The sequence below is a fragment of the Glycine max genome, chromosome 14 (assembly GCF_000004515.6).
Source record: "Glycine max cultivar Williams 82 chromosome 14, Glycine_max_v4.0, whole genome shotgun sequence".
Classification (NCBI taxonomy): domain Eukaryota; kingdom Viridiplantae; phylum Streptophyta; class Magnoliopsida; order Fabales; family Fabaceae; genus Glycine; species Glycine max.
The window spans coordinates 40,011,143-40,083,231 of NC_038250.2; the positions used below are offsets into that span (position 1 = coordinate 40,011,143).

Sequence of the window (72,089 nt, forward strand, 5' to 3'; positions counted from 1 at the left end):
TCTACAAAATTTGAACCATAGAAATGCAAGAACAAGTGTAGACCTAAGATTTAAACGGTTTATTTTTTTTTGAATCTACTCTAAACAGCACCAAACCACAAGACAATGGAGGATAAGATGAAGAACAAGGAATTAAAGAGAATTCACCGAACAAAAAGATAGAGGAAGCAAAAGAACATCACCTAGATGAAGATGCTCTTGATACCACATGATGTAAGCCTAGGATCTTCATCAATGGACTCCTTTGCGTCTTGGAAGATGAATAGCAGCAGAATGGAGAAGGAAGAGAGAGAGGAGACACCACTTCAAGGAGAAGATGAGTCTAGAAGAAGCTCACCACCATAGGAGGCCATGGATAAGAGCTTGGAGGAAGAAGGAGATGAATGAAGGGAGAGGAAGAGAAGAGCACGAAATTTTGTGCTCTAAAAGAGCTCTGAAATCTGAAGTTTAATTTTCAAATGATCAAAGTTGAAAAAATGCACACACATGACCTCTATTTATAGACTAAGTGTCACCCAAAATTGGAGGAAAATTTGAATTTCAATTCAAATTTCACTTGAATTTTAAATTGAATTTGTGGAGCCAAAATTTCACTAATTATGATTAGTGAATTTTAGTTATGGTTCAACCCACTAATCCAAGGTCAATTCCAATATTCTCCACTAAGTGTGCTTAGGTGTCATGAGGCTTGTAAAGCATGAAGGACATGTAGCAATGGGGTGTAGTAAGCAAATTCTCACCTCCCCCTCTAAAATTTAATTGGATTGGGCTTCTACCAATTTAATTAAATTTATTTCCAACCACACACATCAAATATTCACTTAGTGCATGTGAAATTACAAAACTACCCCTAATACAAAAACTAGTCTAGGTGCCCTAAAATACAAGGGCTGAAAAATCCTATATTTCTAGGGTACCCTACCTACATTATGGAGCCCTAAATACAAGGACCAAATATAAAGACATCCTAGTCTAATATGTACAAAGATAATTGGACCCATCCTTGGCTCATGGGCTCAGAAATCTACCCTGAGGTTCATGAGAACCCTAGGGCTTTCTTCAGCAACTCTAGCTCAATCCTCTTGGAGCCTCTTGCTCATGGCTCTAGTGACTGCTCCCTTCCTAGGGAGGATTGCATCAACGACCTCCTTTCCGAGAACCTTGGACACAATGGTCTTCTAGTCCTTCATTTGAGCATTCCTCCAGAACATTTTGATAAGCTTTGGGTATATCATCTAAGGGTCACTGAAATAACCATGGATTCCACAGAGAAGCGGAGTTCACTATATGTTGAGGTCGAGGCCTTCCAGCATACTGATACCGAAGTAGTGTTCAACTTGAACAATAGGTTCTCCATTGATGTGAATGATGGTTGTGTCAGTGGTGATAATAGTGGATGCAAGAGCAGTATTTTCACTGGAGTTTGACATGGTGAGAAGAGACTAGGGTTTTAAAGAGGTTTTCTTGAGAGGGTTTTGAATTTTCTTGTAAAGATTATGGAGATAGACCGTTCCCCTTATTTCTTGGAGTCTATAAGGGGAATGTGGGCAGTTTTCTTTGGGCTTTTAAAAAGTATTTAATGTGGCCCGTTAATAAAGGGTTGTCAGCAGTTAAAACACCATATTTTAATAAGATATAGGTTTTCAAAATATCACTCGTCCACTTGTAGTCATCTAGTCATGCATTTATGTATGGCCATTGGACGATATGTCCTTTGGATGCAAAATATGAATTGTGAGGAATTTAGACATTAGTCATTCATATGCTAAGGCCATTCTGAGTTTATCTCTTAACAAAATCAACCTTTCTTCAGTAAGGGGTTTTGTAAAAATGTCAACAGGCTAATTGTTAGTGGGTACATACTGTAGTTTCACTGTTCCCTTCTGAACATGGTCCCTTAAAAAGTGGTGCTTAATTTCTATATGCTTGGCTCATGAATGCAGAGTAGGGTCCTTAGAGATACTTATTGCAGCTTTATTATCACAGTAAATATGGATGTTTTCTTCATATATATTGTAGTCTTCAAGTTGATTCATTATCCATATCAGTTGAGTGGGGCAACTTGCTGCTAATATATGTTCTACTTGTAAGTGGATAATGCTATTGATCCTTACTTTTTTGCTGATCCAAGTGACTAGGTTTCCACCAATGATGTGGCAGCTTCAATTAGTGCTCCTTCTTTCAATTTTGTCACCAGCATAATCAACATAACAATAACTAATCAACATGAGGTCCTTGCTATACTTAAAGTAAAGACCAAGATTAGGAGTTCCGATTACATATCTAAATATCCTTTTAACAGCAGTTAATTGAAATTTCCTTGGGTCTTGTTGAAATCTAGCACACAGTCCAACACTGCAATAGTATGTATGGTATGGATGCAATTAGATATAGTAGTGATCCAATCATAGCTCTGTATTGAGAGTTGTCTACTTTATTAGATTCCTCATTGATTGAGCATTTGTAGTTTAATATTTTTATATTCTTCTTAGCTCAATTGACATCTATTTGACCCTTATTTTCCCACTTTAACTTAGTTTTGGTCTTAGGCAAATGATTGAGCTTAATCGATAATTGTGGCTTATTTTTGGATTTTTGTGCTTACTTGACCTGTCTGCCTTGTGCAGGGACTATAGGATACTCTAGAACTCCAAATGGAGTGTGGGAGTAGTCCCTGGAAAGCTAAGAATAAGATCTTCAATTTTCTCTCAAATAAGCTTGGGCCAATTCTACAATTTTGAGGGTCAAATTTGGCTTGCAAGTCAGAACCTCTGAACTTAAATAATTAGGATGCGAGTTTGGGCTTTGTTTTGTGTAATTAGTTTAATTAGGTAGATTAGATGGGCCTAATCAAGGCCCATTTCTTCCTTCTGAGTAGTCACTCTATATATCAGTGGTAGTTAGTTACTTTATTTTGTAAAAAATAGTTTTAGCTACTTGTTGTGCAAGTTTTAGGATCAAACTCTTTTCTCTCTTTTTCTCTCAATTGTTCTTCATTCTCCTTCCTCTTTTCACTTCTGTTCTTCCTTTCTCTTGCACAAATTTCGTGGCTTTTACATTGGTGATGATCATGGAAGGGTAAACACTTAATCAATCCAAGGATCCACTCCAAGCAAGGCTGAATTTAAGTTCTGGTTTAGTATTTCTAATCTTTGTGAATGTTCATCTTTTTCTTCAATCCTATTTTTGATTTTCATGATTATGATTATGCTTAGGATTGAAAATAGATTAGGTTATGGATTCATTTCCTAATTTTGAAATTTAATCACAGATTGTTTGGATTATTTTCCAACCTAATTTGTGATCTCACACAATTTAGGGATTGATTCGATTGAACTATCTCTAATGCATTTGACTAAACTTTCACACTTTGGACATCATTCTTAGTAACTTTGATAATTCGATTTGCATTGGTTTGGTGAATTGGATTGATGCTATTAAACTTGATTCATATTCTATTTTTCTTATGTTTTGCTTCTTCATCTCTGTTTTTGTGTTTTCGCATTCCTTTACATTTGCCTACAAACTATTCGTTGAAATTACCCCTGTTGTTTATAAGTGAATTGAGGTATGAACCGAATTGAATTGTATTTCTAAGTTGACCTAGGTTAGTCCTGTGCTATAGAATTTCCTAGTTTTATTTGTTTTTGGAACGATTCGACAACCATTATCACTTGTCCAGTCCAAGACATGTCATTGAATGCATAGAAGTTTTCATATCTTTTGCATTTTCCAACTTGAACTTATTGATAAGTTCTTTGACATACTTGGTTTGATGGATATATATTTCATTGTTGGTTTGTTTTATTTGTAGTCCTAAGAAGAACTTTAGTTCTCCCATCTTACTCATTTTGAATTCAGCCTGCATTAACTTAGAGAAATCCTCATAGAGAGGCTCGTTAGTGGCACCAAATATAGTATCGTCTACATAAATATTAACTAATATAAATTGGGAATCATAGTTTTTACGGAACAAAGTTGTATCCACTTTTCCTCTTTCAAAGCCATTGCTTACAAGAAATGAGCTTAGTCATTCATACCAAGCTCTTGGAACTCGGTTAAGTCCATACAATGCTTCATGGAGTTTAAAAACATGGTTGGAAAAGTGATACTTTTAAACTCAGGGTGTTGTTCTACATATACTTCTTGTTGTATTACTCCATTAAGAAATGCACTTTTGACATCCATTTGATACAGTCTCATTTTTGTATGAGTTGGAAATGAAATTAAAATATGTATTGCCTTTAGGTGAGCTACATGAACAAAGGTTTCTGTTGCATTGCTTTTACCTAATTCTCATCTTTAAGTTCTTCTTGCATGGTTTTTACCCAATTCTCATCTTCCATTGCATCTTCAATGTGCTTGGGTTCCACTTTTGATATGAGAGTTGTGTAGCCTTCTTTTCTGAGAGATCCTCTTGTCTAGATTTTGGTTGATAGATCTCCAATGATTTAACTCTCTGGGTGGTTCTTTCTTAGATTTCGTCCAGTTAGTTCTTTTTATTCTTGAGGTTGTTCTGTTGCTTGATGGGACTTGTATGGTTCTGATGGTTGTTTTGTTAGTGGTCCAATATCTTCGTCTAGTCTTATCTACAAAAGATTCATCAAGCTCTGATATTTCTACATTAGGCTTTGTGTCATTAAATCTTACATGAATAGCTTCTTCCACAAATAAGGTTCTAGAGTTGTAAACTATATATGCCTTAGATGTTTTGGAGTATCAAAGTAATGTTCCATTATCACACTCAGCATCAAACTTTCTCAATTTGTCCTTAGTGTTAAGTATAAAGCACTGACATCCAAAAGGATGAAAGCATGAAATGTTGGGTTTTCGTCCTTTCCATAATTCATAAGGAGTGTTTTTTAGAAGAGGTCTTATATAAATCTTATTTTGTAAATAACAGTCAGTATTCACTGCTTCAGCCCAAAAATGTTTAGGTGTAGAGTTGTCAGTGAGCATGGTCCTGACCATTTCTTGCAATGATTTATTCTATCTCTCAACGACACCATTTTGTTGAGGTGTTCTAGTAGTTGAGAAATTATGAAGAATTTCATTTTCTTCATAGAATAGATGAAAGCTCCAATTTTCAAACTCTCTACCATGATCACTTCTAATTGAAGTAATGCATACTCCTTTTTCATTTTGAAATCTTTTTACATAATTTAAAGAACACCTCAAAGGACTCATTCTTATGAGCAAGGAACATTACCCATGTCCATCTTGAGTAGTGTACACTACTACTACACCACATCTCTTCCCACTGACAGAGGTTGTTCTAGTAGGACCAAACAAATCAATATGTAATAGTTCAAGTGGTCTTGAGGTGGAAACAAAGTTTTTTCTTGAAAATTAGGTTTTTATCTATTTCCATTTTTGACATGCTTCACAAATTAAATCATCTTTGTATGACATCCTTGGTAAAAGTCTAACAAGGTCATGTCTTTGCAATTTTGAGATTAACCTCAAGCTTGAAAGTCCAAGTTTCTTCTGCCATACCCCAGTGATTTCTTTTGATAGATAATAGATAACATTTTGATTTGACAGTTCACTAAGATTATAACAAGGTCATGTCTTTGCAATTTTGAGATTAACCTCAAGCTTGAAAGTCCAAGTTTCTTCTGCCATATCCCAGTGATTTCTTTTGATAGATAATAGATAACATTTTGATTTGACAGTTCACTAAGATTAATCTTATAAAGATTTCCTTTTCTCTTAGTGGTGAAAAGTTGGGTCCCATTTTTGTCTTGGACGACACACCCATCATTGCCAAAGGAAATATCAAGTCGACTATCACAAAATTGACTTATACTAAGCAGATTGTGTTTAAGTCCTTTGAAAAATAGTACATTCTCCATGGGAAGATAGGGATCAATACTTATCTTTCCTACTCCATCAATCTTCCCCTTCTAATTCCTTCCAAAAGTGACTGTTCCACCATGCATGGGGGTCAAACATTGGAACATACACTTTTCTCCTGTCATGTGATGTGAGCAACCATTGTCCAGGTACCCAAATTTGTTGTGTTCCACCATGATTAGGTCCTTTCTAGTTAGTTCTGAAAGCATTAAAAGATTCAGTCTTTCGTAGGTGACTACATTTGGATGTTATATGTCCAACCTTTCCACAGAAGTAACATATTTTGGTTTCCTCATCATGAACATACTTCTTTCCTTTATATCGATTTCCATATTTATTAGTTGGGAATTTTCTATATCTTAACATTTTGTTAAGTTTCTCAATTTTTCAACAAATATGGATATAGTTTATCTTAGAAATCCAATCTCTTGTTGAAATGTGACGAAATATTAAAATTGTTTTTGGAGAACTTCATACTGTTCAAGTTTATCATTTGAGAATTTCAGGCTTTTCTTATATCCTTCACATTCAACCCATCAGTTATGTTTACTCCAAGTTTTCATAATTCTTATAGACTTGGGAACATTCTTTCAATAGATTACACCTTTCCTCATTTAGGGAATCACGTAGTTTACTAAGTGTGGCATACTCATTTTGTAAGCCTTACAATTGATTTTTCAATTTCTGAAGATCTTTCAATAGACTAGATTTTTCTTTATAAATTTTCTCATTTTCAATGTGAAGCTTTGTTGTCTTCTTTAGAGTTTCAAAGCCATCACATGGTTGGGTGGAAAATTTTGAAGAATTATTTGTATTTTCTTCATGTTTTCCTTGAAGTTGTTCATAATCTTTTGAAAGACTTTTGAAGTCCTTTCTCAGATTTTGACAAGCTTTAGACAAAATGGATGAGTTGGAGAGAAGTTCATGATATGTTGATTGAAGAGTTTCAATGTTGTTTATATTTACATATTCATCTGATTCAAAGTCTGATCCTTTTGATGTAGTGTTTGCCATTAGAAAAAGGTTGGCTTTTTCTTCTTCTTCTTCGATTTCCTCATCGAATGATGTGTCATCTTGGTCTTCCCAAGTGCTCATTAGTACTTTGTTGTCCTTTGGCTTGAAGTACCTTTTCTTGTGGTATGTCTTTTCAAGATCTGGATATTCTGACTTGAAGTGTCCTGGTTTCTTACACTTATAGCATATGATGGAACTTTTATCCCTATCTTTCCTTTCTTTATATGGTTTCTTGGATCCCTTCCACTTTGATTCGTTCCCTTTCTTCCACATGTTCCTTATCTTCCTTGAAATAAAGGCTAATTGATAATCTTTGTCTGAGCTTTCATCATTGGACTCATCATCATAAGATGTATTAGTGTTGATAGCTTAGGATGAGCTTCTAGACCCGAGTTTGAGGATTTTTTGCATGTTGGAGGGACTTTGGATTTTTGCGTTGTTAAAGCCAAGGATTTACTCTTTCTAAACCCTTCATCTTGTTGAAGTTATTGCTCATGGACCTTTAAGGTTCCAACTAGTTCTTCAATGGACATGGAGTCCAGTTTCTTTACAGTTCTCAATGATGTCCCCTATGGTCTCCATTTCCTGGACAAACTTCTTAGAATTTTATCAATGTTATCATAATTATCAAAATTTCTATTAAGGTAGCGTAATTCCTTTAAAATAGTTTGGAAATGTTCAAACATGGTTTGCATATCTTCAACTTCTTCCATAGTGAAAAGTTCATACTTACATGTCAACATGTTGAGTTTGTTGTGTTTTACTTGCGATGATCCTTCATACATTAGAGCTGGTGTGTCCCACATTTTTTTTGCACTTCTATAGCTATGGACCTAGTTAGACTTTTGGCAAGTGTACCAATTATCATCACAGGTTACAGATTTGTAAAAAGAGATCATCTCCACAGGGACTTCAGTTATTTAATTCATTTGGATAAAGGTTATCAGTTCAATACTTATGTACAAGTTTAGTCGAAATATCATGGGTTTGTTTAACTAACAGAAGAACCAAAATAATGGAATTTAGTGCGTTGGAAATACATAAAATTACAAAAATAATAAAAATGAAGTTAATTAATTCAAGAAAACATAGGATTAGATTTCATCATTCATATCCTCAGTATCCTAATAAGATTAACATATATAAATCATTTTCTAACATTACTGGTGCACACATTAAGTTACCCCAAGTCGATCCCTTGCACTCGAGACCTAAGAATATTTATCGAATATCGATCCCTCGCATATGATGTAAATACTCCAGCATTACAATCATAATCTCATGATTTTTTCAATCAAAACATTATGATCTATTCCTAGCAACATAACGTAAAGAGTAACTTCATTCAATTCAAATTCTAAGAGTACTTCCTAGTCAAACTTAAAATTCAATTTCATGAAACTAGTGATCAAATAGAATCAAGCATTACGAATAGAATGAAATCACCAATAATGAGTAGAAAAGATTCATACATATATAATATCAAAAGAGATACATAAGGGTATAAAGATTACATCCAATCCTTAGGAAATACTAATCGATAATTGCGTAGAGCACAAGACTAACAAGAGAAATGATAAAGGATGCGATCCACGGTCACAACTCTACAACGCCTGGGCTCCACTTTCCACTTTCTTCTTCACTTCCTCAGCTTCTCACATTTTCTCTCTACTTCTGGAAATCTTCTTTCTTCAACATATGCATGGCTATTTATAGAAAACAACCAAGGGGTGCAGGCAAATTCGCCCAGGCAAGCTGTAGCATGCCCATGTGAATTTGTGGCTTAGTGCTGAAGAAACATACTCACCCAGGCGAGTGTGTTGCTTATGATTGAAGAAAGTTGACTAGCCCAGGCGAGCTAGTTGCTAGCCACGGTGAATGGATGTCTGAAATCTTGGAAAAATGACCATTTTGCCCTTTCTTTTGACTTTGCTTTTGGATCTAACAAACAACCATCAAAACCTACAAATCACGGTTCAATCTTTCATATTTAAACAAAAACATTAGTAAATGTACAATATATATAAAACAACTATATTTAAGGGTAGTTTATAAGAAAACTATTAGTCAAAAGATAAGTGCTGACATTTTAATCCGAAAAATAACTAAATGCCATACCCTAATTTCGTCTGGGGACCATTGTTTGATGGCATGCAACCTTTGCTTGACCGCTTCGAGGTACTTGGCACCCATTGTTGCACAATACGTGAAGTTCCATAACATGCCAGAAGTCAAAAGAAAGCATTGTTGCACGATCCGTGAAGTTTCGTACCATGCCGGAAATCAAAAGGAAGCATTGTTACACAATCTGTGAGGTTCTGTAACATTCCGAAAGCCAAAAAAGGGATGATTACGTAATCCGTAAGGTTCCGTAACATTACGGAAGGAAAACAAGTATCGTTACAGAATTCGTTACAAAAAAATATCTTTTAGTAAAATGAAACAAAAAAATCAATCAGACGTTTTCTCTTTGGGATTTTTCTTTCTTAATTGAATTGACTAATAACTAAAGTGAAACTAAGGCTAAAATCAACTCACAAAATCAAGCTTTGTCCATAAAAATCACTGAAAAAATGTTTTAAGGTCCAACGCCTTAAATGGTCCTCTTTGCTTTTTATTGGTTAACATGGACCGTTCGAAAGCGTAAAATCAACACATCACTGCCTTTAGAAAGAACTACGTAGGTCTGATTTCCTCTTCGATGGAGGGTACGTAGGAGCAAGAGCCCCGCTTTTGTTGACCTCAAAAATAAAAAAGAAATAAAAGTTTATATACATAATTTCACACAATTCTAATCTAAGGCTGTTGTCCTTTGGGACAAACGTGAGAGGTGCTAATACCTTCCTCAAACATAAAGATAACTCCCGAATCTGGAATATTCTTCATGACCGGTTTCCTTTGGTTTTTTCTAACGTTTTCCTTTCAATAAATGTTGGTGGCGACTTCGCGCATTTTCCTCCTATGGAAGATGCGCCCGTGAGTCTCGCCTCGCTCGCCCGCAAAAGGGTAGGTTGCGACACTAAATTATGGAACTTATCAACTCCCCCCAACCTAGAATCTTGCTTATCCTCCAACAAAGTATATGAAGATTACATATAACAATAGTATAAGCACAATATATATATATATATATATATATATATACGCTTCAAAAAACTATGAACATATGTTGTAAAGAATCAATCTTCAAACTAATTAGAACAACATTTTCCAAAATGCACTAATGAGAAATGAAGCACAAAGATGAAATTTACAAAACGAAATGAGATTAATAGGGAAACCTCTCAAAGGTGTATAGTTCTCACACTGGCAAAGTTTTCATCTCAATTCCAATCACTGATATGTCATAAATCAATTTTGCAAGTTATTTCCCATCAAATCAAAGATAAATTTCATAATCATCATGGATCAATAGGGATTTTAGGATTGGGCCTGGTTTTGAAGGAAATCTTTGTTTTTATGGATATTCAAACATACCTTGAGAATAGGAGAGCAGACATAAAAATCAGCTAGTAACTCAAATGAACGATCACTTCCTATCCCTTTTCTTTTCAACCAAGTTATCACTACTTTCTATTTAGATATTTACAACTATTCTTTATAGTTTAGGATAAAATGTACATGATTCAGACATTTATTTATCCACAAAGAACTTAATTTCCTTTTTTTCTTTTTTCTTTTCTGTTAAATATTTAATTTCCCTTAATACCCACAAAACAGAGTATTTACATCACATTAGCCACCAATTGATAGAAATCCTTAACAAAACACCTTTGCTCTCCTAACCTAAGCTAAGGTAGGAAACTTTTATCCTAGGTTAGTGTTCCAACAAAATATGAAGTGTTTGGCTCAAAGGGCTTGCAAATGATAAAACAATATACATCGGGATAGCTTTTCGGCCAGTGGCTTAAAATGTAAAGAAAGAAAGATTGCCTAAATCATATCCATGAATCATATGTTATAAAAATTAGAAATTCATGCAAAATCAATTATAGAACATATCAATGAGGACATTCATTGAAAAAACAGTGGTTGCACATAGTCACAAAAGCTTAAGGTCTGTTTCCATGTTCAAATCAAATCAGTGTTTTGAAAGTTGTTCTTTTATCAAGTCGATACAAAAACATCTAAATTCATTTGGTATGTAGGAAAGTCATTCATTGTTTTCATTCTCAATGTTTCCAAAAAATCCTTTTATTGTGTTCTAAACCAATCAAAAGTAAGTTTAAAAAAAAATATGGGTTGTTGATTCTTTCCAAAGCATGTTATGTCCAAGAAAAATTTTCTAAGTCCCAAAAAAAGTTATATAATCTACAACTACACTGGCATAACAAAATATATCAAAGCACATGTAAATTAGTTAAAAACACAAACTTGCATATGTTTTTAAACATATATCCAAAACAATAAATAAATTAATAAAGTACTAAAATTTAATACAAAGCGATAAATGAAAATAAAGACAAGTCACAACTTTTTCTGAAGATCATGGTTAGGGAGCTCAATTTCCTCCAATGAAATAATCAACAAGATTTGCCATGTCTTCATCTTCCTCTATCTCCTCGGGCAACTTCTTGGGCATCTACAAGACCTACCTTCTCCTTAAAAATAGGCTTGTCTCCAGGCCTTGCAACTGTAGATCTAAATTGCTTGGGAGTAGGCCAAAGGTAAGGGTTAGGGTCCTGGTGATGCTGGTGCAGTGTATAGCAGTAGAAGTTGTCATTCAACTGCATCTGGCCCCTATGATTTGTTGCCTGCTGATAAGCCAAATGACGCATGTAAGTGTGGATTTGGAGCTCCATCCTCTGTAGGTGTGCTGAGATGGACTCCAAGGATGGCGGCTGCTGTGGTGGTGGTGGTGGGACATCTGCTGCTGGCTAAACTTGCTCCAGTTGTTGTACCTGTCTTGGCATGCAATATTTGTCAATGAATGATCTGTTAATAGGAGGTCGGATGTGTTTGGTTGGTGTGAACGACAATCCATTGAACTAGCAGAGACCTATGATTAAAGCAGGGAAACCTAGTGCCTTGTTGGATTTGTCTAGGTCCACTGGGTGCCTAGGAGGTTTTGTAATAACAAACTAGTGAAGGGCTTCTGAAATGAGCTGGGCCATATGAACATTGATATGCTCCATAATACTGTAGACCAACTGACATTTGGGTAGCGTCAGATCGAGTTATGATCACTCGGAGAATCATTACTCAGGAGGAAGGCCATCCAGATTTGAGTAGGAGTAGTCATATTTGTGTACATTATTTGCAACCACTTCCCTACCATGCTACGTACAAAATCACGCTCTAGGAAGCAAAGAAGCTAACCTATTGCCTCTTCATCAAAACTTGTAGTCTGACCTCTTCGGGAAGTATATCCATATTGTTGCCCTTCTTCCAAGATTAACGGATTCCCTAAAAATTGGTTGATAGCATCGGTGTCATAAGGAATCCATTGGCCTCGCACTTTGGAGCGCTTATCAAGAACTCCCTCCTCAATAGGCCATGCATTAGCATATAATTCTAGGACATCTTCAGGGTCATAATTGGGCATGGGTTCTCCAAGTTGTCTCTGGTTATTCTAGTGATCTATATTGTGAACTCAGGATACTCACTTTCTATTAGTTGGACCCTTCTTTACCTAAGGAAGGACCAATCTTTGATAAACTCAAAGTGGCATTGATGCTCCTCACTGCGAAATCAGTGTCCATTAAATTCAAAATCTGCAAGCGAAGTTGTGCTAGGTCCTTCTCCTGCAACAGTCTTCCTGGCTCTTTTAATGGTAAATTTCTTTGGAGCCATGTGCAACAAAGACACGTCCAACTAAAATTTAGCATAAAAATTATTTTTCATGAAATACATAGCCATATTATTTCAATTATCCCAAGTATAGCAACCAAGAAGTCAATTTTTGTGTGGTTTTTATTAATTGTATGTCTTACCATACAACTAATAAACTAACAACCCAGTGTGTATTATTCTGAAAGAAATAATTTAATATTCTACTGTAATTCACGTGCAATGTACCCACCCTAGTGCAACTAGTTAGCCAATAAATTATGCCAATTCGATCCAAACAACTTTAAGCATTCACTAACAAGTCATGTATTTGCATATAAAGCAATGTTTTGAAATTTCAAGCTTAATTCATACCCTTGGCATTTAACTTAACCTAAGTTGATCATACACCTAAAATAATGGCTAAACATGTGTAAAGATTATTATTCAATAAAAATTCAAAATAACACATAGAATAGCCATTGTGACATTTCATCGTGGCGTGCACATGTTTAAGCATGTATAAATGAAGGATAAAGAGCGAGCATGATAAAAAAAACATGTAGAAAGTGAAGAATAGGCCTAGAATTATTCAAAACAACCACAAATTGGAGCACTTTATCAACTCATTCATGCACAAAATTAACTTGCAAATCATTGAAATGAAAACAACAAAAACATCAAACAATGCAAGGGAAATGCAAAAATTAGATAGAAATGGAATACTTGAATGAGATGAAGTGGTGTGTGAAAAATGAAGGATTTGTCAAAAGAAGGTAGGTTGGGCGAGTTTTGGAGAAGGAGGGCGAGGGAGATTCGTGCACAATAAAGGGAGAAGAAGTTTGAAATGAAAATGTTGGGAGAAATCTGATTTCACCCCTTTTTATTTTTGTCTGCAGACATAGACTCGCCCAAGCGAGCTCCCCACTCGCCCAGGCGAGTTAACTTTCCCCCCTTTTTTGTGATCATACTTAATTAATTATTTAAATAATTTTTTTAACAAATAAATATTTTAAAATAAATATGTAATCAAGAAATATAAAAAGAAAATTAAAAAGCAAAGTTCAAAAATGCTAAGTTGCCTCCCAAGAGATATTCTTTAATGTTTTTTAAGTTGGACATCGTTGTTGTGGTTCAAGCTTCTTGCAGTTGGACAACGGTGGTCAGCCTCTCAAAATCACCACCTAAGTAGTGTTTGATTTTGTTACCATTCATGGTCCATGTTCTTTTGGTGGTTGGGTCCTCTAATATCATTGCTCCATGTGGCATAACTTCTTTGATGATGAATGGTCCTGACCACTTGGATTTTGGCTTACTTGGAAACAATCTTAATATAGAATTAAATAACAATACCTATTGACTAGGCTGAAAATTCCTTTTTGAAAGCTTTTTATCATGATAAATTTTTATTCTTTGCTTATAAAGCTTGGAATTATCATAAGCTTGAAACCTTAGTTCCTCCAATTCATGAAGTTGGAGCTCCCTATGCTCACCAGTTGCATTTGAGTCAAAGTTCAGAAACTTTAATGCCCAATAAGCTTTATGTTCCAACTCAACAAGTAGGTGACAAGATTTGCCATAGACCAATTAGAAGGGAGTAAGTCATGTAGGAGCTTTGTATGCTGTTTTGTATGCCCATAAAGCTACATCTAGTTTTTGGGACCAATCCTTCCTTGATTGAGCATATGTTTTTTCTAAGATTTTCTTAACTTCCATGTTAGAGACTTTAGCTTACCCATTGGTTTGAGGGTGGTAAGGTGAGGCTACCTTGTGTTTGACACTGTAGTTTTGGAGGAATTTTGTGAGTAGGACATTACAAAAATGACATCCTCCGTCACTTATTAGTACCCTGGTCATGCCAAACCTTGAGAAGATATTTTCTTTAGGAAGCAAATAATGGTTTTTGCATATGCATGTTGTACCGCTACTGCTTCCACCCATTTTGTTACATAGTCCACAACCAATAAAATGTATTCGTGTGAGTAAGATGATGGAAATGGACCTATGAAATCTGTCCCCCAGCAATCAAAAGCTTCGACCTCCAAAATGTTCTGCAATGGCATTTCATTCCTTTTGGAGAGTCCACGTGTTCTTTGACATTTGTCACACCTTTGGACGTATTCATGAGCATCCTTGCACAAGGTTGGACAATAAAAACCAGATTGGAGAACCTTGACAGCAGTCATCTCTCCATTGTAATGGCCTCTGTAAGGTGAACTATGGCAATTCCATATTATGCTTCTTGGCTGCCCCTGAGTTACACACCTCCTCAGGAAATTGTGATGCAATCCTACCCCCCAAGGGCATTGGATAGAAGACTCTAAGAAGATTGGGCTTGAGATGCAGGAGAAGGCCCTAGGGTTCTCATGAGCCTTAGGGTAGATTTTGGGCTCATGGGCTAAGTATGAGCCCGCTTATCTTTGCACATATTAGATTTGGGTTTCATTATTTTTGGGCATTGTATTTAGGGCTCCATAGTGTAGGAAGGGTACCCTAGTAATGTAGGATTTTTCAGCCCTTGTATTCTAGGGCACCAAGACCAGTTTTTGTATTAGGGGTACTTTTGTAATTTCACATGCAATATGTGCACTATTTAATGTGTGTGTTGGGAGAGAAATTTAATTGAATTGGGAGAAGCCCAATCCAATTAAATTTTGGACCAACCTAAGGGGGAGGTGAGCATTTGCTTGCTACACCCCATTGCCACATCATATAGTCACACTTTGTGCATGTCTTTCATGCTTTACATGCCTCGTGACACCTAAGCATACTTAGTGAAGAATCTTGGACTTGATCTGGGATTAGTGGGCTGAACCATATTTGAAATTCACTAATTATCATTAGTGAAATTTTGGCTCCACAAATTCAAATTCAAATTTCCCTCCAATTTTGTGTGACACTTACGCTACAAATAGAGGCCATGTGTGTGCATTTTTTCAACTTTGATCATTTGAGAAATTAGATTTCAAAGTTCAAACCTCATTTAAGGCATCAATTTTGTGGCCCCCCCTCTCCCTCTCTCTCCAGTCATCTTCTCTTACCTTCAAACTCTTATTCATGACTTCCTATGGTGGTGAGCTTGTTCTTGACTCATCTTCTACTTGAAATGGCGTCTCCAATCACCTTTCCTCCTTCTCCATTTTGCTGCCATTGATCTTCAAGAAGAAAAAGATTCCATTGATGGAGAAGATCTAAGGCCTACAAGCTCTACATGGAGCTACATCATGTGGTATCATAACATCTTCATCTAGGTGATGTTCTTTTGCTTCCTCTATCTTTTGTTTGGTCAATTCGCTTAAATTCATTGTTCTTCATCGTCTTCTCCATGTATCTCCTCCATTGTTTTGCGATTTGGTTCTGTTTAGAGTAGATTCAAAAAAATAAACCGATTAAATCTTAGATCTACACTTGTTCTTGCATTTCTTTGGTTCAATTTTATATATCTACTCTTGAATCATATTTTTGTGTTGATTTTAGGTTCTATCTTTTTTTAGTCATAATGTTCTTGTTATGGACCTTTAGATCTCAATTTTCTTACAAAATATTGATTAGAAAAGAAAACACAAAAATCTAAGTGTAAATCACTTCATTTATGTTGTTTTAGATTCATGTTTAGTCATAATAATTATCACATTATGTTCTTAGTTTGTGTTGAATTTTGATTTTGTTGATTGAATTTTGGATACATTTGTTCATGTATTCTTGCAATTATTAGCTTATCATTTGAATTTTGAGTCTAATTCATGCATGTTATTTAGTTCATAACATGTTCTAAATCAATTCCTAGAAGTAGTCTTGTTGTTGAACTTTTTTTTTGTTTTCTAAGTTTCCTATATGATGCCTATGAAGAAATTGAGTTGTGGTGTTGAGTTGTGGCTAGATTTGTGAAACAAAATAAGTCTTAAGCTCTCTTGAATTGTATTATCCAAAACAATTGAGCATAAGCAAACACAGATTATAACTATCCAAGCCTTAAGCAACATAAACACTACTCTTGATTTCTAGGTTAAAATTTTGGTTGTTGTCAATTCTGGCACACTGTCTTCTTAACTTTGCTATGGCTGAAATACTTTGAGTTTTGAGCTGAAATTTTAACTGGATAAAATAAACATCTGGACTAAAACAATGGAAAAATAATGAACAAAAACGAAAAATAAATGAGCAAGAAAAGGTGATCAAGATTAATGTCAAAATACACGTCCAGAACAACAACAAAAATGTGTATGCTTGATTTGCTTGAAAATTGTTCATTATTTTGAGTTGTATTGCAAGCCTATTTGACAAATTTGAGTGAAACACTTGAGAAAACAAACAATCATTAAAGACAAATTTGAAGACCTTAATTGGTTTGTTAAATTTGTTGTAATAGAACAATTGAGTGTTGAATTTTTTCTATTGCAATTCCTTGTATTTGGACATTGTTCACGGGTGTATTGGAAGTCTCTAAGAGACCGCCCAAACCTCTATTTGTGTGCAATAGCTTAGTGTAAACCATGCAGACTAAGTGAAGAGCCAGTTGGGACCTCCAAAGGGTCATCCAAACCTTCACATAGGAAACCGTCTAGCTTGCTTTAAACTTCCTTTACCTTCCATTTTCAAACCGCCTAGATAGCTTGCTTTTTACCAATTAGTTTCTTTAACCTTTTGTTTTCAAGCCCCTAACAAGAATGAACCACAACTTAGGAACCAACATGAGTCTTTATTCTTCATCTAGTGTTAATGGGGAGGGTTCTACTCCTAAGGACCCCATGTATAGGATATTAGATGAGTTGAGATCCCTCAAATTGTGGAAAGAAAAATAAGAGAGAAAAGAAAAAGGAAAAAAAGAGTGGAAGAAATAAGTCAAGATGAAAGAGAGAAAATAAGAGAGGGAGAAGGAAGAAAAATAATGAAAGAAATGAAAAGAGAAAACATGCCTCCTATAGTAGTCATGACTCTTGCAAGAGTTTAAGTGAAGAACTTAGCAACTATTATAGAGGGTGACATAGGTCACATACTAAACATCACTCGCAAAGAAGAGAAAAGGATAGAAGGCCTCAAGAGGTTAACATTAGCCTCCCATATTTCCATGGAAAAGATAATATTGTGGCCTACCTAGATTGGGAAATAAAGGTTGAACAACTCTTTGCTTGCCATCATATTAGAGAAGAGAGAAAAGTTCCATTGGCTACCCTTAGCTTTAAAGGGTATGCACTCTATTGGTGGACTTCCCTTGTTAGGGAAAGAAGGATTCATGGGGATCTTCCAGTAGAGTATTTGATTGATCTTAAGAGTGCCTTTAGGAAGAGGCATATTCCTTCTTACTATGAAATGGAGCTTATGGACAAGCCCCAAAGGCTTAGACAAGGGAGTATGAGTGTTGAAGAATATAGACAACAAATGGAACTACTCCTTTTAAGAGCTGGACTTAGGGAGGAGGAAAGAACAAGCATAGTTAGGTTCCTTAGTGAGCTTAATATTGAAGTGAGGGACAAGGTTAAACTCCTTCCATATAGGGACCTAGATGTGCTAGTTCAACTTTGTATAAGAGTAGAGCAACAACTTAAAAGAAAGCCTTCTTCAAAATTTTACGGCTTTCACTCTTACCCAAAGAAGGACCAAGCCCAAGGAATTTTGGGGGTTGCACCTTCAAAACCCAAGGAAGATAAGGGTAAGACCATAGAGAAATCCACCCCTAAGACTAGTTCCCAAGCAACGACTAGCAACATTAAATGCTTCAAATGTCTTGGGAGAGGTCACATTGCCTCTCGATGCCCCACAAAGAAAACCATGATTATGAGGGGTCAAGACATTTAAAGTAGTCAAGAGGAGACTACTTCTTTCCCTTCCTCTAGTGAAAGTGAAGATGAAGTAAGGTGTGAAGAATCTAGTGAGGAAGTCTACCCTCATGAAGAAGGTGACCTCCTAATGGTTAGAAGGCTCCTTGGGTAATGAAGACAAACAGTCTCTTGATTGCAACTGAGTTTATGAGATGAACAAAAATATTTCTCTCCTTTAGAGTAGATAATACAAATTGAAGTTCCTAGAAGAATTCTTAATAGATTTGCAAGTGTTTGGCCAATAGTTGTTTAGAGAGCATTTGACAATTAAGTTCTCTGAATAATCTCTCTCTCCCTTTTTGAAGTCAGACACACATACATATAAGCCCATTGTGCCTTTCCAAAATGGTTTGAGGAGATGTGTCTTTTCAAAAAGCTTTTCTGAAATTTTCTCACTGGTAATCGATTACAGGATTCTGGTATTCAATTACATAGTTATATTTCTGAAGAGTCATGACTTTTCAAAGTTTTTTTTTTTAATCTCTTCACTGGTAATCGATTACAAGATTCTGATTATCGATTACATAGATCAAAATTCAAACAGTTTTGTGCCGTTAGTCAAAAATATCTTCAAAAACTCTCTGGTAATCGATTACACAGTCTGGTAATCGATTACCAGCTCAAAAATACCTTTTTGAACTGATTTAGCCTTTGATAAAAGAGTGTTTGATACTAAAGATGTTGAGGCCAAACTAAAGCAATCAAATTGAGGTTCTTTAAACAAACTTACTAAGTTCTTATCTTAGATTTACTTGATCTTGTTCTTTTGACTTGATTCAATTCATGCTCATCAAGTAACCTTTTTGGCATCATCAAAATCTGTATGATATTCATTCATCGTCACTTCAACATTGGTTTTAAACCAATGTTAAAGGACCAATTTAACCCGATGTTAAAGATGTTTTTTGTAGTAACAATTGTTTTAAAAGGATTATTTTGACTCTTTCTAAAAGCATATAAAGGATTAACTTGAACATTTTAAAAGATAAGGGGTCAAATTGAACATAATAAAAAATATAAAGAGTTAAAATTATATCTTAGTCCGTTTTTTTTTATATTTAATATTTTAGTTTGTGTATTACTCAAAATAATATTTATTTCATATAATTAAAATTAATAATAAATAAAAAAATTAATATATAATTTATTTTATGAATAAAATTTATAATGGATAATTTAAATTGTAACATAAGGTTATTTTTAATTCATAACAATTTGTTTTAGAAAAAATATTGAAATTTAATTTAGAGATTGAGATTAAAATTGATAGAATGAAAGAATTAAATGAACAATAAAAGTAAAATAATATTAGTCTGAGATAGCTAAGAGAGAAGATTTTGTACTAATTACAATGATAGTGTACAAAATTCATATATCCAACAAAGGAATTTTTTAAAAATAAAATGGAGAGAAAAATATGAAATATTAAAAATATTTAATTGAGAGAGTGAAGTAAAAATTTAAGGGAGCATTTGTTTCAAGGATTTGATTATATACTCGGAATAATATTCCTGGGATCGCTATTACTGGAAATGTTATTTCCATGAAATATGTTTGGTACACATACTTCGAATTCTTGAGAATGTTTTAAAATTTTATTTAATTTGATAATGAAAATATTAATTAAAAAAATAAGTGGGGTTTAATAAGAAGAAAATTAGAAGTTATTTAAACATTCCCACAGGAATGTAAGATTCTCACCCACTTAGATGAGAATATGAAGATGGATAAATATGTATGAGAATTTTTTTATTACCTTCTAACAAATATTCACATCTCAACGACTACAAGAAAAATCATTTATGCCTACAGACACTTTTACCTATGGACATAAATTTATGTAGGTAAAATTAAAAAATATTTTTACCTACAGACTTTTATGTGTAGGAAAAGTCTTGTAATTGTGAATGTATATCATGCAGGTTTTGATGATGCCAAAAGTTTACTTGATGAGCACGGATTGAATCAAGTCAAAAGAACAAGATAAAGAAAATCTAAGATAAGGACTTAGTAAATTTGTTAAAAGAATCTCAACTTCATTGCTATCGTTTGGCCTAAAAATCTTTACTATCAAAATTATTTTATTAAAGTTAAATCAGTTCAGAAATCTCTTTTTGAACTGGTAATCGATTACCAGGTTTGTGTAATTGATTACCCGAGAGTTTATGAAAATGACATATTGAAAATTTTGAACTGATGAACAAATGGCACAAAATTATTTGAATTTTGATCTATGTAATCAATTACAAGTGTCATGTAATTGATTACTAGTGAAAAAGTTTCAGAAAATCTTTTGAAAAGATACATCTCTTCAAACTATTTTGAACAGGCCCAATGGGCCTATATATATATATATATGTGTGTGTGTGTGTGTGTGTGTGTGTGTGTGTGTGTGTGTTTGTGTGTGTGTGTGTGTGTGTGTGTGTGTGTGTGTGTGTGTGTGTGTGTGTGTGTGTGTCCTTACTTTGAAAATAAGAGAATTCTTAGAGAACTTAACTTTAAAAACCTCTCTAAACATCTTTGGCCAAACTCTTTCAAATTATTGAGAATTCTTCAAGGAACTTCAAGTTATATCATCTGCTCTAAAAGAGAGAAATTATTTTGTTCATCTTATAAAACTCAGTTGTAATCAAGAGATTGTTTGTCTCTTGGAGTGTGAGAAACTCAAACACAAGGGTGACGGATCCCAAGGTGTGTTCAAAGATTGTAAAGGATTTACATGGATAGTGGAAAATCTCAAGTGGGTTACTTAAGAACTGGACGTAGGCACAGGAAGTGGACAAACCAGTATAAATCGAGTTTGCAATTCTCTCTTCCCTTATCTCATTTATTTTATTGCAATTTACTTTGTGTTTCACATTTACAAAACATTGTTAAATTGGTTGCTACTTCTTCTTCTACATTCTAAATCTATCACATATCATTTAAAAGGGGATTAAAACTTGTTAGTCAAAAAAATTTTAAGACTTAATTCACCCCCCCCCCCCCTTCTTAAGTTATTGATGCCACTTGTTCAACAGTAATACCTAATAAATATGTAAAATTCATAAAGACTTATACCTATTGATACTTGGTGTAGCTAAAATTCTCAAAAAACTGTGTAGCATAGGATTCTCAAAAGACTTATGGTTACTTTGGTGAAGGTAAAACCTAAAAGACTTTTAGCTACCATTACACCAAAATTTATTTTTAATTGCAATTATTATTTGGAAATAAAAAAATTTCTAGTGTTTTATTATTTAATTAAAGATATGAATGACCCATAAGTAATTGTTGGCCAAAATTACATATATGAAAGCAATTTCCAATAATATTATCATAAAATTAGCATTAGAATAATAACTCATTCAGAAAAGAAAAAAAAACAGCAATTTAACTAATCACTAATTAATTTTTTAATCAAACATTCAGTACTCAATCTCTACTAGTCTTCACTCTCCACTCTCCGGTGACTCGCTTCAATTCTCACTTTCTCTCACCTCTATTTTCATTCTCGCTTCAATCATTACTCACTCGATCAGTGACTCGCTTCAACTCTCTCTTTCTCTCACCCCGATCCATATTCTTGCTTTGACGCTCTCTCTTCTCCATTGATCGAACGTAAACACAAATGCGTAGATTGGTGTTGCATTGTGACTTTAGGCGGTGGATAAGGCGACACTGTACCTAACATGGAAGCGCTCCAACAGAGCACATTGTTGTGGCTCTAATCAAAAGCATAGTCGCCAGTGGTTCCACATTGAGTCATGATGCTAAGAACTAGCTTGTGCGAATCAAGTTCCTCGACAAAGGATTGGACGGTGAGGAAGGTCGTGACAGTAGCGGTGGTGAAGGTGCTTCCATTGAGAGAAATTTGGCATCTCAAAATAAGGCTTTGTGTTTTCATTCAGTGTAGAATCAGAGGTTGGATAAGTTGAATTACTAACTTAGATAATAATTATAACTGTGATTGAAAAATGATCCAAAGTTTAGCCTCTTCTCTGTGTTTGCTCGTTTGCATCTAATTCTCACAACCAGGACTTTTTCATCACTTGAATCTCACTGGTTAGTACTCTACTTTCTATTGTCTATATATACTTTTAGTAACATTGAATGATTAGTGGAAATTATTGTGTTTATGTAGTGTGATGTTGATGTGTATAATACCTGTTTGATGTAAGTCCCCAACCTAAAGTCCTAAACTACAAAAAGGTGAACATATATGTTTAAAAAAAGTGTTATTTGGGCTGGTTATGGAATATGCTTTAATTTTAGTTTAGGTGTTTAATTATTTATTGGTTTGGCCATCATAGTTATATTGTGCATGCAAGGTGTTTGCATTTAGAACTTTGTGACAGACTGTGATACCCAAATGCTAATGGAGATGAACCTAGGCATGATTTATACCTTTTCTTCTATTCCATATTTGATGCTATGGGGACCAAGGGCTTGTTTGAATAAACTTTTTATATAAGTACTTATGAGAGAAGAAAATAAGAAGAATAAAATGAAATGACTTTTTCCAAAAGTTAAAATTAGTTTATGCATAAACTAATTCTAGCTTATAAAGAAACTTGTTTCATTTTCCTTTCTTATTTTCTTGTTCTATAAGTGATTATAGAGAAGTTTATCCAAACAAACTTAGATGACATTCACATGCATTCATAATTTCAGGAAGATAATTTTACAAAAGGATATTTCTTTAAAATAAGCTTTGTTAATGAAGGTCATAGTTATGGAAAGAGTGTTGTACAATTTCTTTTTGATACTTGATTTCATAAAGGAAGACAAAAAGAAAGACCATACTTTGTGGAAAAATAGGGGGGCATATATGGCTATTATTTACCTCTGGATCTTGGACAATAGGAGTTTGATGTCTAGAAATAACTTCTTTTGCATCATATATCACTCTTGCTTTTGTATTAGTAGTATTCCTCACTGTTACAGTACTGCAACATTTTGTAGGATTAGGATCACATGACGAAAGTAAACAATTGACAAGCATTGCTTTTTAAAATGAAAAAAAATATATAAAAATCCAAAATTATGCTTTCAGATGATTACTAAGTAATTACTAAAACTTCAAAGAGAGATACCTATCCCAATGGTATAGAATCTTCATAGACAATGAGTCAAAGATTTTCCCTTTAATAAGTCTTCAACCTGCCCTGAATCCAAAGAAAGATTGGCCTATGTAGTTTAATTCTGCCACAAGGCCTATTTCTTGGCACCAGATGTTGACATTGCCAACCCAATCAGTCCCAGGGATTGGAAAAATTCTGATAACCAAATTAGGAGAACTCATTTCGTAAGTCTCTCCATGATTATGGAGCTTCAACTGTCATTTTCTAGGCACCTTAGTTTCTACTAAAGTACCTGCATATTTGGTTTTTCTATGCACAAGTAAATTCTTTAACTACAATTCAAAGTTTTAAGTAACACAACATTAGAGCAATATCCATGTTCCAAATCATCAACGGAGTAAAAAACAAGAATGGGAAGATGTTTGACACATGGTGTCAATTGATACAATCTATCTAGACATGTAGTACTATTTGATAAAAGAAAAAACTAACAATATTAACGACTAATATTTGCCGATATAAAAAAATAACCTATCAGATAAAAGATAAATTGAATTTTATTTTATGACACACCATATATATGTATTGAAAAATTTTACCATTGAACTTTGAAACCGGAGAGTGGCACCATGTCATTTCTATGTTTTCCTTGTCATCAGTGGCATGAAGGGAAAATACTGGAGGGTGGTGTGAAACTTGCAAACAATGCATGCATGCAAATCCTATAATACAATAATTACAATTATCTTTGAAAAAACAATTATCTTTGAAAAACCAGAAAAAGGTGTGCAATGCCACAACATAAGGCCATTACTTGATAAAGTATTTAATTAAGAATTTTGAGGTCGAAGTGAGAATGGTATAAAAAATCCTAGTTACTTAGTACCTGTTCGAGTAAGACATTAAGGTTTCCTTTAGAAACATGGTGAGTTTCACCAAGAGTGGGATTGTAGGGAGTAACTCCAAACCTTAGAGGACGTATGGTAGAAATGCTCCATGCAACAACTAATATAAGTCTATCTAGTGGTGTCTTTCCACTGTTGAGGTTGCTTAGAAAATCTGTTGAGTTCTGACTTATAAGTTATAACAAATAAAGAAAAGAAAATTGAAGTCATCAACCTAACAAACCCAATAGACTTATGCTTAATTTTAAAGGGGCTTTTCAGGAAATACAAATATTTTCCTTGATCCTTTAGAATTGAGAATCAATTTTGGTAAATTTTGAAGTTATGGCTTGAAAGTTGAGACCAGTAAGTTACTGCTTGCCAATTAATGTTCCTATATTCCCTTGGCACGACAGTAAGTTGCTTCCTTGTGACTTGATGACTGAAACAACCTCTTCACCTATATACATTGACCCTTCTCAACCTAATAGTGGTGGGATTTTTGTCACTTGTGCACTGCATTGCCCTTTTAACTACACCTATTGATGCTTTGTTTTGTTGTTCTCCTTGTTTCCCATCCTTAATGAGATACCATGACATCTTTGGATCATTTCATTTCTATCTTACAGACATAATTATTTTGGTTCATAGGTTAAATTGGAGGGGGACATCAACCAAGATGTGACTTTGTATAAGAAAGCTTTGTATTACAACTGGCGTTACGTCGATGCCATGTATATTCTTGGGGTTGCATATGGTGAGATGCTTAAGTTTGATATGGTATGTCTAAAACAAGCATGCCTATATTTTACCCACACTTTGCATGTATTTTATTATGATAATCACACGTGCATATTAGTCTGTACTAATTATATTGGTAGAAATTCAATATACTATTTAGGCCATTGTATTCTATGAACTTGCCTTTCACTTCAATCCACATTGTGTGGAAGCCTGTAACAATCTCAGAGTTATATATAAAGATCGTGAAAACCTTGAAAAAGCTGTAGATTGCTACCAGGTAACAGTGATGATCATATCATTTTGTTTCACTATTGCTGGATTGCATAGATTCATAATCACAATCTATTATTTTGGTTATGCAGCTTGCTTTGTCAATCAAACCTAATTTTTCCCTGTCATTAAATAACCTCAATGTTGTATACACTGTCCAGGTTAAGTATTGCAGAATTCCTAAATTTTGGAGTTGTTAAATATCTTCAATAAGTGATTATATTTTCTTCCTTCTCGAGGGTAAAGTGGATGTTGCTGCAATTATGATGGAGAAGGAATAAGCAGAAGGCTCTAGAGCAGAAGGAGAAAAATTTTGCTCAGGTAATGGTGATTAATGTGCCCAAAGGAGTGGCATTGACCTTTATTATTCTTGAAAATTGTTGTTATTTTTTGTTTGCAAACTGTTACCCTTCTCATGTCAAACTTCTTATAATTTATTCATTTGTGGTAGGTATGACTTTTATCTAATGAGAGCTAACTATCTCATGACTTTTTTTTCTTTTTTATTTTTTCCATTAATTGACTTTTCCTTTCCAAAAAGTTATCATTGTTTATCTGCTTTTTAATTGGGATTATTGTACTTCTTTGCATGAATTTGCCTAACAACAAGAAAAATTACTTGGTATTTCAAATTTGCAGGACTAGAATATTTTTGTCATATATAAATAGTATAATGTTTTGCCTTCTTTTAATGTAGGTATATGAGCATATAACGTATGACAACCTAAACCATATATCCCTGGCCTCATTTACTGGAAGGCAAGAGCAGACTGTTATAACATCTTCTTTGTCAAAATCATTTAGCGTCATATGTAACGGGTCAAAGTTGTATGAACCAAACTACACTGGAAGTTTTTAGCTTTCTCATCATTGCTATAAAGAATGCCTTTAACTCACTGTTGTTCTGTCATGTATCTCATAAGGTTAGAGGGTTGGATGGGCAATTGCACCAGCTTTTCTTGCGTCTGCTATTAGAAATATTCACGAAAGAGTTACAGATTCTGCTCCAGCACCTTTTTAGGAAGCTTTTTAAATTGGAAGAAAGAATAATGGAATGATAGGATTAACTATGTGTCATACCCTAATTTTGTCCGGGGACTATCATTCCTTGATCTTGTGATCCTTGCTAGTCGACTTACGGTGTTGAATGCTAGTTACAGTGCAAAACAGAAGATCATTCAGTGTTTTGATCAAGAATGCGAAAAATACCAAAAAAGGGGGGCAAAAGGGTATTTTCCTTGGTTTTCCTGGGCCACCAAATAGCTTCATGGTGAAGAAACCAGCTCGCCTGGGTGAGCTCATTGCTTCAGCACTAAGTTTTAGCTCGCCTAGGTGAGCTGCAACTCCCCAAAGTGACCCTTTGCCTATAAATAGTCATCCGAGGGGTGTTTTAAGGGGTTCCAAGGTTTAAAAGGTGAGGTAATTGAGAGAAGAGAGAAAGAAGAAGAAGAAAGAAGGGGAAATGAAGCCAAGGCGCTACCGAATCGCAACCGCGATCATTGCCTATGTCGTTTTCTTGTTCTGTGTTCTTCGTGCGACCGTCGGTTAGTTTAATTTTTTTTTGTAATTGAATGTGATCTATGTACCTTTAGGGGTCCCCCTTGTTGTTGTCTCAATGTCCTCCATTTTACGTTTAAAAGTCTTCAATGTCCTTTTTTTTTTTCAGTTTCACTTCCTTGGTTTTTGCCAGTTGCCCTTTTTTTTCCCTTTTATTTCCAATAAAAGATAAGTAAAAAGGGGCAACTGTCATACCCTAATTTCATCTGGGGACTATCGTTCCTTGATCTTTTGAGCCTTGATAGTCGAATTATGGTGTTGAACACCTGTTACAGTGCAAAATAGATGATCATTCAGTGTTTTATCAAGAATGCAAAAAAATACCAAAAAAAGGGGGCAAAAGGGTCTTTTCCTTGGTTTTCTTGGAGCCTAGCTCCCCCAGGAAAGCCTCTAGCTCGCCTGGGCCACCAAATAGCTTCATGGTGAAGAAAACAGCTCACCTGAGTGAGCTCCAACTCGCTTGGGCAAGCCCATTGCTTCAGCACTAAGTTTCAGCTCGCCTGGGTGAGCTACAACTGCCCCAAAGTGACCCTTTGCCTATAATTAGGCATCCTAGGGGTGTTTTAAGGGGTTCCAATGTTCAAAAGGTGAGGGAATTGAGAGAAGAGAGAAAGAAGAAGAAGAAAGAAAAGGAAACAAAGTCGAGGCGCTGTCAAATCGCGACCACGATCATTCCCTACGTCGTTTTCTTGTTCTATGTTCTTCGTGCGACCGTCGGTTAGTTTACTTTTGTTTTAATTGAATGTGATCTATGTACCCTTAGGGGTCCCCCTTGTTGTTTCATGCACATTCATCTTCTCCATCTATCATCGATGATTTTGTTTTTCTTTGTAAAGTTCAATCTTAACCGATCACTAGTGTTGTAAAGTAGTCTTTAAAAAGATTGAATGTTAATAAACCAAGCCAAGATAAAACCAACTCATAACTAACTTCTTTTTATCAAATATCACTTGAGATCGTTTCAAGGTCCAACGCCTTAACGATTCTCTTCACTTTTCAAAATTCTAAAACATCGTTTCAAGGTCCAATGCCTTAAACAACTTTTGTTCGCAATTAAAATCAATCTTTCAAAAAACATAAAATCAATTTAACACATAAAGTTTTAGACTTAAAGAACTACGTAGGTCTGAATTCCTCATCGCACCTGAGGATACGTAGGAGCAAGGGCAACACCCTTGTCAGCCCCAAAAAATAAAAAAATATAAAAAGGGGGACCCCTAAACCCTTCATTTCAATATTTGCATACCTCTTTTTGGTGTTTCTAATGTTTTCCTCCAACAAGCGTTGGTGGCGACTCTGCTCATTTTCTCCCTTGGAGATGAACGCTTTGGCCTATCAATTTGGCCTTCACCGTACCGTCGTAGGGTAGGTTGCGACACTATGATTGAGGATGGTCAAATTAATAAAGCTTGTTAAAGATTCATTTGACCGAAAGAATGAAATAAGCTAGGCTTGTATTTGACTAGTTTATAATAGATGAGTGTATTGGATTAGTTTATTTCAATGCATTAAAAGCATTTTCAACTAGTTGCTTAAGAAATTGCTTATTTCAAGACATCATTGTTTAGTTTTTTATTTTAGTAGAGGAGATTTAGATATCATGTTGGTTGCTTAAAATTAAGCTCGGTTATTTCTATAAATAACATTGCTTAACATTAAAAAAAAAAATTTGCCATTTAAAGATCATCTAAAGGTGGGATCATGTAAGAGTTGTTTAAAACTATATTAATGGTAGGCATAAGTTCATGACTTTTACCTACAGTTGGAGGTTGTAGGTACAAGTTAATGTTTTTACCTACAATTAGAGGTTGTAGATATAAGTTAATGACTTTTACCTACGCATATTGTGAACTATAGGAATCATATATAGTGACAATCAAATATAATTGTAGGTGAAAGTAAATCCGTATGTAAAACCTCTACTGACAGATTATAATTCGTCACTGTACGCCCCCTCAAAGTTGACGGCCAAAATGTCCGTAGGAAAAAGTCTTTAATACGTTTACCTATGCATTTTTAACATCTAGTGATGGTTTTTGTCCGTAGGAATAGGTCATTTTTCTTGTTGTGAACATTCCTATGAATCCAATTCTGAGAAATAAACATCGCCTTACTTTCTTCGAATTGTGTATTCCTAATTTGTAATTTTGAAATATAATATCTAGGAAAAAATATATTTTATTTATAATATTAAATTAGGTTCTGATAATTTCAATAGGAGAATTATTTAATATTTAATATAATAGATTTTGATAAATTACAAAAATCATATAGGTTGGGTGAACACCTTGACCTACTAAGGTATGAAGGCCTAGTAATGGGAGTTGAGGTAAAATTAATAAGGGTCATAAGGTTAAAACACCTCTGTTTCCTTAAATATAAGACTTTTTTAAAATTGATTTTTGCATTAATTATTTTTTACCAAAATATCCCTAATTAATTAACAATAAATTCATTCTCTCTCTTATAATGATTGAAGAAGAGTAGCACACAGTAATTAATGGATTTGGATCCTCCCCTTTTCACTAACTGTTAGAGATATGAGGAGCAACATGAAGACTAAGTCTTGGAGCTTGAAGAAGTTTTGTCTTTTACATGCCTAACTCTCTTGAGTGACATTTGTATTGATTGTTGTATTGCTTGTTGCATCTTAGTCTCTATCTTTTCATATGTACATCATGCATCATCATGTAGGAGTAAGAAGATTGTTTCTAAAGTTAGAAACTTTCTTCAGTGCATAGAAGTCTTATTTTAATCGATTACAAGGCTAATCTTAATCAATTACACAAGTGTTTGTAGCTTGCAAAGAGATTTTTGTATCGGTTTAATCAATTACAAGCTAATCATAATCAATTTCACAATTCAATTGAGACAATGAGTGGTTTTTCATGAGTTTCTACATTAATCGATTACCAGATAATCGTAATCGATTACTTTGTTCTTAAAAGTGTTCTCAAAAGTCATCAAAAACACTTTAATCGATTACATCAAGATTCTAATCGATTACATTGTTCTTGAAAGTTTTTCAGATTTTGGGAAGAACACTTTAATAGATTGAAATCATAAAATAATCAATTACATGGACTATTTAATCGATTCCAGGCGGTTATAATTGTTTTCTCTATAAATAACCAGCTTGTGTTCTCACTTTAACAACTTTTATGAAGAATAAAGAGAGAAGATTAAGTGCGTAGAAAAAGTGTGACTCACAACGTCTAAACTTTGTTTTTGAAGATCTCATGGTGAAAACTTAGTTGTGAATTTCTCTTAAGTTCAAGAAGACACACATTCACTCAAGCAAGGTTCTTGCATATGATTGATCAGGTTATGCCTTTCCTTGACTCTATTTTTCGTGTGTTTTTACACATTGTTAGCATATGCATAAATTTATGAAGGCAAGCTAGAATAAGTTTTTCTAGTTTGGGCTAAGGGTAGGTTTCTCTTAGGCTCTTATTGACAAACGACCTTAGGGTTGGGTGCCATAGTCTCTTTTTCTTGGGTAGCAACTGAGATTGATTGTGATTGCTTGTAAGAATTCTATATGCATAGTGAAAATCTAATTCGGGTTGGATTAGATAACTAGATTAACTTCTATAGAGATAAAGAGTGAACTAGTATAAAAATTGGTGTACATCGTCTCTTAATCTTATCTAAATCTTATCTTTCTTTCTCATTCTAGTCTTGATCAATTTACTGAAGGCTAAAGAAAATATATGTTTGAGAAAGAACTTTAACAAAAGATTTTGTGTTAAGGGTGATTGATTAAATATTTGTTTATCATAAGTTTGTGATACGATCCTTGGAAAAGAAGTTCCTTTTTAACTCAGGCTTTTTAAGTTTGATTTGATTTTGAAACCAATCCCCCCCCCCCTCTTGGTTTATGAATTCCATTATCTTTTTTCACGAACAAACAACAAGAGATGTCCTATTAAAAAGATCTTAATCGCTCATTTTTTGTAAAATAAAATTAATCTACGATTGAAATAAAAGTCACTAAAACTCATTGTTTGGTTATTCCCTCCCCTTCATGGGAAGGCAAGTCATTAGTGCATAGGAGTTTACTAGTGTGGTCCTGCACAAAACATAATTGAACCCCTTCATTTTATTCTTGCTCCTTTTTTTCCATAATCACCGTCGAAATCACCTTTCTACTTCTTGCTTGTGATATTGTGGTGCCTCAACTATCGTTGCTTTCACCTCAATAGCCTGCGCTACACAACACGGTGGCGGGGGCAATGTGACATCAAAGTACAAATGTAGGTGAAGAAGAAAGGACAAGATTTGAAGAGGATCACTACAATGACGTTGCTACTCCTATGCTCACGATAGTGGAATGTGATACGTGAAAGAAGAAAAGGAAGTGTTAATCTTCAGTGAATAACTAAGATTATTTAACATGGCCTCTCTTGTTGAAAGTAAAAATGAGAGGATCCAAATCATTAATTAATTAGGTGAAAATTAATTAAGTGAAATGAGAGAGATTATGAGTCCCAATAATTTTAAGGATAATTTTGGAAAAGTAATAAAAATTGCTAACAAATTAAATGTTATCGACTAAATTAACCAACTTTCTTAAAGGGTGTGAATAAGTAAAAAGATTCTTATGTTTAGGGACAAATTTTACATAAAAATTCATCAGAGCCAAACATAAAAATTATACGTGGTTTGGTTTGAATTTAATATTAAATCCAAACCAAACCAAACCAATCTTTTGCAGTTTGATTTGGATCGATTTTTGCAATTTTAACTAAAATAATCATTCTATTAAAATTTCTATATTTTTTCATCTTTTAAATAAATTATATCAAAGAAAATATATTAGCAAGAATCTATAAAACTTGTTAATATGTTTGACATTCTACAATAAAAATCTATCAAAATCTATTGAAATTCTATCCTTTAAGTACCTAATAGCCAAAATTAGATGTAGACATTATATTATATATTGTGTAATTAATAAATATTAATCTACATATGGCCAAGATCATCTATGTCAAATTTTGTCAAAATTAAAAAACAACAAGAAGGTAATCAAATGAGCCATATTTCATTCACATCCCACGCATAGAAAGTCATGCTATCTCTATGCGTCGTTGTGCACCGTTGTCCTTTGTTTCATGTTGAAGCTCAAATACTTTCATAGTCGGTGTCCACACGTGCTTTACATCCCACTCGTGTTGTAACGAGTTAGGTTCCACAATTTATTGCAAGATTCATCATATAAGCACCAAGTAAAGATTTCAATCCTCACTTGTCCCATCACACACAATTTCACATCGAGTATGCATTCATTAATCAAAGAACAACTCGGAGTAATCAATATCCTTGTGCTTTCTACCATCTATCATATCAATAGGCCATTATAGTCTTATGAAACTATTCACTATTCTCTGAGTTCCTCATCCTGATAATACTACTATTAATAAGCTATAGAATCTTATTTTATCACCACTATGTGTTCACATTTGCACATATTTGAAATTGCTTCCATATTTCTTCCACTTTGGGTCTTTTGTAATTGTTTTGCTTGTCTCACATTTAGGATCCACTTCTATTCGCCATGTCCACACTCCATGGCTTTGTAAGGTCATCCTCATAATCTCACTTGAAATCCAAGCTAATTTGTTATGTCTCCATCATTCCATACTTGATTTCTTCTAAATATTTAAAGTTATTTCATAATAACAATATAACACTACTATTGATAGAGGACTGAAGAGGAAACTTCAGGTTTTTATTTTAGAATAGTAGTATATTGTTAGACTATTGGCAAGCATACCAATGTCGTCGCAGGTTACATATTTTATAAAAGACATCGTCTCCACAGGGACTTGAGTTACTCAGCTTCTCCAAATAAAAGTAAACAGTTCAATATTTATGTACAAGTTTAATCGAAATATCATAGGTTTTACATAAATAACGAAAATAATAAAGTAACGGAATATGGAAAAAACAGAAACAACAGAATTAGTGTGTCGAAAATACGTAAAATTATGGAAACAATTAAAATAGATTTAATTAATTCAAGAAAGACGTGAGATTTGATTTCATCATTCATACCCTCAGTATCCTAATAAGATTAATATGTATGAATCATTTTCTAACATCACTGATGCTCACATTAAATCACCCCGAACCGATCCCTTGCATTCGAGAATCCTAAGAATATTTATCAAATATCGATCCCTCGCATATGAAATAAATATCTCAGCATTACAATCATAATCTCATGCTATTTGCAATCAAAACGTTATGCATTATTCCTAGCAACATAATGTAAAGAGTAAATTCATTTAGTTCAAATTCTAAGAGTACTTTCCAATCAAACTTAAAATCCAATTTAATGAAACTAGTGATCAAATAGAAACAAACATTACAAAAAGAATGATATTCTATATATATATATATATATATATATATATATATATATATATATATATATATATATATATATAATATCAAAAAAGATACATACGGGTATGAGGATTACATCAAATCCATTGGAGAAACTAGTCGATCATTGCATAGAGCACAAGATCAATAGAAGAAATGATGAAGGAGGTGATCCACGATCACAAATCTACAGCTCAACACCACTTTTCTCTCTTTTCTCTCAGCTCTTTGTGGTGTCTTTGAAAAAGATGGTGCTACTCACAAACCAAGAAGGGGGTGAATTGGTTTTCAAAACAAAACGAACTTTTAAAACTAGAGTTGCAAAAACTTCTTTTGTATGCATCGTATCACAAAACTTTCATAAACCGAACTCAATTAATACTGAATCAATCCACCCTTTATACAAAATCCTTCATTAAAGTTCTTTCTTTCACAAAGATATTGAATATCAAATATCGAATATCAATCCCTCTGGTTTGCACTTCCTCCTCTTCCTCTGATCTGCATGGCTTTTTATACAAAATGAGCCAAGAGGTGCTAGATCAACTCACCCAGGCAAGCTTTACTCTCCTAGGCAAGCTGGTTGCTTAAGGTTAAAGACATTATAGTCGTCCAAGTGAGTTGGTTGCTAGCCTAAGGCAAATGGTACTCTGAAATATTGCAAAAATGATCATTTTACCCTTCATCTTTGGCTTGGTTTCTGGATCTTACAAACAACCATCAAAACATAAGGAATGCATGGATGAATCTTCCATATTTAAACAAAAACATTAATAAATGTACAATATATAGAACAATTAGAGTTAAGGGAAGTTTATAAGAAAACTATTACAATCAAAACATAAGTGCTAACATTTTAATCCTAAAAATAACTACAATATGGAACTTATCATCTATGAAATTTGGGCTTTTTATTGGGCCTTTGTAATTGTCTTTAGTTTTATAAGCTAGCATGTTTGGCCCAAGTGCCAAATGGGCTTTGTTGTTAGGGATATAAATACAACTCTTAACATTTGTTAATTGAGATTTGGATGAAAATAGAAATTAGCTTTGTGCTAAGTGAGAGGGTCTTCTCTCTTGGTTCTTATGTAGAACTAAATCCTTATCAAAGAATTCATATTCTTTGTGGCATTGTTCCTTTTCATTTCTTGTCTCAATCCATTTTTCCCTTTTCTTGTACAACTTTTCCCTTACTTTTATCCAATTGAGATGCTGAATTTTTTATCCAAAAGGGGTTCTCATCATTTGATACTCACGGCAAGGGTTTCAACATCACTTTGTAAATATTGGTTCGTGAATTTTGTTGGAAATTGAATACATATGTCAGATTATGATTAGGAATTCAGTTGTTGTTTGGGTCACAAGTTGTTTGGTTGAGTCAAGTGTCGTACTGATTACAAGAATTAGATTTCCAATTTTTGCTTGTTCGCTCAATTTGGTGCCTCGATCCTGTAAATTTCTAAATTATGTGTTGTTTGGCATTGGAATTGAATTCAAGTAAGGTTCGGGTATTATGTGCACCAATTTTTATGCTGAAATCTTAATTCACTTTTTGTGTACGTCACTTTTTAGATTCCATATTTGATCTTTATTCTTGATGATTGCATCATGTTTATTTTATTTGTTGCCTGTGTTTCTGTGTCAATTTAGTACTTTCCTATATGTTTGCATCAAAGTTCATTTGTGCTAAATCCTAATTTTGCCAATTGTGAATTGGTTTTGTGCATCACTTTATCCCCTATTTGTGTGTCAATTTATTCCTTATTCTTATTCGGTGCACTTGAAATTTGAGTGAAATTCAGGAATTTGTGGTCATTATGTTCATGTTTTGTTATTGAGAGACTTGTGGCAAAACCTTTTTATTTGATCCATAAAAATGAGTTTGAGTGAATGAGGGTGTTTTTCATAAATACCAAAAAGTTTGAGCACTTAGCAATAAAAAAGAAGAAAAAATTACTGATGCAGAAGTGACAAAAAAAGTGAAAATTTATATTTTAAAAAAATTGCCCAATACAACCAATTTCTTCTACACCTTTGCTTGGTTCCTTCATTTTCATACAATTTATGCCATTTTTTTTCTCTTGATCATACTATCTCTTAATATTTTGAGATTCTTGTTTTTGGTGTTGCTCTTATTCTCAGTCTTCTTCTTGTCTTTTTTAGCATTTCATTTGAGTTTTCTTTCATTGCTTGTCTTTTAAATTTTCATGGATTTGTCTTTAAGTTATCCCTTTTCTTAGAACTCTTAAGTTGAGCTTGAAATTCGGTACATCTTTCATATTTAATACTTTCTTCATTTGGGTTTTGGAACATGAGTGGACATTGAGTGAAACACTGAGTGGTGAGGTCCATATTTCTATTATTTGTGCTAACCATTTTGTGCATGAATGTACTGTTCATCTTATCATAAAATTGATGGAGGTTATGGGAAATATGAAGGAGAAAGAAGGCTTAGGAGACATGGGAGAGGGAGATATAGAAGAGGAGATAGAGAGGAGAAAATACTAGAGTAGATAGTATGGAAAGGGAGAAACTTAAAATTCCTTATTTTTAAATGAAACGTCACCCGAAGGCATCTCTTGAGTGGGAGGTGAAAGTTGGGCAAATCTTTGCATGTCATAAGTATAGTGAAGGGAAGAAGAATAGGTTGGCTACCTTGGAGTTTGATGATAAAGCAATTGTATGGTAGGAGCTTGAGAAGATTACAAGAGGAAAGATAAGGAAGCCTGAGATAGCAACTTGGCAAGAAATGAATGAGTTTATATGGAAGACATTCTTACCACCATCTTATGAGAGAGATGCTTATGACAAGATACAAAGCCTCACACAAGGTATCAAGAGCATTAATGAGTATCATAAAGAGATGACAATGACTATGAGGAAAGCCAATGTACAAGAGCCTAAAGCTTCCATGGCAAGGTTCCTACGTGGGCTTAATAAAGACATTCAATGCATTATGAAGTTGCAACACTATCAGAGCTGGAGGATCTAGTGCATCAAGCCAAAAAAATGGAGAGATAACCTGAGAAGAGACATTCCTACAAGAAAATCTTACACTATGAGACTTCTAGTGGTAAGGACAAGTCCAAGAAGGAGGGATCTCCCTCACCTAAGCAACTAGGTTCAAAGTCTCCAAGTGGTAAACATGTTCCTAACCCAAGGAGTAGTTCAATTTAATATTTTAAATGCTTGGGTAAAGGTCATGTTGCATTACATTGTTGAAACAAGAAAATCAAAGTCTTGAGGGACAATGAGGTTATCACTAGTGAGTTGGCTTATATTAGCTCATCTAATATCTCTAGTGACAATGATAGTGGATATGGTACCAACCCTGTAGATGATGAATTGATGATGTGTAGGAGGTTGTTGGGTATCCAATGTAAGGATAGGGATAAAATTCAAAAGTAGAACATATTTCAAACTAGATTATTGGTTCTTTGGAATGTATGTTCTTTGATTATTGATAGGGGTAGTTGCATTAATGAGGCCAACACAAGGTTGGTTAGCAAACTATACCTTAAAACCACACAACACCTTAAATCTTATTGCTTGAAGTGGCTAATTCTTTCTTCTATGTTGAATGATGAGCCTAATTCTTATTGTAATTCTGTTTGCTAAGCTAATCAGGAAAAGTCTTTTGTTTTGATGCCTAAAGAAGAATTGTTCATCAAGGATGGGCAAGGCTATCTGGAGAAGAGGTAGATGGACATGAGGATCAAAGGCGACCATTGGGAGAAGAATATTTTTAATTATTTCATCCCTAGGTCTAATGTTTTCATTGATATGCAACATGTGTTAATGCATGATTACATTTTTTTCATTCTGTTTTAGGTCATGTTACATTTTGTGTGCCTAAATCCTTAATGCATGATTCATTAATTAGAGGAATTCATCATGAGAGCGTAATGTTGCATGAAAATTGCTTTGAAACTTACATGGAACATGAAACACTCAGGTGTTTTGATAAATGGATTGTGCATAAAAGGGATAAATCTAAAAATTTTGTGCATAGTTTGAAAATGTCATTCCTTGTTCATAACTTTCATTGGATTCACTTGGTTGTGTAATTTGTGCTACAACTTCCAAAATCAAATAGAGTAAGTTATTTAATTGCATTGTTGTTTGATGATTTCTTTAGGTTTGTCTTTCATCCAGGAGGATGGATCGATATTAAAGAGCTGAATTTGAGGTCGAATTCTCTTTAAGAAGGAGGGTATGATAGAGGACTGAGGAGGAGACTTCAACTTTTTCTTTTAGAATAAGAGTCTATATAATTTGGGCCTCTGTAATTGGCTTTAGTTTTATAAGATAGCATATTGGGCCCAAGTGCCAAATGGGAATTGTTAGTTAGGGATATAAATAAAACTCTTAACTTTTGTGAACTGAGATTTGGATGAAATAAAAAATTAGCTTGTGCTAAAGTGAGAGGATGTTCTCTCTTGATTCTTGTGTGAAATCCTAAATTCTTATCAAAGAATTCTTATTCTTTGTGGGGAATTTTCCCCAACTTATCAATCCCTAGGGATTTTGGTGTTGTTCCTTTTCATTTCTTGTCTCGATCCATTTCTCCCTTTTCTTCTACAAAATTTTCCATGACTTTTTTAAATCCAATTAAGATGATGAATTTGTGATCCGAAAGGGGTTCTCATCAATTATCCTCCTATAACATGATCCCTTAATCAAACTCATCTTTTAATTAGCATTTAGAGGTTAGACCACAACCCTGAAGTTTCATTATTTAATGCACACAATACGAAAAACCAAAAAGTGCATACGGAAGTTTAAAACAATAGTCTTCTTGAGGTTCTTGACCTTATCACAAAAAAAATAGCATAGAATATATCATAAAGACAATGACATTAAATTTATGGAGTTCATTTCACCCAAATTCAAGAACATAGAGTTCATGCATAACAAAAATATAATAATAATGTCCATATCAACAATATTAACCTCATAGATTTCATAAACTACCATACTAGAACATAATATTCATGCATGGCAATATTACAATTATAGAAATAGCCTTCATATCATCAAAAACATCATGTTACCATAATAGTAGAATTATAGAATTAACCTCAATGTCACCAATAACATACCATATCAACACAATAATAGAATAATAAGATTAGTCTCAATACCATCAATAGAGCATATATAATGTCATGTCTCCATAATTATAAGACCATATGATTCATACATCAATCCATAGCTTCACCCCAAGTCATAAAGGCATAGAAACAATTACTTCAATAATAAATCTTTATTCAATTACCTCTTCATAATTTATCACTTTTCCTAATGAACTTTCATATTGACTTCTCATAATTTCAATGTCACTTAACATTATTCAATGAGCATTATGAGTCTAGTTCATGGAATAATATCACAATGAGTAAAAGTCTACCTAATTAGAAATAAACCAAATAGTAACACATACCATTTTTGTCATAACATAGTAACACATTTTTATAAAATTAATAACTCATTCATTTCTCTATAGAATTTTATGAAACTTGTCAATATACAAATTTTTATGTATCTATTTTCGAAATTGGGTTCACACATACTCATAGGATCACCCCATAAAAAGAAATAATCATTTCACTCTTACATGTTCCAGCAAAATAATAACAAAGTCTCCCCAACACATGTGTTGATATGGAGGGTAATTAAAAAATAAAAGTTTAAAATAGAGGGATTTTTCTTAAATAACTGTACAATTAGTTTTAAAATATAATTTTAGTTTAAAAATTTGGAGACTAATTAAAGTGTCTAATTATATGATGTAGAATAATTAAAATAAGTTAGAATTGTAACACCCTGAAAAATTACAACTTAGACCAATAGAGAAAACTTTGTGTTGTGTGATTTGTGCATGTATGGATTTAATTTCAGTGATTATACATTTTTAATCATAGAATTTAGTGCTATGTATATATATGTATGTATGTGATTGGTTTAGTGAAGCTTAGCTGAAAAATAGAAACTGTCTGAGTTAGATTTCTATTTGTGAAAGAATTGTACTATGCACTGAGTCGCAGTGTAATTTGTCTACGTGTAAGTAAATTTTGTGCAAGGTCCACTATAAGTAAACACATCCCAAGGGAGGTTAGCACAATAATATAGGAAGTTAGCACACTAGTCTAGAAGATTGGGATAAGATTTACCAGTTTTAACAAAAGCAATATTTACCATTTTTGTTTAAGTCTACTTTAGCCATTTCTGGTTAAAAATTTATAAGGCAAAATACCCATAGACGGCATGGAATGGCACATTGAGCATGGCTATCAAATAGTCATTCATCTTGTCAACTTAATCTTGCCGACTTAAAACCTTAAGCCTTATTTGCTTGTTTCTCCAAAAACCAAACTTAGAACCCTTCATTCTCCATCATTGCACAAGTTCATCAAGAGGAGAGAAGTCCATTTCTTCTTCTTCTAAACTTCATACAAGTGGTCTTGAGGCTTCTTCTCCTAAAGCCTTAGTAAGAGTCTCTTAATCTTCCTTTTCTTCTTGTTTCCTCACCATTTTTTTGCAAGCTCTCATTCTTGGTTCCAAATTTTATTTATTTTTTATTCATCCTTTGAAGCTTGAGACATCTAGATCTAAGTATTTGTTCATCTGAGCAATTCGTGCAAGTTTTATCACGGTAAGGGGGATGTTTCCACCTCTTGAATCCTGATCTTGTTATCTTTAGAAGCTAGACTTCATTGCATGTTCTTTCGATGTTACAAACTTGTAGCTACTTCCTTGGCTGGATCTGTGTAATATGCTGTTTTTATAGAAATTATAAGGTTAAAAATGAGTTCCTTGGGTGTCAAAACTCATGGTTAGCCTTAAATTTCACCTAAATTAGAGTTTTCTAGTAAAAGTTATGTACAAAACAAGTTTAAGGGAAGTTTTTGGGATTAAATCTATCACGAAAATAAAGTGGTTGTTATGGCCATATAGACTATTTTTATTAAAGTTTTGACTTCAAAAATGAGGTTTTTAGGTGTGAAAATATAGGGTAGCATATAAAATTTATGAAAAACCAATTTCGGAACACTTAGAAATTTAAAAATAAGTTTAAGAGTGAAACAGAGCAACAACTTGATATTGGAAATTAGATTACTTAATTTGGTTTTATTAAGACTAAAAATGGATTTAGAACAAAATTACTGTGAACTTATAAGCTAGGGAAAGTGTTAAGGAGCCCTGAGAACCGATCTAGGATCCACTGTGAACTTATAAGCTAAGACAAACAAAATTACTAAACCCATGAGGATTAACTTGTATTAATTCTCTAATTTGTAATTCGATGTTGTATGCAATGTTAGTGAATTGTATGATCAATGTTGAAATTAATTGTAATTGTTCTATGATAGTTATTCTTATGCCTCAAGATGTTACGAATACAGTTAATGTGTTTGTTGAGATATAAGTTGAATGTCATGTTCAATGTTGATATTGATTATATGGATGTCCAATGACTATTGTTATGCTTTAAGTCAATATATTTCCTACTAGTGTGACTGCTAAGATATGAATGAATGATGAAATTTTATTATTGCTTATGAATGCTTAAGACCAAGAGAGTGTGAACTCTAACACTTGTATCTATGGTGTGTGATTTATATTTCTACAATATATTGATATTTTCTTGTATGTGCTTTTGTCTGAGTCCAGGGGTGTCCGACCCTCGGCAAATTGTTTGTTATAATTTTGGGATGTTGAAAATATAGTGAACCATGTTGCCGAATTTTTTGATAAATTTGTGTGAAAAGTGATTCCTATCACTTGAGGGCCCTATAATGAGAGTAGTATGTAGGCTTGAGCCTTTCGTCTCTCTCTGCTTATGTATGAATGTTTGTTTTGTGTGATGTACATGACATAAGGGCTATGCATGCAATGCAACAAAAAGATGCAAGAAAAATGAAGGAAGAGTAAGGATCCATTAGTTTTGTCCCATATGTGAGATGACATGTTTTGTTGTTAGCTTTCATCTATGAGATGGTGTGGTTATGGTTAGATTCCATCTATGAGATAGTGAGGTATGTGATCATGGTCCATCTGAGAGGCGGTGACGCATATGGTTACGTTCCATCCGTGAGATGGTGCTGCATGTGGTTATGATCCATCTGTGAGATGGTGATGCATGTGGTTATGTTCCATCTGTGAGATAGTGAGATTTATGTTGAAAAATGGATGATTTACATGGTACACTGGGGTATAGTGGACGGAGAGGTTCGAGGAACCTTGGGGAATTAGCGAGTGGTGACTACCTGGCATTTGGTTCACAGACCTTATTTTCATACTCCTGATGGGCTCCAAGACTATACTTTTTGGAGCTGGAAGCTTAGGGATCAATATACATTGCACCCATATGCGGCGATCACTCCTAACTATCATCCATGTGGTTGTGTAAGACTATCAACACTTGGGAGGCTTGGTGGCATTGTTGGGCCCTATTACGTGTCGAGTGTGGCATTCAGTTGTGTCCAATGTGATTATTAATGATGCGAAGTGTAGAAGTTTCTATGTCAAGAGTGATAGTTATGCGCTCTAGGGCATCGAGAGTGTTGTTTTGCCTAGAAAAACCACACACCATGGTTATGTAAGTTGTATGCATTGTATGTTGTTTGTGGCGTTTGAGGAGCGAAGGACTCACCCCTACAACCAACAACTTTCAAATATCAACGTTAGAGGAGACCATGATGATCTCATGCTTACAGAGATAGAGGAGTAAAAAGAGTTGTTGTTGGAGTTATAGTTTTCATCTAAGGAGGATGAGGATGATCCTTCTGAGGATTTGTCTTAGATACAGTTTGATACTTTGAGTCGAGTAGATGTCTGCTCTGAGACCTAGGTTTTCTTTTGGATGTATCTATTTTAGATTTGGGAGTACCTAGGTCCAGATAGTCATATTTGTTATAGATTTACATGTTATATTTACTTTTAGACATTTATGGGTTGTAATTACATTTTATTTTTCCTGTGACATGGTACTATGGTACTTTTTATTTATGTATGGAGACTATGTTACTTTATATCCACATTTATTTAATTTGATGTAAAAAATTATAGTTTTCCAAATGAAGCTTTTATAATAAAAAATATAGACATGTTTTACCAATTGAAAGTAGAAATTAAAATTAGTGTTACGTATTTCGAAAATGAATTAAATAAAAAGTTTTTAAGCAATATCTTTGGACTAGAAATTGAGGTGTTATTGATGCAAGCTCCATTAGAGCTTGTAGGCCTAGGATCTTCTTCATCAATGGATTCCTTTGCTTTTTGGAAGATAAATGGCAGCGGAATGGAGAAGGAAGAGAGAGAGAAGACGCCACTTCAAGGAGAAGATGAGTCAAGAAGAAGCTCACCACCATAGGAGGCCATGGATAAGAGTTTGGAGGAAGAAGGAGATGAATGAAGGGAGAGGGAGAGAAGAGCACGAAATTTTGTGCTCAAAAAGAGCTCTGAAATCTGAAGTTAATATTCAAATGATCAAAGTTGAAGAAAATGCACACACATGACCTCTATTTATAGCCTAAGTGTCACACAAAATTGGAGGGAAATTCAAATTTCACTTGAATTTGAAATTGAATTTGTGGAGCCAAACTTTGGAGCCAAAATTTCAGTAATTATGATTAGTGAATTTTAGTTATGGTTCAGCCCACTAATCCAAGATCAATTCCAAGATTCTCCACTAAGTCTGCTTAGGTGTCATGAGGCATGAAAAGCATGAAGGACATGCACAAAGTGTGACTATATGATGTGGCAATGGGGTGTAGTAAGCAAATGCTCACCTCCCCCTCTAAAATTTAATTGGATTGGGCTTCTACCAATTCAATTAAATTTATTTCCAACCACACACATCAAATATCCACTTAGTGCATGTGAAATTGCAAAACTACCCCTAATACAAAAACTAGTCTAGGTGCCCTAAAATACAAGGGCTGAAAAATCCTATATTTCTAGGGTACCCTACCTACATTATGGAGCCCTAAATACAAGACCCAAAATTAATGAAACCTTATTCTAATATGTGCAAAGATAAGTGGGCTCGTACTTAGCCCATGGGCCCGAAATCTACCCTAAGGCTCATAAGAACCCTAGGGTCTTCTCTTGCATCTCTGGCCCAATCTACTTGGAGTTTTCTATCCAATGCCCTTGCGGGGTAGGATTGCATCAGTTATGGTCATCACTATTATTTTTTATAGTAATATCTCTCAATTCCTATAGTCAAAGTTTTGGGATGTTACCTTGAATACCCCTAACTTCAAGGTAGTCATTATATATAGAGAGGTTTGCTAATATCCACACTCCTCTTTTTTAGTTGGAGTGCATTAAATAAAAAATATCATTATTTTTTAAAGCATATTATAGCAATTCAATATTTAATTTAATGTTTAAAATTAAACAAATTCTATTTTTCTCTCCTCTTACATCGGCAACTATCACAGTAAAAACACAAATGCTAGGCAAGAGCAACGTTCTCTTCCTCCTAAGTCAATAATTTAATCTAATTTTATTGCAATGGTGTTTTTTCACTTTAGTGGAATATGTTGTCATGCGACAAAAAAATATGTTTTGCAATGGTGTGTTTTTTTTTTTGGCTTTTTATCCCATGTAACAAAAGAAAAAAAATGTTCTATCATGGGAGAGTGCAAGCAAAGAGAGTGACACAGTCATGGAGAAAACAGTTCCAACATATAATGTTGGTTGGGTGATTAAGAAAAAAAATAAAAGATAAAAATTGTGGGTTCAGAAATTAAAAAAAAAAAGGAAAGATTTCATATTTGATACATTTTATTAACACTACTAGAAAATAGGTTTTTTACATCGGTTATTAAGGTATCAACGTTAACATCAATTGTTTAAAAACCAATGTTGTTTTCTTCTCACCAAAATCGGTTTTCAGAAAAACCGATGTTGTTTTACAGTTTTTTAATATCTTATTTGTTTTTTTAATTACCAACCTATAATTAATTCATAACACAACTTATCATTCAAAGTTGTAAAAAAACACATAAAATTAGTCATGCAACAAAAGTTATAAACAAAGTATATCAATATATCATGCACCAAGAGTAGTTATAAACATTTATAAACAAAATATACCATAAATGTGTTCAACATGTTCCAATATTTCTCACAAAATAATTTATAAACAAAAATTTACAAATTGATAATATTAGAGTAGTAATGTACTTTAATTACAAACAAAGGCAAAATAAAACGAAGTTAGAAGTTCTATCTGGGGACTCAAATATAATTTGAGTTTCAGGAAGCAAATTCTGTGATTATGCAAAATTCCTCTATCCATTTTCAATTTTTGTTGTCTTCCTATGATGATTATAAACTATCATACACTCTGTAGTCCATTTCAAGTTCAGATAGTGAATCTTATAGCTTTCATATGTGAGTACATGGTACTCGGCACATCTTGAAATTAACATGAAATTCATATTAGATATCTATATGATTTTAAAATTTGACATACAGAGGAGTGTTTAATTACTTACCAAATTGCTACAAGTCATTTTGTACTCAGTCGGAGGACTTTAAAAGTGACTGAGTTAGGAACTTGGGTGGTACAAGGAGTGCCATTTAGGATAAGCTTTTGGTCTAGAGGTGCTTTTGAAGATGGTGAGGAGGAAAACACTCAGTTCATAGTGGGTTAAGGTCACCTGATGATTTCTTGTGAGCCTATATAACTATCTAAGTTTTGTCCATCCAGCAAGTAGAGTTGGGCTCACCAAATTTTGGTTATATGTATTAGAGTGCATGTTGCCACTAGAGTGTAGCAGATGCCAAGTAAGCTCTAGTTCATCCTTACATCTTACAACAAATGACCTACTGACTTCGTCGTAAGGCTACATTTAACAAGCAAAGTAATATAAGCAAAAGTGTTATATCATGTCATGTTTATTTGAGAATAGTGTTGAAATTTCTAACCTGGTCCATAACATGAACAGTGTTGAATATTTCCTCTTCTTTTTTGTTAATCTTCACCATTGTGTTAGTCATTTCCTTCCAGTTTTGTTGATGTTCATCCAGCGTTTCTAAACTCCATTTACAATATAAACATGACATTAAGTACATTTTGTCAAACAATAATGAGGAACCAGAACTATGCTTATCTAGGAACCAGAACCATCCAAACAAACAAGAATGAGGCCTACACTGTCAAAAACAACCAAAACCAGAACCATGAAAACAACCAAAACACCAATAAATCTGCAAAACAAACAGAATAGACAATAATTTCACTGAAAATTGCGAAGTTCTCTTGTTATGGAGGAACCAAAACCATGCAACATTTCCTCTCATATTTCCTCTGATATTTTACCAAAACCAGAACCAGAAACAGAAATGTGCCACCAAAGCCTATTTTCTAGTAGTGTGTACATGAAGCTACTACCATATGCATAACCCACAAGGCCACAACTATATACAAAAGGATGCATTACCATAGCTTAAAAACATAAGAATAATTTAACTTCCAGGTGCATAACCGTAAACCAAGCAAAAATAAAAATAAAAAACAGCAACAATATTGTAGCTTACGAACACAAGCTTCATTAGAGAATCACAAATTCACCTCATGAGGGTTTAGTAGCATTTAGCACCATTATCAATTTCAGAGAGCACATTTTCAAACACAAAGCAAAGGCGTTGCTCGGATAGGGCTAACCCGGGGAGGAAGTTGCGAGGGCACAGGCCCTAAAACCAAATACGGCTTCTTTGTCGTGAGGTATTGAAAAGACGAAACAACGATGGCGTCGCAGCAGAATGCGGGTTGAGGTGGTGACGGTGTCGCAACAGAATGCGAGTTAGAGTCGTGAGGGAGAGGACCATCGCGAGACCAAACGAGTAAGAGTGAGAGTAGAGTTGAAGCGCTAGAAGCATGAAAAAATAATTTAAAAAAGATAATACAACGTTAATTTTTCCAAAAACCGATGTTAATGTGACTTTGTTAACATCGGTTTTTGGAAAAATCGATGTTAACGAAGTCACTACACTCAAGTTAACATCGACTTTCTAAAAAACTGATGTTAACCAACTCATGTTAACATCGATTTATGGAAAACTGATGCTAACCAAGTCACATTAATATTGGTTTTGGTTTTTCAGAGAATCGATGTTAATAAGTCACATTATTTACGATTATGTCACCACGTTTTCATTTACATCAATTTTTTATAAAACCGATGTTATTCTAACGATGTTAAAAGTAAATTTTCTAGTAGTATAACCAAAAACTATCAAACTGTAATCATTAATATTTATCGATAAATAATTGAGAAAAAGATCCAATAATAGTGGGTGATAAATGGGAGATGAGAGAGAAATACTTTCTGTTTTTAATATTTTTTTTAAGAAAAAACTAAATATATCATTATTATAAAATCCTCAAAGTAAATTTATAAAACCAAAAGTTTATTGGATTTTTTGTACAATTTTTTTGATCAAGATTGCTAACACACATAAGTAACTTTATAAGAGTTACACTCTATCATATCTTTACTATTTAATTTTTTAAAATTTAATGATCTTAACAAGTACTTAATTTTAATCATTAAATTAAAAAAAAAATGTTATAATCAATGTCTTTACCGCATTGGTTAAAAAACTAAAAGGAAAAAAATTATTAGGATATGTAGAATTATCTTATTCATAACTTTTTTTTTTCGGTTTTCCTATAATATACATAATAAATACTTTTTTCTTTTAAAAAAATAATGAATAACGAAGATAGAAAGAAGGAATAACTTGATCGTCTCTGTATATATGTATGTAAAGAGATAATTTTAGTTAGAAACGCATTGTCTTAAAAATTTGGTAAAAAAAAGCGATAGACCTGCATGTGCGATACCTTGAGAAGCCTAGCTCAAGTTAAGATCTCTTTGAACGTTTTAGATTCTCCAAACGAACTCAGCATCGATGAGGTGATTATCTGTCTCATAGTAAAAAATCATTAATTGAATTGAAAAAGAATAAAAAAGATGGCCAACTCCTAAATGGTTTCCACAATCCGTTCAAAAGATCCTATGCAAGCAATGCGTTGCTCGTTGGACTTTAAACCCACGCATGATAAACCAGATGCGCTCCCCATTTTGAACAACTATAACAAGAATCAAATGATGCACATGATATGCTTTTGCGTGTTGTATTAATGTGGCAAAATATCAATCCAAGTGTAATAAGATCACTGTAATTTCATTACTGTGATAGCAACGCCAACGAAAGTATATATTGATCCAACCTTTTTTTCAACCAATATCATTAAATGGTTATAATGCATATTAAATAGTGATACTAGCCTAACGTCACTATGCAGTTGTAAAATTTGGGAAGTGGGCCAAGAGAGAAGTTGAATATATTTTAGTTTAATTTTGTCATGACATGTTATTCCGAGTTTACTTCACTCCAAATAACAATCCATTAGAGTAATTTGAGTGTTAGATCTCATTTTGAAATTATAAATCACATTTTTGTAAGTCTTTGTATGTCACATCATTTTGAAAATCTCTTTTATTTTTTTCTCAAAATAGATTCTACTTTTTAATATTTTGTTTAAAATTAATTTTCAAATAAATTTGAAATTAATTATGTAAATTGTAATTATTAAACAACTAACAATAAATTTAATTTAGTAATATTAAGAAATAAAAATTTAATAATTTAAATGTTTAATTATGACTACATTTTAAACTATCGAAAAGTACATAACAACTAGTTTCACAACGATTAGTTTTGTCATGGTTACTTTTATAACGACTAATATCACAACGACTGTTTTTTGAACTGTTAGTTACATAATTAAAAAATAATTAACATAAAATTAAGTTTCAACATGAATAATAATTGAAACGATTTTGAGAATTTTCAATCGAAGGAACCATTTTATAATTTTGAAATAAATTGCAATAGGATTGCCAATGAAATTAATTTGGATCCATTAAGAATGAAACTAAACCAAGAGATTGTTTGATTGAGATTGTGAAATAGAGATTAAGAAATATGAGAATGGGAATTGATGTGCAAAATGTGGCCACCAATGAGACTATTTATAGTGATTTTGATGTGTAAATTTTACAATAATTCAGTATAAAAATTTTAAAAAATTACAAGCAATAGTTACAATACTTATTGATTGACAATCAACATTTAAAAATGTATAGCAAACGATACCTACTTGACAAGAAACTAGTAAAAAAAAATGACACACCTTACTCCTTACAATTTCTTTCTCTTCCATGAGAACCATCCTTCCCCCTCCCCCTTATAGTTTCCTTTTTTCTCTCTTCTCTTCCCAACCTCTGATCCAATCCCACCCCAACTTCCTACTTTTTGTTCCGCACTCCACGTTCCTCCAACTTCCTTGCCTACCCCCTTCCACCCCAAACCCATCCTCACTTTCTTATTCTATTTTTTTTCCAAACCGTGGAGCCATAGCCTAACTTTTTCCTTGTGAAATCATGCAACCCCACCGTTGCAGACCCACAACAGTACATCTTCATTGTAGATTGCACTGATCTTCAACAAGGAGCACACGATCTTGTCTCCATGCTTTCGGATCTCACAAAAATCACATGGATCTAAATTTATTTTGGTGGTTGTTGTGTTTGATGTGAAATTATTGTTGTTGTTTTGATGTGTTGTGTTCCATTCTTCCTCCCCTCTTCATTTAGTTGGTTCCCACTCAAAGTCGTTAGGGAGAGAGATTAAAAATAATTTTTATTGTGTCAAGAATGGATCTTCAAAGATCTTGTGGAAAAATCAATCTCCCATCATGGAGATCTCTATTTTTGCTCTAGTGGGAGTTCTTTGCAAGAATGGTTCTTGCACATAAGATCATGTTCCAAGAACCCCTATTAAAAATGCCCTTAGTGATTCTTTAATATAGAATGATGATAGGATCGTGAAATAATCTGTTATTTAATAATATCTACATACCTCAAAAGAAAAAAAATACTCGACCATATACTTACCTATTGTATTTGAGATATGGGTGGCGAATGAATTAGATGAATTTTGAATTGTCAAATAAATTGGTTGATCGATAAGTCAAAAATAAATTTCTATTTTTTAATAACAATATCTAATATAATAATCAAAGTCATTTGTAACTCATTTTGTAGATATGCGTCTATTGAGTCACTTAATACTTTTTTTTGTGCAAAATTACTATTTTTTCCCTCTGATTTACTTTGAAATTTGATTTTATCTTCTAATTTTTAAATAGTTCAAGTTGGTCCTATAACTTTCAAAATTGATTCGTTTAAGTCCTTCCGTCCAAAATAAGGCTAACATTATTAAAGTAGTACACACTTGTTGCTTTTACACATTTTGTGACTTTTTTTTTCTAAGATAAAAGCTCTTATCATTTCATTTAATATAATAGTATCAATACAAACATGACTAAAATCAAAAGAGTGAGGACTAGCAGAAAGATCTAGATGCTTTTGGCAAGCAATGAACAACAAGATTAGCTTGTCTATGAATGAATTATGTCTGATAATTGATTAAAGAGTTCTTGTTGTCAAGGCATTGTCTTAGTCTATCTCTAGCTTTGTTATTCGCAAAATTCTTTATGTTTATTGCCTCCATGTTTGCTTTGCAAGCTAACTCCACAATAACATTTGCCAATTGCGAATTTGATATCCACTTGAGAGCTGTTAGACTAGCCACTACTTTTGCTTCTTGAGGTGTCGGATCTCCTTGATAGACTTGAGGTCTTGCAGCAATAAACCTCCCTCCAGAGTCCTTCATACAAGCTAAAACACTAAAATTGATTGTGTCTTTGAACACTGTTGCATCTACATTGCATTTCATGCAAAGGTCTGTAGATGGAGTCCAAGTCGAGTTACTTCTGTTGGGGGGCGCTTGATGCATATGGGATCGAGATTCCTTGCAATGAACTAGTTTGTAGTCTCAAAGGTAGTGTAAAGCAAGTTGTGCCAAAACATGGGTGGGCTTTTGGATACCTTTCTAGAGCTTCTCTTTCCTTTGTCTCTAAATACACCAAGTGAAGGCAACAAAATTTGTCAATATTGGAGCCACTAAAGGATTTGAGGATAGGGAAAAATAAGCCCTTTCATGTCATCAAAGTTGTTGGACTGATAAACATCAAATATACCTGATTTCCATATGCATTTTGTGACGTTTATTTGTCATTTTAGTTGACTTTAGGCATTGTTTTGAATCAAATTATTTTTAAATTTAACTTTTACTTTGTCTTAGGTAGAATTTTATGTTTTAGTTATTTTTAATGATTTTTTTATAGTTTATCAACAAAAACAAGACATTTTGTAGAGCTCCAGAGGCCTAAAATTAGCAGAAAGTTCTAGAAGGAGAAATTAAAAAAATTGAATATAAAAGCTAGGAAAATCAACTAGATATTCTTCAAGGATAAATCAGCTAAAGAAGAAGATAATTACTTGAATTAATTAGAGATATTATTTGTTTGTAATTTCTTGTGATTATCTCCTTAATTAAACCTAGTTACAATTCTATAAATCGGAGGCTAGACATTCGTTGTAATGATGTAGAAGTTCCGAGCAGTTCTTAGAATTATATTTTAGACTTCCACCTATTAGACACCACCATTATTCCATTAGACACTCTAGGTTTCTTGGTATTATTTTTATTTGTGCAATTTCTTCCACCAAGGAGAGGAAAGGATGAACCTTGTTTCATTTTAATTCTATTAATTCAATACTTCATCTTGAGTTCTTTATTTTTTCGTGCTTAATGCTTTTATTTAATTGGTCATCTTATAGATGAATTCAGAAATTGACTTACGCTTTGTCGAGCCTTGTTGAAACCTGAACATGAATCAAGTTCTTAATTGGGATTATCTCTAGGAATAGAATAATCTTAGTAAAACCTCGCTAATTCTCGACCACTAATGTTGATTGCTTGTGTTAGTATGTCCAAGGAATTTGGTATCAGACAAGTAGTTTAGAATCTACGACCATGTGAGAGGGGTAGAATACATTAGTGAATTGGGGATGAGCAAGATAGATGAGTAGAGAATTGTGAAGTTATAGTAGATCGAGTGAATTCTAAGTCAAAGCCTAAACATTCATTGATCAAGATCAACGTCACCATCCAAGTCTAGTATTTCTATCTCTACTTAATTATTTTATTTTCATCTAATTTTTTTTGCAATTTATTTCATGTCATTTATTTTGTGACAATCACAAAACAAAAATACAAAAACCTAGTTCTTAGTTAAATAATTGCATAAAATTCATCCTTTATTCCTTTAGAAGACTACTTGTATGATAACTCAATTACTACATCATGATTGAGTTACACTTGGCCTATAAGTTGAATCTAACATGAAATAAAACCCTAACATGGACAGAGGTTAAAGAAGTTGCCATAAACCCAATTCCATCCAATGTTTGCTTGACTACAATCCATGAATATATGCCAATTGGTTTCAATGCAATCATCACAAAATGGGCACGTTAAAGGGAAAGTAACTCCTCTTAATGAGAGGCTCCATCTTGAAGGGATCACATTTCTAGCTATTCTTGAAAGAAAAAGCTTCATTTTATGAGGGGCTTTCAGCCGCCATAAACAATTCCAGATACCATCTTCTTTTAAGTGTGCATTGTGAATCATGTTCTCCATAATGTGGTAATAGGCAAACCTTATGGAAAAACACCATTCTTTCTTAGCTTCCATGTAACTTTGTCTTATGAATGATCTAGGAAAATTGGCATTGCTAGGATATTTTGGGCATCAATAAGAAGGAAAATCTCATGGATTAGATTATAATTCCATGCAACTTGAGAATTTTCCAGCAAATCATTAACATTTAAATTTTCAAGACCATTTGGAAGAGGTGTTCGAACATAAGAATTCTCAGGTGAACAAAGCCAAGGATCATTCCAAACATTCACTGATTTACCATCACCCAATCTCCATCTAGTGCCTTATTTGACTAATGCCCATAAATTGTGGATGCTCGCCATGGAAAACTTGGTTTGTGCCCTACATTTGAACCTAAAAAATCCCCCTTTGGAAAATATTTAGCTTTAAAGACTCGTGTAGCAATACATCAGGGTTAGATATCAATTTCCAACCTTGCTTCCCTAGAATTGCCAAATTAAAAGCCAAAAGATATCTAAAGCTCATACCTCTATGCTTTTTTCTTATTGATAGATGTTCCCATAAGAGCCAATTGATCATTTTATTGTTATTTATGTTTGAACCCCATAAGAAATAGTTCATCATCCTCTGAATCTCCTCTTGGAGGGTGGGAGGAATGCGAAAAGTGCTCATGCAATATGAAGGAATTTCTTGAGCAATTGATTTGACGAGGACCACCCTACCAACCTTAGAAAGATGTTTTCCAGACTAGTGTTGAATCTGCTTCCAAATTTTGTCCCTAAGGTAGTTAAAGACAGATTTCTTTTTCCTCCCAATCATAGATGGAATTCCCAAATATTTCCTCATCCCTAGGTAAATGTGACTCCTAGTGCATGTGAAATGTGATTTTTCGAAAGCTGAGGAGTGTTCCTGCTAAAGTGGATTTTATACTTCTGGAAATTTATAGCAAGGCCAAAAGAACCTTCAAAAACACCTAGTATTTCATGTAACTTGTCAAGTTCACTATGGGATGTCCTGCAAAAAATAAAAGAAAACAATTGTCGGTAAAAAGCAGGTATGTGAGGAAATGAGCTCTTCTAGACACTTTCACTCCATGAATCTCACTCCTTCCTTCATAGTGTTTTAAGAGTTTTGAAAGGCCTTCCATACGTAAAATGACAAGATAAAGGGACAGTGGGTCCCTTTTCCTAAGCCCTACCCCAAGTAAAAAAGGTCTTAGTCCCTTTATAGCGACAATCACATTGTAATCAACAGTCTCCACACATATACACATCTAGGAGATCTAAATATCGTTGAAACCTAGCTTTTTCAAGATAGCAAACAAATATTTCCAACTAAATTTTTCAAATGCCTTACTAATGTCAATCTTTAAGGAAAATTCTCCCACTTTTCCTTTAACTTTGTACTTCATATGGTGAATAGTTTCTATTGTCACTAGAACATTATCAATAATAGAATGACCTTCAACAAAGGCAGATTGCTCCTCAGAAAGGCAATTAGGAAGGAAAATTATGAGTATGTTGGCAAGGACCTTGGAAATAATTTTATACACAACATTGCATAACGATGAGTTTTGAGTACTTCATACTAATAGGAATATCAATTTTAGGAATAAGCGCCATATCGTTACTATTAAGGCCATTAGGAAAATAACCTTAATTAAACCACTACACACACTATGAGAAAAAATATCTTCACCAATGAAATCCTAGAAATTTTCAAAAAACAACCTGGGTTAAAGCCATCAAGTTCAGTACACTTGTTTGAGTGTATTTGAAAAATTGCTTCCTTGAACTCCCATTTCTGAAAGGGCACTAATAATGCACCAATGTCATTGGGGCTGACTTTGTTAGTTAGGTATGGACGATCCACGGACCATTGGACGCCCAATCCTACCTTGGATTTTGATGATTACAAATGTATAAATTATTGATGGACTAATGAGTTATTGTTAAGTGAATAGGACCTACAATATAAATGAGCTAACATGTTATTAAATCATTCTCTGCATCTCTAATGAGTATACATCCACCCATAAGTGCAAAATAATTTTATTAAGATATATTCAACATCCAACGTACTATTAAAATAATCATGTCCACTTATTGTGAAAACTAGTGTTTACACACTGAGTTGCTTTTATTCATGTCCACCATACTTAAATTACTTATACACTTCATTTTATATCTTTATAAGTGGCGTCCAATGAAGTATGAAAGGACAATGTTAGGCACAAAGGGAAGTGCACGAAGTTTCTTTTTGAATTTCATCTTTTCCTCTCTTTATTTAAATTGCTAACATTTGAATTTAAGGAAGGGACAAAATAAAAGGAATTTTCAGAATATTCCCTCAAGGGTCACTTTCATCACAGAAGAGGAGCACATGCAGTTATTTTTACTTTTATTCATTTCCTCTCCTATCATAGTGTGTCACGTTGCATTGCCTCCAATTGTGAGACAATGGTCATTTCGAAACTCAGCAATGATCCCGTAACGGATCCTTCACTAAAGTCTACAAAAGGTGTCTCTAGCTCAAGAATCAACAACAAAGAAATATCAAGTGAAAACAACAAAAGTTATCTGAAGCTCTATTAAAATCAATGGACGATACACTTGCACTTAATTTGATCATTGTTTGCTAAGCCAAGTTTATTTATATTTGAGCATCATTGTGTATTGACTCTCTGACTATTATTAAATCGTTGTATTCATTCAAACTTTTATTTTAAAAGATAGGACTGACAGATAAACATCAAATTTACAAAATTTTCATATGCATTTTGTGACTTTTATTTAACATTTTAGTTAACTTCAGACCTTGTTTTGCTTCAAATTAGCTTTAAATTCAGTTTTTTGTTTTTTTAATGATTTTTTTATGGTTTTCAATAAAAATAGGTCATTCTAGCAAGAGCTCACTTAAGTGCCAAAGCTTCAGAGGACCAAAATCAACAGAAAGTTTTGGATGGAGAAATTATGAAAATTGAAGATAAAAGCTAGAAAAATCACGAGCAAGATATTTTTCAAGGATAAATCAGTTGAAGAAGAAGATAATTACTTGAATTAATTAGAGATATTATTTGTTTGTAATTTCTTGTGATTATCTCCTGAATTAAACCTACCTACAATTCTATAAATAGGAGGCTAGGCAATCATTGTAACAGTGTATAGAAGTCCCAAGAAGTTCTTAGAATAATATTCAGACTTTCACCTACAGACACCTTCATTATTCCGTTAGACACTCTCGGTTTAGGTTTCAATGTATTATTTTTATGAGTGAAATTCCTTCCACCTAGGGGAGGAAAGGATGAACCTTGTTTTACTTTAATTCTATCAATTCAATACTTCATCTTGAGTTCTTTATTTGTTTCCGTACCTAATGCTTTTATTTGATTGACCATTGATAACGACTGTTGAATAGTTCAAAAACAAATAAAACTAGGAAATTCTATAGCATAGGATTAATCTAGATCGAACTTAGAAATATGATTCAATTTGGTTCCTATGTTCATTCACTTATAAATAGAAAGGGCGGAATTTTATCAAACAATTTATAAGTGACTATAAAGGAATGCAAAAACACACATAAACAGAGATGAAGAAACAAAACAGAACAAGAACAAAATACAAGTCAAATTTAATAGCATCAATCCAATTCACAAACCAATGCAAATTGAATTATCATAGTTACTACGAATGATGTTTAGTGTGAAAGTTCAGTCAAATGCATGAGAGAATGTTCAATCGAATCAATCTCTAAATTGTTTGAGATTGCAAATTACGTTGGAAAATCATCCAAACAATATGTCATTAAATTTCAAAATTAGGAAATGAATCCATAACCTAACCCGTTTTCAATCCTAGGCATAATCATAATCATGAAAATCAAAAATAGAATTGGAGAGAAAGATGAACATTCACAAAGATTATAAATACTGAACCAGAACTCAAATTCAACCTTGCTTGGAGTGGATCCTTGGATTAATTAATTGTTTAGCCTTCCATGATCATCACCAATGGAAAATCCACAAAATTTTGTGCAAGAGATGCAAGAACAGAAGTGAAAAGAGGAAGAAGAATGAATAACAGTTGAGAGTGATTAGGCTCCTCTAGTCTACCTAATTAAACTAATTAGACAAAACAAAACCCAAACTCATAGCCCAATTATTCAATTGTAGAGGTTCTGACTTCTAAGCTTAATTTGACCCTCAAAATGGCAGAATTGACCAAAACTTATTTTTGACAAATTGAATATATTTTTTTTTATCTTTCCAAGGACTACTCACATGTTCCATTTGCAGTTTTGTAGTGCCCTCTAGGCCATGTACAAGGAAGATAGGTCAAGTAAGCACAAAATCTGAAAATTAGCTACAATTCTTAATGAAGCTCAATCATTTTCCTTAGACCAAAACTGAGTTAAGGTAAGAAAATAAGGGTCAAATATATGTCAATTGAGATAAGAAGAATAGAGAAATATTAAACTACAAATGCTCAATCAACAATCTAATAAATGAATTCAGTAATTGACTTGCGCTTTGGCGAGCCTTGTTGAAACCCGAATATGAATCAAGTACTTAATTGGGATTATGTCTATGGATAGAATAATATTGGTTAAGCCTTGCTAATTCTCAACCATTAATGTTGATTGCTTGTGTCAGTACGTCCAAGGGATTGGGTATCGAGCAAGTAGTTTAGAATCTGCGACAATGTGGGGGCTAGGGTATAATGCATTAGTGAATTGGGGATGAGCAAGAGAGATGGATAGAGAATTGTGAAGTTAGAATGGATTGAGTGAATTTCAAGTCCAAACCTAGACATTCATTGATCATGATCGACACCACCATGTAACACCCTGAAATTTCCTTCTCCATTTATTTTTCTACACATGTAAAAATTCCATTGTTAAAGACTAGATAGTGGAAATGTTGCACTGTGTAATTTAATTATATGACTGTGTGATTTAATTTATTTTTTTGTATGATATCAATTGTATAAGTTTAGAGTTAGTTTTATTTATTTTTAGTGAAAATAATTTATTTAGTTAGTTTGCAGAAATTTGGAAACTATCTGAATTAAAATTCCATCTATAGAGAAATTGCATCGTGCACTGCATGACACTGTAATTTAACTTTGTGTAAGGATCACTTTGGGTACACGTATTCTAAGGGAGATTAGCATAATAACCTTGGTGATTAAGATAAGATTTACCAGTTTTGGTAAAAAGCAAAAATACCCATTTTTTGGCAAATCCAATCCTATCCATTTTTGGTAGTTTTGCAAAAAGCAAAACTACCCATTTGTGGTATAGCTTGGCACGTTCAAATTGGAAGCCAAGGGGGCCATTCAAAGTGTCACACAACCTTGTCAATTGAATCCTACAACATAGCTTATTGGTCTTTGTGAGAAAAAAATCTTTTGGAGCCTTTATACCTTCATTTTGCATGAATTTAAAACTTGAGGGAGTGGAATTCAGTTGTGCTTCTTCTCCTTCTTCCAAGCTGGTTCTTAGTGTTCTTGAGCCTTTGAGTCATCAAGCTTAGGTAAATGAGCTCCATTCTTCATCCTAGACTCGATTCATCTTTATTCTTTTTTTCTAGTTTCTCTAATAACTTGGAACTGTCATTTTGTTTTACTCATGAAGGGAAACTTTGAAAAGACCTAAATATTCTTCATTCTCCTTCAAGATTTCATGAGTTCATCAAGAGCTAAGGTGGGTCTCTCCAACTCTTGAACCATGTGCTTGTTGTTGAACTTCCTTGAATATGTTATTGCTTTGAAATTTTTGAGTTTGATGTAATGTCCTGAATCTGTGTGCTGAGCTATTTTATTTGAGTTTTTATGCCAAAAAAGATTTCTTTGCATGTTAAAACATAGACTTTGCATTAAATTTCACTTAAATCACACTTTCCTAGCAAAAGTTATAAAACAAGTTTAAGGACCTTTAGTAAAATAAAAAATCTCTCACGAATTTGGATTGAGAGTTACAGAAATATAGACTATTTTTATTAAATTTTTAACTCAAAATTGAGTTTGTTAGGTTTGAAAATGTAGGGTAGCATATAAGATTTGCAAAAATCTAACTCTCAGAGCATCGAGAGCATTAAAAATAAGTAAAGAGCAGAACTTTGAAAAATCAAACGACTGAGTGATTTTTTACACTAGATAACTTTACTTTGGAATCCGTGCCTCCATATAAATTATCTTAGAATTATTTATTTTCTGGAATTGCTAATTTATTTACTATTTTATTGTCGACATAAATGCAAAATCTAATGATTGATGCATGTTCTAAAATTGTGATAATTATCTGTTGATAAAATTACTGAAATGCATGCTTGTATTTTATTATGATTATTGAGTGATCAGACTGACAGAGTGTGAACTCCAACAATTATATTTGTGGCACGTGAATTTATTTCTAGTATGTATATATATATATATATATATATATATATATATATATATATATATATATATATATATATATATATATATATATATATATATATATATATATATAAGCATACAATACTTTTTATCTGTACCCGTTGTGGTTTATGTCCAGGGGTGTTCGAACCTTGGCAAATTGTTTGTTATGATTGGATGGATAGCTATAATTATAGTTGTTATGTTGTCTATTTGTTTGTGTGGCAAGTGATTTCTATCGCTTAAGGGATCACGATTGGTTCCTTGAGAGTAGTATGTAGGCCTAAGCCTCGTCTCTCTTTCTTGTTTGCTTGTTTGCTCATGTTCGTTGATGTATGTGGTACGAGGACTACGTACACAATGTGGTGGCAAGATTTAAGAGGACAGGACAGAGAGTAAAAGAACCAGTTGTTCTATTTCCTTCTGTGGGAAGGTGAGGTTGCATTGAGGAAGTGGATGATGGACAAAGATACACTAGGGTGTAGTGGCCAGAGATGTTCAAAGAACCTAGGGGAATTAGCGTGTGGTGACTACCAAACATTTGGTGCACTCATTTAGCATGACTAACTCACACACCTCACTTTGCTACTCCTGACGGGAATCGTGGCTATGATTTTTGAGTTGGGAGATGAAGGGTTGGTGTTTGATGTATTTGTATGTAGCTATTGCTCCTGATTGTCATCCACATGATTTTGTAAGACCATCAAGACCTGGGAGGATTGGTGGCAGTGATTGGGCCCATTGGTTAATTAAGGGAGATAGTTACACACTTAGGATGCAAGAGTATTGTTTGTTTAGACAACCACACATAATGGTTAAGTAGATTGTCTGTTTTAATTTTGTTTTACTATTTCTTGTTGTTTGTGGCATTTAAGGAGCAGAGGACTCACCTATGCAACCACCAATTTCAAGGGGAGGTAATGGAGCATTAACAAAGGATGCTTAGATGGATCAGTAGCTACCGCTACAACCACATTATGGAGGAAGAGGCATGCCTCCACACACATTTTGGATACATCCAGTGGCATGTTTTGTTGTTATATGAGCCCCATGTGCCACTGATCACCATAGAGGCAAATGCTTTATATCACTACCTGTTCGAGCATACCTCTCAACAAGATATTACCCATATCATTTCCTACTATGCTTACTTTGGACTTGCGCGAGTAAACAACCTACTGCAATTCTTGCAGCAGTTCTTCGGGCACGATGTCAATGGGAGGCCTACTTGATCTACCTTCCGCCAAGACACAACCATTGAAGTTCACAAGGATGTGGGAGATTTTAGTGATGATGATGATCACATGTCATTCGAGATCGCCTTCTATACTCAATGCCAAAATATTTTGTTGTATAAAACCTTTTAGTGATACAGTGTGATGTTTTGAGGGGGAGATGAATATTTATTTCTTGTTATGGTTGTAATGATTCCAATATACTTATGTTTAAACCTCAAGGGTCACTCAGACTCAATATGGATGTTTATTATTCCTTCTAATTCTTTTCATCTTTTAATTTTTGTGCAAGTATTTCTTTATAATCTGTACTTTATTACAGTGTTGCGTAAGAACAGAACAAAAATGTAAACAACTTTCAAAATATTTATTTTTTTACGCATTTTGACAATACCTTTTATTCATAAGCATTTAATTATACAAACAGATTTTAATCAAGTGCAATAAATCTATATGTATGTGTGTACCTTCTTTTCCCAAAAGAATATATATATTGTGTGTGTGTGTATGTATGTATGTATGTATCTATTTTGTCAACTTAGAAATAGAAATTAAAATTCAATAACACATATTCCAAAATATTTACTCTTTAAACGATTTTAAAGATATATTTTAGAAAAAAGAAATTGAGGCGTTACACACCATCCAAGTCTAGTATTTCTATCTTTACTTAATTATTTTATTGTCGTTTAATTTTTATTGGAACTTACTTTATGTTATTTATTTCGTGACAATCACAAAACAAAAATGCAAAACCTAGTTCTCAGTTAAATAATTACACGAAATTCCTCCTTTAATCCTTTAGGAGACAACCTAAATGATAGTTTAGTTACTACATCATGATTTAATTACACTTGGCCTATAAGTTGAATCTAATGTGAAATAAAATCCTGACAAATTTTTGGCATCATTTTTGGGGAATAAATAAATATTTATTTTTATTTGATTAAGAACTTGTAAATATTTGTAAATAGTCTGGTAAATAATTGTAAATAATCATTGTAGATAGATTTTACTAGGTGTAGATAGATTAGTAGATAATGATTAGGGCAATTAGGGTAAGTATATCAATCTTTTAGATTTAATTAGGTGTATATATCTTTTATATTAGATTTAGGCAGTTGGTTATAGACTAGGTTGTAAATATCCCTTATCTTCTAGGTAGTTAGTAAAAATTCTGAAATTGAAAATTCAAATAATATCTATCATATATTTTAAGATTTGGTTAATATCTCACTCTTATTTGAAATTATAATTTCAGTATTATCTTATAAATATATTATCTAATTGATTATAATTTTCAGATTTTTGTACTTGCTAATATATCTGGTGTAATTATCTTATACTATCTTGTAAATAGTTTTAGCATTTAATTTTTTCTTCCCTAATTACTCCTAATTTTCAAATGACATGTAGATATCTTTTTAATTCTCAGTTGTTAAATTGTTATCTCTAATCTAAATTAGTAAATATAGTATGTATAATTTAGTTGGTAGATTTATCTTTAATTTTCAGATTTTTATTTCCCTTTTATTTTCAAATTTTATAAAATTTCATATATATATATATATATATATATATATATATATATATATATATATATATGCATGTATGTATGTATATAACATTTTTCTGTTTTTATCAATTAGTAAATATATATTAGATTGTCTAATTAAAGTAGTTTTAGTTTTAAGATTTTATTTGCCTTTTATTTAAAATATTTTCAAAAAAATATAAATTTATATCTTTTTAATTTTTCTGTTCATTATAGAATAATCAATTTTAATTTATCTTCTAGTGTATCAAATTCGAAAAAAAAAACTAAAAATAAATATATTTTCTAGATAAAATTAGTATTTTAATTTTTAGATTATATCTCTTATATAAAAAATTTCAAAAATTTCAATTAAAATATATCTTTTATTTTCTGATTTTTATTTTATAGTACTTAGGATATTTATCTTTTATTTTCATATTTTTCTTTTTTAGTTAATTTTTCAAAAAAATAAATAATCTTATTATATCTTTTATTTTCTACTTAAACTAATTAATTGAACACTTTACTCACACCTATTTCAAGTTTCTATTTTATGCTTACATGTCAAGTACAAGAAGCAAAATGACCGTTCTAATTCCTCTTGTCCCGAAATCGAAAACATTTTTCAAAAGCTAAAGGGAGAAGCTTTGTGTGCAAAGAAGCAACTATTCGAAGAAGGATCCTTTTCAAGCTCATCAACTGAAATAGACAACAAATGAATGATAGAAGTAGAGCAAACCATGGCGCAATTAGCAATCAGTCAACGAACCGACATGAGCCATCCCATTAGACCACCAAACACCGGGGACAACCAAATCAATTTCCCCTCATAGGTGCACAACAACCTCAACCTTAACCCATTCATGGGAACAAGCATCGAGGACCCTATTCTCATCTCATAAGATTTCTACAATTATGCGGATCGGTAAGGCTGCCAGGTATTAATGTTGATCATATTAAACTCTTACTCTTTCCCTTCTATTTGGAGGGAAGTGTTGTCGATTGGCTCAACTTGCACCCACATCATTCACTAACCACATGGGAGGAAGTCAAAGACAAATTCCTCAATCACTTCTTCCTAGAGTCTAGAGTTGAAGTTATCAAGGAGCTGATCATCAACTTCAAACAAACTCTAACCGAATTGTTATTTGGCGTATAGGAGATATACAAAGCCCTCCTAAGGAGTTGCCCTTGTCATGGATGCAACCAATTCATTCAAATTTCAATGTTCATGAAAGGAATCACCAACAATTCTAGGAAGATGATCAATGTATTAGCTGAAGGCAACTACCTCAATAAAATCACCACTCAAGTGGAGACCATAATTCAAGATTTGGCGATTAGTGAGAGAACCATAGAAACAAACCAGTCAAATCCCCCAAAAGGTATGTATGAACTTAATGCTCAAGATGACCTTTTAGCTCTTGAACAAAAGATGTAGTTGCAGATAGAAGCAATGACTAAGGCAATCCAACAAATCTCGCAACTACTCCAAGGGGGCATCTTAAAGAAACCCCAACAGGCGTTCATGTGGGAAGAATGCAAAGGAGGCTATCAAACATCAAAATACACTGATGTACCAATCGAGGAGGTTAACTACATGGGAGGATAGCAACGACCATAAATAACATCCAACAAAGAGGTTTCCAAGACATGCATTGAAACTACAACCAAGCGAGAGACAAAAAACCACAACAAAGACCAAATTTTTGGGACCACCTCGCAAAGTTGGAAGAAGCCTTGACAAAACTCACCGAAGTGGTCATCACCAACCATAAAAACACCGAAGCCTCAATCTAAAGAATGAAGACTCAAATAAGGCAATTGGCCAAACAATTGCAAACCTCTTCAATTGCCTTTCCCGCAGCCATTGAGGAGAACCAAACAAACCATCACAAGGCTATTATCTCCCCCATAGAGTGAGATGTGGGAGGTGAAGAAGAAGAAGTAAAAAAGCTTCCATGCTACAGGAAGATATGAAAGCACAAGTCAACCCTTCAACCCAAGGCATGCAATCCTCATTTAATCCTCCATTGTTTGATTTTAGCAAGTTAAGCATCCATAAGTAAGGAGACGATGAGAGGATGGCCAAATTCGAGAAATACATGGAGATGCTACAAGGGAGAAAGATGAACCACCTATTGAAAAACTCACATAGGACGTACTACATCAAGTAAGACTCGTAAAACATTTGGAGGACAAGGGATGTTTTACCATCACATTGGGGAATCTCTCTATCGACCATGCACTACTTGACTTATGCGTGAGTTGCAACCTCATGCGTTATTCTTTCTTAGAGAAGATTGGTTGCCTTAACCTAAAGCCCACCAACATGACTCTACAATTTGTCGATGGTTCTAAAAATAAAGCACCATGGAAAGTGGTAAACGTGACAATAAAGGTAAATCATTTAACATTTATAACTGATTTTTTTTTGTCATGGATATAGAGGAGGAGCAACAAGTTCGAATCATTCTAGGAAGATCCTTCATGAGGATCGCTCATGTAACCATCAATGTTCGTAAAGGAACCTACACACTTAGAGAAGGCAAGAAACAAATGTTCTACTACATTCAACGCATTGAAGATTTTCCCAATGAATCGGCTCACCAACAACACCATCATACAATACCTTGAAAACCCACATGCCATACGTCAAGCTATTAATGTTAAAGAATCGCTTACTGGGAGGCAACCCAGCTTTCTAACTCTTACTTTTTATATTACATTCATTTAGGATATTTTTGTAGCGTTAATTCAAAAAAATCCATGTGCAGCTCGTTTGGAGGACAACATACTCGTTGTCCAAGGAGGTGATGAGGTTGGAATGGAAAAAAAGAGATGTTGAGGGCTCTTTAGCCCTAAGGGAAGCCTTCTCTACCCCTTAATTTCTCTTTATTAGTTTAGTTGTTTAGTATATGTGTTCTACTTTAGGAATATGTTTATTATTAGAAAGATAAGGAAACACAAGTGATTAAGAAGCATCACCATTTTCTTGCAAATCCATTATAAAATAAGACAATTTTTTTAGCTAAAATCATTGTTTGTGTGGTTGAACTCAAATGCTAAAAGTGAACAAAGGTTGAAAGTCTTATAAATTTTGGAGTGGCAATGCACCACTCAAAGGGAACAAAATAAAGGGTACCGACAAGCTATCACATGAACAAAGGTTCAAAGTCTTATCCTCATTCTCTCTTGTAAAGTATTGAAAAAGGAAAAATCTGAAAAAAAAGAAAAAAAAGAGAGAAGCATTGTATGTATGAAATGGAAAATCTGGGGTACCAGGGATTGGTAGGAAGTGAAAGAAATGAAACAAAGAGACTAATGCTTTCCATCCTCTAAGTTACTTTGAAATATCTAGAAAAACCAATACTCCTTGTTAGTCAAGCCCCAATACAAGCCAATAAAGTCCTTAGTGATCTATGCATGCATTTTATGGGTTGATTAACTTGATATGAAAGTCAAAGTTGAATTATGGTGTCTTAAGTTATGAATTGAGTGAAACACTTACCCAACGCCAAGTCAAAAACTTAAGAGCGAAATACTTATTGTAAGAACAAGTTATTGAAATGATAGAATTAAAGCAAAACAATGTTCACCCTTTCCTCTCCTAGGTGGAAGGAATTACACTCATAAAAATAATACAATGAAACCTAAAGTGTCTGATGGAATTACGGAGGCATGTAATAGGTGGAAGTCTAAAATATAATTCTAAGAATTGTTTGGGACTTCTACACTGTTACAATGAATACCTAGCCTCCTATTTATAGAATTGTAGTTATGTTTAATTAAGAAAATAATCACAAGAAATTACAAACAAATAATATCTCTAATGAATTCAAGTAGTTATCTTCTTCTTCAACTGATTTATCCTTGAAAAATATCTTGCTCTTGATTTTCCTAGCTTTTATCTTCAATTTTCACAATTTCTTTTTCTAGAACTTTTTGTTGATTTTGGGCCTCTGGAGCTCTGGCGCTTAAGCTAGAGATTGCTAAAAAAAATATCAAAAATTCATTAAAAATAACTAAAACATAAAATTCTACCTAAGGCAAAGTAAAGACTAAATTAAAAGCTAATTTGATTCAAAACAAGGCATAATGTTAACTAAAATGTCAAATAAACATCACAAAATAATTGACTTGCACATTAGCAAGCCTTGTCGAAACCCAAACATGAATCCAGTAATTAATTGGGATTATCTCTAGGGATAAAATAATCTTGGTTAAGCTTCACTAATTCTCGACCATTAATGTTGATTGCTTGTGTTAGTATGTCCAAGGGATGAGGTATCATGCAAGTAGTTTAGAATCTACGATCATGTGGGATCTGGGGTAGAATACATTAGTGAATTGGGGATGAGCGAGATAGATGAGTAAAGACTTATGAAGTTACAATGAATCGAGCGAATTTCAAGTCCAAACCTAGACATTCATTCATTAAGATCGACGTCAGTATTCAAGTCTAGTATTTCTATCTTTACTTAATTATTTTATTGTCGTTTAATTTTATTGCAATTTATTTTATGTTTACTTTGTCTCAATCACAAAACAATTACAAAAACCTAGCTCTTAGTTAAATAATTACATGAAATCCCTCATTTTTTTTCCTTTAGGAGATGACCTAGACAATAGTTCAAATACTACATTCTGATTGGATTACACTTGGTCTATAAGTTGAATCTAACGTGAAATAAAACCCTAACATAATAGTTGTTGTAGCTAGGAGTGGTAGAGTAAAAAATCATTTTAATCAGTTGTGATCAGTGTAACCCTTTACTGTTTGTGTAGGAGAATTGGACGTAACTCAAGATGAGTGAACCGGTATAAGCATAATGTTTTTACTCTAACTTTTGTTATAACTTGTTTATTTTCAGCTGTTTTGATCTTATCTTTAGACACACAAGTTTTTATAAAAGAGTTTTGGTGAAAATCTTATTATTTCTTTGTGGATGTTCATATTAAGAGCTTCCCTTTCAAACTTGTGTTTAACTTTCTTTGATAAACTCCCATCTTTTGAAAACGCTTTAAGTTTTATATAACACACTATTCAACCCCTATTCTAGTGTAATATTTTTTATTTTAACAATAACAAAGACAAAAAAAAAAAACAAAGAGAAAATAGAAAAATGGTGACAAAAAGATGAAATGTTTATTGATGTGTTTCAAAATTTAAGTTGTAAATCTTGTATACAGTGTTTTTAAGTTTGACCCATTGTCAAAGATTAATAGAATCATTTGATTACAAACTATACTTATTTTTAACTTTTAAAATAATAATAATAATATATTATAAAAGGAAGACTATTTGAAATAAAAAATAAATAATACTCAAATATTTTATAAAAAAACACAATCATCTCTACAAAAAATATTACTAAAAAAATAGAATATTTTATTGAAACATAAAAAGATAAACAACATATAAAGAGTTTGGACCTTTTGGTTTAGGATTGAAGAATAAATGTAAAAATGAAATTGATTATAATAATATAACCTGTAGTTTTGTATCTAAAAAATTTTCAAAGATAACTTTTAATAAATTATTTTTATTAATTTAAGATATATCTCATCATAAAGCTTATTTTATTCATAAACGAATAGTGACATTTGTCACAACGACATATTATGCTACTTGTTCCTATGATTTATGTTTCTTGAGCGTCTTGACAGTGTAAATTTGACTATATATATGTAAAGTAATGACAAGCTATCCTTATTATATATGTACATGTTGGGATTTTTTGTCACGTACTTGTGATATTTGACAAACTGTACAATTCTTGATATTGGTAGGTGTTTTGTATATCTAGTCTTTAGCACAAGCTAACTTAACATAAAAAGAACGCCTCTAAAAATGAACATATAAAAAGAATATTGTGGTTATAAATCTGATGTGTGTATAACAAGTTACATACTGGTATTTGGTCTAGTAACTGGAGGATGATGGACGAGTTACGTGAAGGTCCAAATTGGAAGGTGGTAGTGTTGAAATTTTTCGCTAACAAACATAATTTTATAGATATATTTGAGAAAGAGAACAATTTTTTCTTTGGAGGCCTTTCATCCTCTCAATAGGTCCTTCATCATGAGTCTGTTTTAAATTATCAATGTCAAACATCGATCGTTGGAATAAATATAAATAAAAGAGTGATGAATTTCGAGAAGAATCGAAGATTCAAAAAGGTAAAGGGTTTAGAAATAAATAAAAATTGTAATTGAAATGGTAGTTGACAATATTGTCCTAACCCATCAATCCAAGAATGTCGTGTGGACATAAGAGGACATGAAGGTATTTACATATTCCTACCCTTATTAAAATGATACAAACTAGTATTTATAGATAATAATTCATAACTACTTGATTGAGCATTTTTAGTTGAGTATTTTTCTATTCTTCTTAGCTCAATTGATATTTCTTTGACTCTTATTTTCTTACCTTAACTTAGTTTTAATCCTAGGCAAGTGATTGAGCTTACTTGAGAATTGTAGCTAAATTTCAGATTTTGTGATTACTTGACCTATCTTCTTTGTGTAGGGCCTAGAGGACACTATATAACTCCAAATGGAACGTGTGAGTGGAAAGGTAATAAAAAGATCTTCAATTTTGTTAGAAATAATCTTTGGCCAATTCTGCCATTTCGAGGATCAAATTGAGTTCGGAAGTCAGAACCTCTGTGTAACAGCCGTTTTTTTAATAAATAAATAATACAGTAATAAGTTAATAAATAAATAAATAAATAATAAAAATATAATTAGGTCATAAATCTCCACTATATAAACCAAATGTTAACCTAGAGCAGCTTTTACAAAACACTTCTGCCCCTTTTTCTTTTCTGACGCACAAGAACCCTAACAGAGCAACCAGAGGAGGAGCTCTAGAGAGCACCAGAGACGCCACCATTGCTAACAGAGAACATTTAAGCGACTACCTCGAGGTAAGGGATGAGTTACTCACGCTTGGGAATTAGAATGAACATGTGTAGGGATCCCTAGAGGATCAATTTTTGGGTTATTTTGGGATGTTTATGAATTTAATTATGTTTTCATGTTTAATCGCAGATTGAGTGTGTTTGATGAACCAATTGGTGTTCTGTTGCGAGTTTGTTGTAGTATTGATGTGTTCCTGTGTTAGGTGTGTACCTTAGGAATTAGAATTCTTTATAATTAGCATAAAAATTGTGTGGTGGTGATTTTGTTTATACCAGATATGTTGGCCTTTCAATCTTGTTCTTTTTATTTTTTTTATTATTTTTTTTTCACACCGCAGTGTATACATGTACATATATATCAATACTGTTTTTATATTTTATTTCACGTGGGTGATTTCTCGTCATGAAATTCGTATGTGTAGGGATTGTTGGATAAATGAATTGGCTAAAATCATTTAAACAAATTAACTTAAGTTGTATTCACATTGTAATTAGGCATTTTCTTGATGTTGGTAACTTAGTTGAAATATCTTTGAGCCTTAGGAAACATTTGAAAGTATAAAAAAAATGGTTTAGTACTCTATTTATTTTTGTCTTAGTGTATTTCAAGTAAACACTTTTACTGTGATGTGTAATAATAATAATAAATAAATAAATAAAAATAGGGTTATAGATATTATTGTTTCATAGTGATTATTGTTGTGACTTTATAGATTAATTGTTATAGAAGTTCATTTTATTTATTTTACTGAATTAATATATTTAAATTTAATTTATATTTTGTGATGTCAAGTAAATGTTACTATTGAATCATATGTGTAGGGTGCATGAGATGCAATAAATTATTTTATTATGAAAATGTGATTGAGATGATGTGTAAGTGATAATCAATTGATACGTGATGGATTGTGAATTACATGACTCTTGAGATGTTGTCTATTTTGAATTGTGAGCCATGAATTATGTAATCACACAACTGTAAGACCTTTTAAGGGCGACGAGTTAATGCGCGATGAGTTGTGATGGGATCCACTGTGGGAACCCGACGAGTTAATCACTTGAGGTGCACTGGGTTAAAATATATATATTTTTTTAAAATATATACAATTGAGATTTTGAAAACAATTGAGTAGTTGTGTGTATTGCATAATTCATAGGTAGAGTCTGTGTGTTCAAATGTTTTTTTTGGGTTGGACCTGAATCAGGAGGGAGAGGCACTGACAGACTGTTCAGAGTGTAGGCCTTGGGGGTCATCCGGTTTGAGTGCTCCTGTAAGCCTGTGCCGATCCCACATGGTTGGAGCATTCTCGCAAAACAGCGTGACCCTGACTGGTCTCCCTATGATTTCACTTAGTGAGAGTGACCTGACTTGCCCATTGTGAGGCATGTCCTGTCATGTACTCCTAGGCGCCCGACGAGGTTTTTCACTGAAAAATGGTACCACATTGCATGTAGGCTTAAGTCTTAGTATAATTGTTGCATAACGCTTGTGTTTGAATTTCATTGAGTTAACATTTGTGGTTGTTGTTATTTTATGGAGTGTGTAAACTTGAATGGGTGTGAATAATGTGTGCGATTTTGTGCAGTAATGTTATTTATATAAATTCAGCTTTAAGTATTATATATTTCACATGCTCTAATGTTTTATTATATACGAATGTGATAACTCACTCCCGGTGTGTGTTTGTGTTTGGGCTGGTTGCCACTTTGTTTCAGGTGAGCCTTCATATGATGAGTCACATGCTAGAGATGGAGAGAATTAGTCTGTGATACGGATATGCTCTGATAAGTGTGATATTGGGGCATAGGACTTTACCTCGCATATTATGATTTTCACATGTTATGATTTACTGAATGATACAATTGCGTTATACTTTTCTACTTTAGTTTTTTTTTATTATTTATTTATTTAGAGTGGACGGCCTTGTTTTGAGCCGGGATAATCTTACCTTTTATTAAAAAAAGTAAATTCTATTATGTTTTCACTAAGTGGATGTGAACCTTTATCCTTTTGAATTGATTTAAATTAAATGTGTTTAAAAAGAAAAATTATTAATTAATTTTGCATGTTTTTTTTTCTTCTCTTTTATTATTATGTGTTTATAATCTTTTAAATAAATTTTGTATGATTTATTTAATTAGTTAGTTATAATTGTAAGGGTAGAGGGTGTCACACTTGCACTTGAATAATTGGGCAGCAAGTTTGGGCTTTTGTTTTGTGTAATTAGTTTAATTAGGTGATAAGTGTCATATTTCAGTTATTTTTGTGATTAAAATGTTAGCACTTATCTTTTGATTGTAATAGTTTTCTTATAAACTATCCTTGAATCTAGTTTTTTTTATATATATAGTACATTTACTAATGTTTTTGTTTAAATATGAAAGATTCATCCATGATTTTATAGGTTTTGATGATTGTTTGTTAGATTAATAAATAAAGTCAAAAGGAAGGACAAAATGTTAATTTTCCCAAGATTTCAGTCATTCAACAACCAACTCGTCTGGGCAAATTTCTCATCACCTTTTGGCTCTTTTCTATAAATTGTCATGTTTAGGAAGTTGAAAATGACATCCAGAGGCAGAGAGAAAATGTGAGTAGCTGAGGAAGTGAAGAAGAAAGTGGAAAGTGGAGCCCAGGCGCTGTAGAGTTGTTACCATGGATCACATCCTTTGTCATTTCTCTTGTTAGTCTTGTGCTCTACGTAATAATCGGTTACTTTTTCTTAAGGATTGAATGTAATCTTTGTATCCTTATGTATCCCTTTTGATATTATATATGTATGAATCTTTTCTACTCATTATTGGTGATTTCATTCTACTCATAATGCTTGATTCTATTTGATTTCTAGTTTTATGAAATTGGAATTTTAAGTTTGACTGGGAAGTACTCTTTGAATTTGAACTGAATGAAGTTACTCTTTATGTTATGTTGCTAGGAATAGAGCATAACTTTTTTATTACAAAAGCATGAGATTATGATTGTAATGTTGGGGGTATTTACTTCATATGCAAGGGATCGATATTTAGTAAATATTCCTAGGTCCCAAGTGCAAGGGATCGACTTGGGGTAACTTAATGTGTGCATCAGTAATGTTCGAAAATAATTCATATGTTAATCTTATTAGGATACTGAGAGTATGAACCATGAAATTCAATCCTACGTTTCCTTGAATTAACTACATTCGTTATTATTGTTTATGTAACTTTATGTATTTCTGACACACTAAATTTCGTTGTTTCCGTTATTTCTGTAAATTCCACTATTTCATTACTTTAAATTATCTTTCGTAAACTAAACAAACCCATGATATTTCAATTAAAATTATACATAGCTATTAAACTGATAACTTTTATCCAAATGAACTAAGTAACTCAAGTCCTTGTGGAGACAATCTCGTTTTACAAATCTATAACCTGCGACGACAATTGGTATGCTTACCAAAAGTCTAACATTAGGTAATTAGTTAGTTAGTTACTAACACTCTATATATTAGTGTTAGTTAGTTAGACTGAAATTGAACTACATAAAGACTTCATTTTGTACAAAACTTGTTATGCAAGCTTTCTTTTTTCTCTCTTTTTCTCTCAATTGTTCTTCATTCTTCTTCATCTTTCCACTTCTATTCTACCATTTTATTGCACAAATTTAATGGTTTCTCCATTGACGATGATCATGTAGGGCTAAAAAATTAATCGATCTAAGGATCCACTCCAAGCAAAGCTGAATTTGAGTCCTTGTTGGGTTTTCTACTCTTTGTGAATGTTCTTCTTTCTCTTCAATCCTATTTTTGTTTTACATGATTGTGATTATGTTTAGGATTGAAAATGGATTAGGCTATGGATTCATTTCCTAATTTCAAAATTTAATCACATATTGTTTGGATGATTGCCCACTCTAATTTGCGATTTCAAACAATTTAGAGATTTGATTCGATTGAACTTTCTCTAATGCATTTGAGTGAACTTTCACATTGAA

The 72,089-nt window shown here is 33.2% G+C and overlaps 1 pseudogene; it reads right to left on the reverse strand.

Annotated features, from left to right (window-relative positions):
* Window positions 1–12,561: 12,561 nt before the first annotated feature.
* On the reverse strand, window positions 12,562–25,005 carry LOC102667294 (oxysterol-binding protein-related protein 4C-like; annotated as a pseudogene).
* Between the last annotated feature and the right edge of the window lie 47,084 nt (window positions 25,006–72,089).